Below are 72,089 nucleotides of genomic sequence, written 5' to 3'. Positions count from 1 at the left end.
CAATAGCCTCATAGGAGGACAGCAACTGTTTCTCAGCTATAGACTGTCTGATGTCCCAGAAGGTAAATATGAGTGCCCACTGATTGTAGGAAGAGAAACAGAGTGTTAACAGTCTTCTGTCTCATTTTCTAGAATAGCAGAAGGCAATAAACTTAGCTTTTATATTTCTAGTATTTCTGTATTTCTAGCATTATAAAGACCATTGTACAAAACAATATAGTGATTCATTTTATCCACGTTAATATTCTGACAGTATTGAAAGCAATGATTTTTCGCATACAAGCTCTTTAAACACAAAGTCATAAAAACCATTTTGCCTACCTGGGACATTGTTGAACTAATGTGATATAGAGTGTTAAGCTTTACCAAGTTTGTCACTTGCTATTATAATGTGTTGGAAAATCACTGGGTTAACTAATTAGTAGACATAATTAGTTAGAAATACTCAATATTCTTACTTTTAGTAAGAATAGAATGAGTAGTAGATACCTCCTAAAAGAAAATGAAAAAATGAAATATAGTGGTAGACAAGTTAGTCAAAATGACATCCCCAGGATATTAGATAACTTCTCAGTTGCCTTCTCAGTGAGGCCTTTCCCGAACACTTTTTCTAAAATTTCAACCAGATACCCTGACATTTTGTATCTCCTTTCTCTTTTGTATCTCCTTTCTCTCCTTTTTTCTTCTTGGTACTTATCGCTGATTAGTATACTACATATTTTGTTTATTTTCTTTTATTGCCCATCTCCCCCAAATATCCACCCCATGAGGACAGGCATCTTTTGTTCCCTGCTGTGTCTCCAGTTCCTAGAACAATGCCTGACCCATAATGGGCCCTCAATAAATATTTGTCAAATGAATGAACAGATACACGAAGGACAAACTTCTGGAGAGTTCCCTTAATTATCCCCTCCTTGCAGTGAAGAAAATTGCCTTTTTCTGCAGGGAGGAAATTGCTTTCCCCTGCCCTGGCCCTGGCCCTGCAAAGTCCTTTAACTCTTCTCCATCAGGGTTCTCTACGTCTTTTGCAAGAAAAACAGTATGAACACTTGTAAAAGCATGATATAAGTAGCTAAAATCATAGAATTATTCTATCTCTGTCACTTATGAGCTGTTTAATCTGAGCCTACTTCATTTGTGAAGTGGGAATATAAATACAAAGGCACCCACAAAGACATAGAAATGAGCATTGGAAAGTGCTTTGTAAACCTCAAAATCTATATAAATATTTACAATTATAGACCAGCTGTCATTACTGCAAGAGCTTTTTCTTCTCCTTTCTGCCAAGAAATATTAATTCTCCAGGCCCATATATATATGTAAATAAAACTATTCTATGAACTCTTTCTCCTGGAATGAACAGAATGGCAATCCAGTGGCTTTTATGCTGCTGGTCATAAACACAAAGCCCTCCCCATTTTCCATCCTCTGTGTGACTGCTGCCGCTTACAGACCTCCGACAACCAGACTTAAGCCAATGAGCCAATAGGAAAGATAACAACTCACTTAAGGGTCCAAGCAAACAAAGTACATGCATGGCAAATAGAATCAGGAGTGGAGTAGGTAATACAATTAGAAGGGTGCTAGAAAGATCTTTTCTAATTTGCTGTGAACTCTGAAATTACAAAATAAGCTATTGATTTCTTTGGTCTACAACATTTCTCTTTAGAAGTCTTCTATTTGAGAACAAATACCACCTGAGAGAAACACGTTAAAAACCAGCAACAGTCTTCCATATCTTAGCATAAGTTGTTAGATTAATTGGAAGGCAGACAACAAAAGCCCAAGGGAATGGGACTCATATTAAGAGAGTTGTAATAGTAGGGAAACGAAAGTCCCAGAATAATTCCTGGGAAGAGCATGTTAACCTAGAACAAGATTCAGCAAACTTTTTCTGTAAAGAATCAGATAGTGAATATTTCAGCCTTTGCAGGTCTCTATTGCTACCACTCATTTCTGACACTATAGTGCAAAACAGCCACAGACAACACCTAAGTGAATGAGGGTGGCTGTGTTCCAGTAAAACTTTACTTACAAAAACAATCTGTGGGCCAAATTGGCTGGTGGGTCATAGTTTACCAACTCCTGGCCTAGAGGCCCAAAATGGGTGGATTTTTGTCATCCATGTCCCAGAATGATGAAGGAAGTTGGATCTCAGGAAAATGGGAAAATAGAATAGAAACATTTCCTAAGGTTTCTCAATGCTGCCAAGGGCTAGTTCTGCCATCAAAGTTTACAAGGAATATTAAATCTGACTGCATCTTTGTTTTTTCCTTCAATCAGAATTCAGTTTAGCAAAGAAGCTTACAAGCAATTGTTCCCTTCCCTCTGGACAGGACACACTCATTAACAGCAGTATGGAGTAGTGGCTGAGTGTGGGTTCTAGAGCTAGATATCCAGTGTTTAAATCCTATTGTGTGATTTACCATACATACAATGTTGGGCTTGTAACTTAGCCTCCATTTCCTCATCTGTAATGCTGGACATCATGATGGAGCGTACTTCACAGGGTTTTTATGAAGGGTGCATCAGAGATGAGCAGAGCACTTAGAACAAAGTCTGAAACGTTTTAATTGCTGTCTGAAATTTAGGTACTGTTTCTAGTCCTTCTGGGCCAAGGAAGAAGAATGCTTTTTCCTCTATTTATCCCTGAGTTTCAAATATAAATAAATGAATTGTAAGTTAGCTGATGACATATGCTCACTACAGTGCTTCGGATTATGGCTGACTGTGGGGAGAATTCTGAGAACACAGTGACATGAGTAGGACTCCTTTCTCTCAGTCTCAGATCTAACCTGCATGCTTCTATTGGGCTAGATGCTGGTAACTCTGGAAAGCAGGGTGGGGGTGCAGGTGTGGATTTTGTGAGAAGGGTGACAGGGACAAGTGAAGGTACCCCTGGCCTTGGCTACCTTCTCAGACCAGGACCAGGAGCCACTGGGTAAGAGAGTAGAAAGCAGAGAGTGATGAATCCTGGGGAAAGTTTGACTTGCTGAAATCCATGGATCCTTAAGGCATGAGTGTGGCTGATATATATATATATATATATTTTGTCAAAAGGAAAATAAGGAGCCAAATAAATCAAATGAGTCCATCCTACCCCTGAGCTATGAAGACAAGGATGGAAGCAAGTTGCTTCCATCCTTCTACATTTTCAGGCCAAGGGGAAGAGACTACACCATATTCCACTGTTTGTGTGACTGCTGTCACTTAGGATCCTCCAACATCCACACTTGACCCCAATGAGCCAACAGAAAAATAGAGTAGCCTGTATAAGGCAGCCCAGAAGCTGCAGAGAGCTTATCAAACAAAAGAAATAAAATACGTGCCAAGGAAACTAGAGTTACTAGAAAGACAGATAATAATTTGAGCGAAAATAGTAAGAGCACTTCAGGAGATTCAGCACAAGAGACATTGTAGAAATTTAAAATAAAGCATAATTTTCCATCTAAAGAATTTAGTAGACAATTTGAAGGTTACGGTCACTCTCGAGATCTGAATAAGTGGTTCAGAAGGTTAAATTCAAGTCTTCCTTCAAAGCATTGAGCAAAAATATAGACAGAAATAAGGATGGGGAAGGTAAGCGATGAGGATGTCAGCATAACGGGAATAATAAAATTTCCAGAAAGATAAAAAGGAAGAGATGGAGGAGAAAAACATAATTGAACAATTTTTTTTCTTGAGATGAAGAAAGAAAACAGATAGAAAGTTCTCACCCAATTCCAGCCTGAACTGCTAGGAAAAGACATATTTCCATATAGTGGGTAAATGCCTGAACACTAAGATATAGAAAGAATTGCCACCTTCCAGACCAAAAAATAAAGTTACCTATAAAGGATAAAAATTCAGATTTTCCCATCTCCCACAGCGGACACTAGAAGGTAGCTAAACAGCATCTGCCAGTTTCCGAGATAAGATTAGGATCAAGACATGCATGCCTACCTGAGAACATTTACCTGGGAGGGCAAAGGAAATATATTTAAGGACATATCATATTTCAGGTAGCAAATATTTACGAAATAAAGTATAAGTGGGTAAAGATGTTTGGGGAATGTTGATAAGTGCAAATAACTCCTTCTAAAACAGGAGAGACATTCTCTAAGGGGAATTCTAATAATCTAACCAAGAGGGCTAAGTAAAGCTTAGTAGAGTGTCTTGTGGGAGGTCCAATGGTGCATCTTGGTGAATGAAAAGCACATTATTTAGCTGCCAAATAATAGTGTATATATATGTATATTTTTGTGTGTGAGGAAGATTAGACCTTAGCTAATATCCACTGCCAATCTTCCTCTTTTTGTTTTTCTTTTTTTGCTTGAGAAAGATTTGCCCTGAGCTGACATCTGTGCCAATCTTCCTCTACTTTGTATGCAGGATGCCTCCACAGCATGGCTGATGAGTGGAGCAGGTCCATGCTCAGGATCTGAACCCAAAAACCCAGACCGCCAAAGCAGAGCACACAGAATTTGAACCACTCAGCCACAAGCCTGGGCCTTAAATATGTTTTGGATTACAGTAATAGGAAAAGGAATTGTAATCATTTATGGAGTTGAATCATACAATTAAATTTCCAAATCAACATGAAAAGAAAATGAAATAAATAGAAACTTGGTCACTTTTGGGGAGAAAAAGAAAAGGGAAAAAGAAAACAAAGTGTAAAATTAAAACTAAGCACAAGTAAGTTGGAAGAAAAACAAGTATATCAATCATTGTGGTAAGCACGTTGAGACTGAACAACAATATGTTGTTTAAAAGGACTACTAAAAATAAAGCTCAGCAACATGCTGTTTTCAAAAAACTCTAAACACAGAGTGTTAGAGAGAGGCTGGAAACAAAGTGATGGGCCAAAAGAATCAGACACATGAATGCAAAGAAAGGAACCAGGGTGTGTCAGCATTAATATAAGATAGGGTACAATTTAAGCTAAAAAATATACTGAAAGAAAAAAAGGGAGAATTTTGTAGCCACAAAAGGCACAATGTACAAAGTTTCAATAGTCATAAACCTACATACACTAAAACTTGTCAACTAAATGCATAATGCAAAATGATTAAAAATACAGAGAAAGTCTGATGAAAACACAACATGGGGAGACTTTTTCTGGCTTATTGTGAGAAACTAAGGATAGACAAAGGCAAATAGAATGATTAAATCAATTAACCTGACTGAATAAACATAGATAAGACACATTTTGTCCATTTGTTTATTCACTATGTACACAATCTTATTATGTACCTGACAATGAAGAACTCTTGACAAAACAAAAATATAAACATATATCCAGACATATTCTCAGATCATGATCTAGATGGATTAGAAATAAATGACTTAAAAATTACTGTTTTAACTACCAAGAACTTAAAAAACTGTGATTCTAAAATAATCCTTAGACTAGAAAAGAAGTCAAAAGGTAGTTCACAAAATATAGAGAGAAGAATGGAAAAGCAAATGGAGCTGTTGAGAAACAGAGCAAGCTGTACCTGCTAAAACCTTGTAAGGTGCAGTGTCTTTTATAATGAAGACAGGAGAGAGAAAGAATAAGCATTTACCTTATTATCATATCTAACAAATTAGAAAAAAAAGTTACCAAAATCAAAGAGGTATATAATTATGAATGCCTATTAAGCTGAATTTAGTTAAACAGTAAAATAAATATGTAACTAAGAAAACAGAAAAAAAGGAATCAATAGTATAAGCTTATTACAAAAAAAAAAAAATTGAGACAGACTGAAATAATACAAGTTTAGGAATGCAACTATATGCCAAAAAAGTTAAAACCTAGAGGAAATGTTTGATTTTCTAATAAACTAAAATGATAAGAATTTACCCTAGAAAAGAATTGGGAAGATAGAATCCATCTAGTATCATAAACGATCTATTGAGGTGGTCACAAGAACCAGGTGGGTCAGCAGTCAAGCTTTAACCTTTAAAGAATAGATGATTTTGATATAGCTCCAGGAGGTGACATCAGCGTCACAGAGGCATGAGACATCTCTCATTTCTGTCCCCTCCAACGACAAAATTTTGGTATTTATCTATAGACACAAGTGCCTTTATGGGAGCTGTGGGATGTAGCACCATACTCCAAGGGACCTGGGAGGAGCCTTGCCTGCCCACACATCTGGTAATAGGCAGACAGAACTCAGCCCCAGCTATGGACCTTGCAGTGGCCTGTGAAATAGCTCCAGACCCCCTTGGCTGTGGTCCTGGAGTCCCTGGAAGACATTGCTGCACAGACAAGAGATAAATTCCCAGAAATGTGCAACCTACCAAGACTGAATCACGAAGAAATAGAAAATTTGAACAGATCAATAACAAGTAAAGAGATTGAATCAGTAAAAAAATCCTCCCAATGAAGAAAAGTCCAGGACCAGATAGTTTCACTGGTGAATCCTACCAAACATTTAAAGAAGAATTAACACTAATCTTCAAACTCTTCCAAAAAATTGAAGAGGGAAGTCTCTCCAACTCATTTTAATGCTCAATTTAAGGCCAACATTACCCTAACACAAAGTCAGATAAGGACACTACCAGAAAAGAAAATGACAGGCCAATATCCGTGATGAATGTAGATGCAAAAATTCTCAACAAAATATTGGCAGATTGAATTCAACAGCACATTAAAAGATCATACACCAGGATTGGGGCCAGCCCTGTGGCCAAGTGGTTAAGTTCGCAGGCTCCGCCTCGGTGGTTCAGGGTTTCGCTGGTTCCGATCCTAGGCGCAGACATGGCAATGCTCATCAGGCCATGTTGAGGCAGCGTCCCACATGCCACAACTAGAAGGACCCACAACTAAAAAACATACAACTATATACTTGAGGGATCTGGGGAGAAAAAGCAGAAAAAAAAAGATTGGCAACAGTTGTTAGCTCAGGTGCCAATCTTTAAAAAAAAAAATCATACACCAGGATCAAGGGATATTTATCCCTAGGATACAAGTATGGTTTAACATATGCAAATCAATAAATGTGATACACCACATTAACGAAATGAAAGATAAAAATCATATGATCATCTCAATAGATGCCGAAAAAGCATTTGACAAAATACATCAGTTCACGATAAAAAATGCTCAACAAATTGGGCATAGAAGGGATGTATCTCAACATAATAATGGCCATATATGACAAGCCCACAGCTAACATCATGCTCAATGACTATCAACAAGTGAAGGGTTGAAAAATTTTCCTCAAAGATCAAGAACAAGGCAAGGGTGTCCATTCTCACCATTCCTATTCAACATATTGCTGGAAGCCCTATGGTACAGGAGAATATGTTTACAAATCATATATCTGATAAGGGATTAATATCCAAAATATATAAATAACTCATACAACTCAATATCAAAAAGTTTTTTTTTAAATGGGCAGAGGAACTGAATAGACATTTTTCCAAAAAGGACATACAAATGACCAACAGATACATGAAAAGATGCTCAACATCACTAATTATCAAGGAAATACAAATCAAAACCACAGCGAAATATCATCTTACACCTGTTAAGATGGCTATCATCAAGAAGCCAAGATATAACAAGTGTTGGTGAGGATGAGGAGAAAAGGGAACCCTCGTGTACTGCAGGTAGGAATGTAAATTGGTTCAGTCACTATAATAAACAATATGGAAGGGCTTCAAAAAATTAAAAGTAGAACTACCATATGAGCCAACAATCCCACTTCTGGGTATATATTCAAAGGAAATGAAATCACTATCTTGAAGAGATATCTGTACCCCCCATGTTAATTGCAGCATTATTAATAACAGCCCAAGACATAGAAACAACCTTGGTGTCCATCAGAAAATAAATGGATAAAGAAGAAGTGGTGTGTCCAGTGTACCTAAAGATATATACATACAATGGAATATTCAGCTGTGAGAAAGAAGGAAATCTTGCCATTTATGACAACATGGATGGACCATGAGGGCATTATGCTGATGAGATAAGTCAGACAGAGAAAGACAAACACTGTATGATATCACTTATATGTGAAATCTAAAAGAGCTAAATTCATAAAAACAAAGATAGAATGGTGGTTACCAGGGGCACAAGAGTAGAGGAACTGAGAAGATGTTTAAGAGTACTAAATTGCAATTAGTACATAAGTAAGTTCTGGAGATCTAATGCACAGCATAGTGACTATAGTCAACAATACAGTAGGATAAACTTCAAAGTTGCCAAGAGACTAGATCTTAATGGTTTTCACCACAAAAAAAAGAAATGATAATTATGTGACACAATAATGTTAGCCAATGCTACAGTGGTAATCAAATTGAAATATATAAATATATATACAATATATAAATGTTGTACATCTTAAAGTTGGACAATGTTATATGTCAATTATATCAATCTTAAAAACTCTATCAATGATAATAAAAGTATAAATAATAAAACAAATTTTTATCAAGTATGCTAAAGGAGAAAATTGTTTTTCTATGCTTTTTATGGAAAGTATTACAAAGTCGTCATATCAACAGATGACTCAATAGTATGCACCTAACAATATATGAAAAAGACCTTATAGGGGAGTATCACAAATTTAATGTTAGGCTATTTTTTAAGTTTTTTGATGTTTATGCTGTTTGTCAACATTTATAATTTTGTAATATATTGTGATTTCTCATTTTAAATAAATATTCACTTTCGTACCTAAAGAAATATAGTTTCTGGGATAAATGCCCTAGAAAATTCCAGGAAAGCAAGTATTCTAGTACCTTTTTATTAATCTCCTTGTGATATTTTATTTTGGAGCACAAAGATTGGCCTCTCATTTAGGCCTGGACTTGCAATATCAAGCACATTTTTGGGACAGGCAAGTAATATAATTGTTTCTTAAATTATATTTTTAAACCTAATTAAAGAGTAAATTAAAAGTAAAGTGTTCTCTGTCTTTATAATAAGTACAGTGAGTCACCATATAATGACACTTCAGTCAACAACAGACTGCATGATGGTGCATATGACAGTGGTCCCATAAGATTAGTATCATATAGTCCAGGTGTGTAGTAAGCTATACCATCTAGTTTTGTTTAAGTACACTCTTTGATGTTCGCACAACGACGAAATCGCCTAACAACACATTTCTCAGAAAATATCCTCACCGTTAAGTAATGCACTACTATATGTAAAAATAGTCTTAACTCTAACAGCAAAAAATCCCATCTTCCTTTTGTTTCAGGGACATTTATACCCCCCTGATGCACACACACAAACACCCTTCCATACTATAAAATAAATACTGCAAAGCCAATTGCATGTCTGTTGCTCAGACATGCTATAGCAAGGTGAAGTGCAGCAAAGTGGGAAATACAAGCACCATTCCAAGCATGGAGCCTCTATACTGAGTCAGGAAATTGTTGTCTCATGGGAACGTTGATAGTGTATTGTTCTCAGGTCTAATTTTCAAGGGAAGGCAGAAATCCAGATTTTTATGTGCAAATTTCCAATTTAAAATATAGAATAGACCAATCAGATATCACTGTGGGCTAAATCCTATTCATGGCCCAGCATTTCCACTTTTGATTTAGGCATGAGACTATTGCCGTATAACTTGGAAATAGAGAGAAACTCTCCAAGGTTTGCCAAACTTAGTGAATTACCTTCTAAAAAACCTAAGTTTGACATTGCACATACATCAACTTGAGTATAGATCTCATTTAAGGTAAATGACTTGCCACACATAGACTATTGTTCTAATTTGGATCTTTGGTTTAAAATGAAGACTTATACTATGCGAAAAGAGTCTATCAAAAGATATATATAGACTAGAACTAGAATCATGAAGACCAACTTCAGAAACAGAGGTATTTTTATGATTTGATCTCTTTCTCTCTCTCTCTCCCACCTCTCTTCCCCTACATAGTATCACTCCTCTAGAATCCTGGAAACGCTGCTTCAAGCAATGTGTTTATTCCATGTCTTTCCGTGCGCCATCTTCCAATGCTTACTCATAGTATGTTTCCTCAGAATGTGGGCTGTACACAGACCACACGTTTCAGAGAAAATGGTCAGCTTCTGTCCCTGTTTCTAATTGATCCATTTCCTTGGATTTCTTTACTTCAAATTATCCCAAGAGATAATTTGACACATTCAGATCATCTTTCTATGTCTCATCATACAATGTAGTCATCTCATAGGCTAATCCATGAGCAAGTTGTCATTGGATCAGATGAGCACTTTGGTCCAATCGCATGGTAAAGAGGGAGAGGGCACACATGAAACAAATACCAAAATAGCATGAACTGTAGGAGGGGCAGATTTTTTTTTCCCAAAAGTGATATTTGGGCATTTTGTCAATACAAAATAGCTATCCAGATTTATAGGGCTCCCTATTACTAGGAATTGTAAAGTTTTGATAGAACTGAGAAAAGCCAATAATATATATTTGGGTATGGATTACTAGGAATAAAGACTTGGTCACCCACCTCCCAAAAAACTGGCATGAAAGCCCTATAAATAGCAGTGGAGCATTGTCTGATACAGAGCCAGAAGGCGAGAGGATGATGCATACAGACGGAGCAGGGTTCTGTTCTGCTGTACGTCGTGTCGCTAGGTGTCGGAACCTACTCGGCAGCACTAACAACTAAATGGATTACTAATGGAGTCTTTTTTTAAGAGCCCTTTCTTCTTGTGAGGGATGCAGTATGATTAATTCTTTAAGTGAGAGCCCTGGAGTTTCTGTAACTGCAGTCTCTGAAGAATGACTATGGCAGAATCTAGAATAACAAGAGGGTTCTAGCTGATGAAGAGCTTAGCAACATCCAACAACTTGTTTCAAGGCTGTGATTAAAATTCTGAGATCTCTAATCATATGTTAGTTTTTGAAATGCATTTTGAAAAATCACTTTCAAATAGCATTAGTTTCTTGCTGGTGCCATAACAAAGTACCACAAACTGGGTAGCTTAAAACAATAAATATTTGTCCTCTCCCAGAGCTAGAAGTCCACCCTGAATGCTCCCTCCGAAGTCTCCAGGGGGCAATCCTTCGTTGCCTTTTTCAGTTTCCTGTAACCCCAGGCATTCCTTGGCTTGTGACAGCTACCTCCAGTATCTGCTTCTGCCTCCGATGGCAGTCTTCGCTCTGTGTCTCTTCTCTTCTTATAGACACCAGTCATGTTGAAAATTGCTCACCATAATTGCTTCATCTTAATTACATCTCCAAAAACTCTAGTTCCAAATATGGTCACATTCATAGGCACCGGGAGTTAGGACTTCAACTTGTCTTTTTGGGGGACATAACTCAACCCATAACATGAGATAAGCAATAAACTAGTATGAATTTCAGTCAGTTCTGTTGGGTTTTGAAGATACTAATTAACACTCCTTTCCATAAAGCAAAGGCATGCAACCTTGGCTGATTACTAAAATCATCTGGGAGCTTTTACAGCTCTCAATTCTCAAGCCTGCACCACAGAACAATTAAATCAGGATCCCTGGAGGTGATCCAGGCATCAGTATATTTGAAAGCTCTGAGGTGATTCCAGTGTGTATCTAAGCTTGAGAACTACTGGAATGGACACAGGAGAACACTAAGTATAAAAAATAATCTGTTTTATTATTGAAGATCATAGTTTTCACCCATGAGGTCAAAATAATTTTCTATTTCTTTGCACATGAATTAACTTGACTCCCCAGTCATAGTCAGGACAACTAGACAATTGAAAGTTACTCCCCACAAGGGCAGAGCATGGCCCAGTTGGCTTCCAGCATTTGGCCTGCCAGCAGTCAGGTCTTGCGAGTGAAAAAAGAAAGATGAAGCCACATACAGAGTTTTCACAATCTCACCAATCTGATCAATCTCCCATGGAGAGTAGTGAGAAGAGGGAAAATAATGGAAAGTTATTGCTTCTTCCAAGTATCAGATATCCGTTTGTTTTTCTTCTCTAAGAGAAGTAAACATAATTTCCAGTTATAATTGGAAAAGTACAATTAATTTATTGTTTTCATTTCCTATAAAATCTCGCTGACCTAAAATTGAGTTTCTCCTCAATTTACTAATTTAACTTTTAATAGCTTCCCCTTTTCATATCCAATGGAATCATCCTCTGATAATACTTCCTATGAAATATGGAACATACTATTTATTTTCACATTTTGAATATGACTATCCATCCAAGGCAGATATATGTTGACTGATTCCTTTATTCAATCATACATTCAGCACATATTTCTCAAGTGCTGTACTCTGAGCTAACAGGCATCTTTTTAGTCCTTGTCTTGGACTTTAGATTTTATTAGAAAAGATAGAAAATAACAAGCAAACAAATAAATATTCTAGGTAGTGATAAGTGATTTGGAGAAAAGCAAAACAAAGTCAAGATGAAAATGTGACAGGACCCAGGGGAGCATGTGCTAAATGCAGTCTCTTGGCACTACATCCAGTCTCATCGCTTCTATGTCCTCTAGTTAAACAAGGATTTAAGAATAAAGAATATGTTTCTAAGACTCCTTTCAGTTAGCTCACTGGTGTGGTTTAGGTTCTGCCAGGGAGGTGCCCTTACATTAGATGTAGAGGGAGGTAGAGGTAATTCCCTACACTGGCGGCAACCAACTGGCAGACTTCAGCAAATGTGAACATGTGCAGTTAGGCATTAGAGTCTACTGTCTAATACTCACCTCCTAGGTGTGAAAGTGACCCTGGTAGCAGCCACGGAAGTAACAGTGGAATCAGCCATTTACTGAACTCTGCAGTGGTGGGACCCAAAGCCGGGGTCCAGTGGTGATCCCTTGATTTCCTTTCCTTCTAATGATTTTGTAAGCTCCTAATTTTTAGATTAAATTCCTTTCTGCTTGAAATATCTACCATTATTTCTGTTTCCTGCACTGAATCAGGGCAGCTGCTGAAAAAATGGGCAGGCAGGTCTGTCAGGTGAGTTGACCTTAGGAGAAACGTTTGAATGAAGTCAGGTCTGTACTCATGCACAGATCATGGGAAAAGAGCTCTAGGCAGAGAAGAAAAAAATTGCAAAGATGGAAGTTGAGTTCAATGTGCTTGCAAGACAGCAAGAAGTCTACTACAGCTGGGAAAAAAATAGGAAGAGGGTTAGTACATAACACAGAAAGATGAACAGAGGCAGGATCACTTATGGTCTTTTGGGCATGATAGGATGGTCAGAGTTATTCTCAGATGGGAAGTTATTAGAATGTTGTAGCAAGGGAGTGACATAAGCTTGCTCTTGTGGGAGAATAGACTCTAATGGAACAATTATAAAAGCAGGAAGACCTGCTTGAAGGCTGTTGCTATGATCCAAGTAGGGGAGAATAATAATGTGAACTATGATGGTGTATTGGAAATGGGGAGAAGTGAATGGATACCGGATATATTTTGAAGGTAGTGCCAATAGGACTTTTCTTGTAGCGTAAGGAATATTCCATGGAATTGGAACTGGGTAAACATATGGTTTTTTTTTACCCAAGCCAGAACACATTGAAAATGAATGAAGACTCTAATATTTATGCTGGGGAAACAAACATAAACTGGTACTTCCCAGGCAAACTAGATTTATGGGCACCCTAAGTGTGAGGAAAAGAAAGTATTCAGGAATGACACAAAAATTTTTAGCTTAAATCACTGAATAGATAAGTTTGCCATTTTGTGAAGTAAAGGACTGGAAGAGAAGCAGGTGGAGGTGGCTTAACTTGAGAATGCTACCAGGGTTGGCCTCATGGACATGTGACCTGTGCTGTTGCACAGACACCATACTCAGAAGGGTATCTCCAAATGTACTTGGAGGGCTACTAAATCAAGGATGAGCAAAAGGTAATTAAGGAAGAGAGGCAGAGCTGGGGACAAGATGTAGGCAATGAAATAAACACACTCTAATTATCTGACAATCATGATAAAACTAGCAACCAACGTAATTTGACTGTGAGTTTCAGAAGGCTGAATAAGAGATTCTCTTCTCATCTGAATTCAGAATTGGTATTCAATATTGGTAAGCAGCCAAGCCTACCAGTGATAGTCTATTGCCTTTATTAGAGGGCTGAGGCAAGAAGGATACCTGGGGAATGGGCAGAGCTTAACACAGGTATGAGAATGAACATTGACATTGAAGCATTCTCTGCTATTACACACGTACACACACATATGCACACACACACACATGCAGGAGAGTGAAAAAGAGATGGGTTGAGAACACCAAATATATACTAAATGCTACAGATCACTAAAGATTTCCTACTTAATTTAATTTGGGTCAATATAAGAATAGGCTTCAAGACTGTCATTTGAGAAACTAAAACTGATTGGTTTTAAAAAATTACCTAAATTTACCATAGCATAATTAATTTGTAGTTTTTCATCTTTTTCTTTTTCATTTTCACTAGTTCTCATTTCCTTTCACTTTTATTCTCATTCTTTTCCAACTCGATGTCTTTTCTCTTTGTAAAAGCAAGTGACATTGAGTTACTGAAAAGTAAATATAATTGTTAATATTAAAACAGAATATGGAATTCTACTTAATGCTTTTACTAGTCCTTTTATAGGTAGTCTGTTTTTAAATAAAATGTCAGCATCTGAATATGAATAATAAACAGTAGAAAACTGTTCATTATATAAACTTTTTTAAATAAATTTTGGTTTTTGTAACTGTGATTTCAAGATTAATTTCAAAGGAAAAATATAAGTAATCTGTTTAATCATCTACTTCAAGTGAAATAACAAGAAAAGTCATTAATCCTACCAAAACATTTCCTATCTAGATATTTTTCATTAGTTCTATCATTTTACTATAATTAATACATATTAGCTATGAACTGACAACCACCTCAGTGCTCAGAAATAATAGGAAACATCACATCTCTTTAATTTCTCTAAGTCAATTTTAATGAGATCTGACTCCCTTTCCTGCTTAATTGGTAAGAAATTTGTGCTCAGTCTTTATTGGAATTCTGCTCATCCTCTCATATCTCACAAAGCAATGATTATTAGGTCTTATCAGTCTACACTGGGCAAACCCCAAGGCACTTGAGAATGGGAAACTGTGATGCTTCCCTAAGCACAAGTTTTGCGTGTGTGTGGGTGTTTGTGTGTGTGTGTGTGTGTAGACAAGGAGCGTTGACACCTGGGAGTCAGCGTCCTCTTTGCAATTTTGCAAACTCTGCGGGTACAGGAAGGGGATTCTAAAAAGAACAGGACCCTGGATCCTAACACTTGAATGACCACAGGCCCCTATCCTGCTCTGTAGTTCATCAACCAACCAATTCATTTTGATATACAAGTCAATTTAAACAATATCGGAACCCTTTGTAAAATGCTGCTCACGTCCAAATTTTCACTTTGTTGAAAGAAGATGATGTTCTAAGCATCTAAAATCAAAAAGTAGCTGAATTTAAAATGAGCGCAGCAGAACAGAAGGTAATCCCAAAAATTCAGTGAGTCACTTAGTTTGGTTACTGGTTTTCCAAGACCTGACTTCCTTGCATACTAAGTCTACCAAATAATGTGACAGCATCTCCTGGGAAGAAGATTCTACAAGACTCTCTGGTGCTGCTTCACCTTCTGAACATGGAGTGTCCCATCGGTAGTCTGCAAAGGATTCATAATATTGCAACCTTCTGGCCACATACAAAGCTGAGATTTAAAAAAGAAAGAAAAAGAAAGAAATATCATCTGAGCAAAACAGCTTCTCATGTAATGTGACTATGTGTCAACCAGAAACGTAAAAGCTATCCAACCTTTAGTGACTGTTGATTTTTGCAGTGTTAAGACATCAGATACAAAACGACTTATAGATATTTAACAGTTTTTATTTCCATTAAAAAGAGATGATTTGAGGCTTAAACAGAATACATTCTAAGTTCCAACCAACTCTGAAAATTCAATGATCTATGAGGGCTGTCATTTGGCCATTGTAATGTGCTGAAAAAGCTTCTGTAGTTTTAGTGCCATAAAAAAGTCATAAAATGCCATAAAGTGGAGTTAGCAGCATAACAAGGGGAAAAAAAAGAGAGAGATGGACATTATTTAGAAATGTCTCTTCTATTGCGCAGAATTCCCTGTTTATAACTGTGACTCCTAATTGTCTCAGTATGAATTTGTGTCCCTAAGAATGAAAACATATCAAGCCCTTTAAATCCTCGGACACAGTGTTCTTCAGCTTTCCTACCTTCGCCCAGGCATGGGCAGATTTGAGGGATAAGAGAAGGCACAAAGGGCAAACCGATTTTTTTTATGATTTGCTGGAATATAAGCTCACCTTGCCTTCCCCACAGCTACATCCATAACTTACTGTGTGCTAGCAAACAGTAGACACTGGAAATATTTGTTGAATGAGTAAACTAATCAATTAATGAACTGAAGGGGATCAGGAGAATTATAAATATACGAGTTTCTATTTTTTTTAGTTAACACTTGGAAGTTTCTTCTCTCCTCTATTTCTGCTAGTATAGTTTGTCTGCATATTACAGCAGGCTAAGTAGAGACCCTCCATCCCAAACACCACTCCCAATTCCAAAGATTTGGCTCCATTTGAGAGACAGCTTTGCTTCCTGCTCAAAGGGACAGCTCTCCCTAATGGCTACTGAAGCCTACAGCACAGCTTTCTTGCAGTCCCCAGCTGAAGCCTGTCTTTCTAAATTAGCCCTAGAAATTACCATTAGAGTGTGTCTTAGACTTAGGCATTTCCAGCTGTCATGTTCTTTTGTGTGAGGAAGATTGGCCCTGAGCTAACATCTGTTGCCAATCTTCCTCTTTTCGCTTGAGGAAGATTGTCCCTGAACTAATATCTGTGCCAATCTTCCTCTATTTTATGTGGGATGCCGCCACAGCATGGCTTGACCAGTGGCGCTTGGTGTGCGCCTTGGAATCCACGAACCCCTGGCCACCGAAGTGGAGCATCCAAACTTAACCACTACACCACCAGGCTGGCTCCTTACAGCTGCCATGTTCTTGTTGATGATATTTAAGTACAATCTCTTTAATTAATAAAGGTTTATACTATTAGAGTAGATAAAACAGGATCCTATTCAGAGTCCATTTGTACTGTTCAGTTATAACTTGAACTCAAGGGAATAACTGTGACAATGACTCACCCCAATTCTCCTGTGTTTTTCTCCCACTCTATTTAGAAAAACTGAATCTAATATGAAAGCATTAGCATCCCTTCCTTGAGCTCCTTTCTAACAGGCTGGCTGTGCACAGTGATGGCACCTGCCTCCCCTCCTCTGTAGCTTTTAGGCTATGAGAGGTGCACTTTATAACACACTTCTGCTTCCTACAGACAGCACAATCCCAGACTGTGCTCTCCTGGGAAGGTCTGAATATTGTTTCTTTGAAACAATATAAAATTCAGACTGACAAAACATATATTCTAAGCAGTTGAGTCTTTTACATATATATACTTGATCAAGCTCTAGGATCAGAAACTGACCTTTTTTTGAAGTTCCCTCCTCTCTAAAGAGCATTCTCCATCCCAGCAACATTTTATTGTATGTTTTCATGGGTATCTTTTCTTTTCCTTCTAATACCGAGTAGTCTCAGATATGAGTGGGTGAGAGTCAGCTTACACTGCCTTGAGTAAAGAATTTAGAGCAGTGCATTAGTTTCCCAGGGTTGCCCTAACAAAGGACCAGAAACTGAGTAGCTGAAAACAACAGGAATTTATTGTCTTACAGGTCTGCAAGCAAGAAGTCCAAGATCAAGGTGTCGGCAGGGCCGGACTCTTTCTGAAGGCCCTCGGGGAGAATCCTTCCTGGCCTTTTCAGCTTCTGGTGTTTGCTGGTGATCCTTGGCATTCCTTGGCTTGTAGATTCATCACTCCAATCACATGGCCATCCTCTCCCCGCATGTCTTCACATTGTCTTCCCTCTGTGTGTGTTTGTCTCTAGGGACAAATTTCCGGTTTTTTTGTAACAGCACCAGTCATATTGGATTAGGACCCAACCAATGACTTATTGTAACTTGATCACCTTTGTAAAGACCCTATTTCCAAATAAGGTCACATTCTGAGATACTGGGGGTTAGGACTGCAACATATATTGGTGGGGGGACACAATTCAACCCACGACAAACAGGAAGGATAAAGAGTGAACCGGCCATGAAGAAAGATAATGAGAGTTGGTTTTTCTTTTCTTTCTCAGCACCTCAGATTTAACTAAGTATCTGTGGCAGGTGGAAGCAGGCACCAGATTAGCTTGGCAGAGGAGTCAACTAGAACCCCTATCCCAATTATACTGTGTGATAGGAAAGGATGGGGCTACTTCCTGCTTACCATTAGTTTATTACAAATACTAATGTTCTTAGGGTGCTGCTTCTGTTTCCCCATCTGCTTGGCACAGTCAATTACTTGTGCCACGCTCCCACAGCTCCAAGATCCCACAGCTTTAACGCAGTGGTTCTCAAACTTCAGTGTGCATCAGAATAACCTAGACAGAAGTCTGGGCCCCAACCTCAGAGTTTTGGATTCAGCAGGTCTAGGGTAGAGCCCAAAAACAAGTTCTCTGAATCGCAAGTTCCCAAGGACCACGCATTGAGAACCAGTGCTTTAGTGTAATTTTAGGTATGATAACTAACAAAGTCTTATCATACTTGCTAATTGATCTTTCAATTCCAGTTACTTTCCATGGCACTTTCCACTCTGGTACACACTAGAAGCCTGGTTCAGTTTCAATACAAGCTTTTTCTAAAAAAATGTGAAGTCACATTGTCAAAAATGATATGTAAAAAAAAATATATATATATATATATATATAAAAATCCCCCAATAAACACATCCAGTCTGTTTTTACTTCCTACATTTACCTCCTATAAATGCTGATTTAACATTCTTGAAAAGTCAACCTTCCCTTGGTAATATTAACAGAACTATTACCTCCTACTCAGTTAGCATGTTAGCATGACCAGCTTTAATAGTGCTATTTTTCACACTCCAATCTCATATTATTTCACAAGTGCCTCAAATTCAACCTGTCTAAAAGTTAACTCTCCAAGTTGAATTAGTCCCTCCTTGCCCTTGCTAATAATCTTCTTGTTCCAGAACTGACACTAGGAAGTTATCTTGGACTCTCCTCCTCACTCATCCCTTAGAATCCATCATTTGAAAGGTCCCATTGTCCTCTCTCTTCTTGTTCCAGCCCATTCCTTCCATTTCTGCTGTTACCCCATTGTTCAGGCCCTCAGCTCCTTGCCTAGGTCATCTCAAAGGATTCCAGTCTCACACACTCACCTCAGTTTCCCTCACCCCATGTCTAGGTCCATCTATACTCCTCCATCTGACTAGTTCTTCTGAAACACAGCTCTCATCACTTAACTTTCTGCTGGAAACCTTGGTGCTTCACATTTAAAATCCTCAGCCTAGAATTTGGGATTCTCCATATTCTAGCCTCCATATATCTTTACAATCTTATCTCACAATATTTCTCATGATGTCATATATTCCGAAACTCCCTGCTCTTCCAAAACACCCCATGCTTTCTTTCTCTTCTCTACCTTTTCTTATGTCACATATTCTGAGAGGAATGACTCCATCTGTCTTAGTTACATCCCCCTCTAACATTCTCCAAGAAACTCCCAATCACCCAACAAGATATGCTCTGTCAGTCCACATAATGTCTGTAACACTGCTTTCAATACACATTCTGGAGTCACTCTCCTCTAATTATTTGCGTATTTGTGAAGTGAATTATGGTTGTAATTATCAATGTATATCATCTCCATCACTATATTTTAATTTCATTTAACTCACACATTGAGATCTCTTGGTCTTGGTATCCCCCAAACATCTAGTACAGTTTTTAACAGAACAGGTGGGGAAGCATTTAGTAGGTTTTTTGACCAAAAAATCAAAAGAACACTTTCCTTCTTCCCAGAAAAAATGACTAATAAATTTGCTTTGTGAGTTATACAAAAGGTTGGGAACTCTGAGAGAGATTTTAGTAAAAAGGGCTTTTTAAGCAGTATATTTTTACCTTCCACTCAAGGTGACAATAGGTGATAATCAGGTATTCCCTCCCTGGTTTCTCAGGCCTTTGTATGAGTTAGTTATCTCACTTAATAGTAAAGTGTTTTAGAGTCTAAGTAGAGATTCAAGAACTATTCCACAGGGGCAAGCAAAAAGAGTTTTGTCCGTCATTAAGCACCATGGACAACAGCTGGTCACAGCTATTCTCCTTTGAGTGCACCTTCCTCTGTTCTTATTTCCTATATAGTTGACAGGGATGACATAATCAAAGCCTTTCCTTTCTCATTTTTGGGCCTCAGAGCTTGCTTTCTCTATGAAAGAGATATTATAAGGTAGCAAGCATGCAAAACTATCATATAACAATTGATGATATAGAAAATTAAGAAGTATCCCATACTTTTGTGTTACTCCTTTGTTATTTTAACTTAAATAAATTATTTTAATAATCCAGAATAAAATTAACAGGGTTTATTTTGCTGTACTATGCTCCACAACTGACAATTCTTTCAGTGTCTTATGTTCACGTATGCAAAGAGCATTGTTATATGATAAATGTCCAAAGAACCCCCTGTGGGTGGGGGAAAAAGGTGCTGACTGAAGTCATTTTGGAAATGGGTGGAGCGTCTAAGACTAAAGGCAAAGTAACTGCACATAATCACTGTACCCAAGTCAATAAAGTTGTTTTTCACAGAGGTATAGGTTAGCAATTCTGATATCACTCTACATGTATTACATCTATACTGGAATAGAACAATTAAGTAGATGGCTGGTGGATAGTGGGATCTAGGTTTTTCACTTTTGGAGTGGGAGTTTACTAATAAGCATGGGGAGGAGGCTGAATGATCTCTGTGGTAATGGACTGGAGCGGTAAACATCAGTGTGAATTCATGTTTCCCTTAACATAGTTACAAGTACATGTGAAAATGTTTATAGATATCCATATACACATAGGTTAGTATACATGGATATATTTCCTTGCTCTTAGCTCTGATGTCCGAGAAGCAATGGCACCCCCATGGCAACAAGAATAGCTAGGGCCTAGATCTTGGTTTCCGATACCGTTCTCCAATCAAAGGCACCGGGGTTCCTCAAAGAAATGCTGAGCTTAGAAATAGGGTATGAAATATACAGGATGAGCCTGAAAAATCCTTGTAGTGACAGAAAGTAAGAAAGTGCTCAAAAAAACAAACAAACAAAAAACCCCCAAAATCCCACAATGATGGTAGTATGACAGAGGAACACAGGAGCTAACTGAACAAGCTCCCAACAGCCAAAGCTGGAATAATCTGAGAAACAAAATAAATAAAGTTGGATTGGATTGTAGCACAAAGCATAAAATAAATATCCATGAATAAATAATAATATAAATAAATAATTGAATGATTAGAGAAGAGACAAATTTTCTATGAAAAAGAATTTTCAATAATTTATGGAGATGCTCAATCCTTATGGAGGAGGAACATAACTTCCTACTCAAAAGGCGTGACTGCATATAGTGACTTTTTTCCAAAAAGCATAGTATAGAAGAGGGGAAAAAAGAGTAACTTTAAATGGGGAAACCTGACAAACACTACCTCAGCCACGTGATCAAAGTCAACATCAACAGTGATAAATCATGTTAGTTGTGTACACTTTATCAAGTAAATCATGATAGTATGTACCCTTAATATGATGCCATGAAATGGCACTTTACCTCTGTGGTCTTCCTCCTAAAAAAGCCATAACTCCAATCTAATCATAAGACAAACATCACACATATTCCAACTGAGGGACATTCTACAAAATATCTGACCAGTACTCATCAAAACTGTCAAGATCACAAAAACAAAGAAAGCCTGAGAAATTCTCACAGCCAAGAGGAGCCTAAGCAGACCTGACAACTACATGTAATATATCTTGGGTGGGATCTTGGAGAAAAAGAATGCTAGGTTAAAACTAAGTCTATCTGAATAAACTATGGACTTCAGTTAATAATAACATATCAACACTAGTTAATAAATTATAACAAATGTACCATACATATATAAGATATTAATAAAAAGAAAACTGGGTGGTACTATATAGAAACTCTCTGTACTATCTTTACAATTTTTCTATAAATCTAAAACTGTTCTAAAACAAAATGTTATTTTAAAAAATACCCTAGCCTGTTTCTGCAGAATTGTATAAATATTGCTGGCTCATGCCAGCCTCAGTTACTCCTATATGTTGTTAACATGAATACAGCTTTTTTAAGGTATCATAAATCTTTGTATTTCACCTTCATGCAACACAAAATAAAGGAAGGAAAACTGAGGTGTACCTGTATCAGTAAATCATGCAGTTCTAGTAGATAGTGATAAACAGACCAGTGATAAGAAAAGTCCAAGGCTTCCAGACTTACATATTTGACTCCAATCACTTGTAGACTATTCTCATAAGATTATCCAATATCAAGGCAGCAATGTCCTCCAGTGTCTTCAAACTCTCACCTGTATCATGGGACATTCTGCTGGCAGAATCTCTTGCTAGCAGAGTCCCAGTTTACAATCTGTCAGTAAGAAGCACTGGCAACAGATTTGGAAAACAGAAAAGAAGATGGCACCGTCATTCTCTTTCAACAGTGACAATCAATGGCGTGGATATTGGCAAGCATAAATTTGCATCACCTTCTGGGCATTTACCCCCTTCAGTTATGCAGGGAGTGAGATCATAGGCATTAGCTTCCTGTGAATTTTGCAGTTTCTTGATCCCTTGGGTGATAGTGGTAGTTTTCCCTGACCTCCACTCCCTCGTCCTTCCAAAGATTCTATAGGTATCCAATTCCTTATAATAAATTTCTTCCCATTTGAAATGGTTGAATGGTTTGAATGGTTGCTGTTTTACCAACCAAAACTGACTAATTCAATTTGTTAGCAATTTGGTCAATGTCTATCGCTATCTTACCGATATCTACCGCTATCACATCAGGGTCATTTAATTTCCAAATATACTGCCTTGCAATCCAATAGTAATTTATTATATTTCCATACCAGGAAAGATTATTCCATCTGATATACAGGAAACTGATGTACAACTGACATAGCTCTCAATTCACCTCACCCTTTGTGTTCCAAGGATCATAATTCTGGCCCGCATAAGTTTTAACCCAATCTCTACATAATCATTCTGAGTTGTATCATTTATTTTAGCAATTAAGATGTCTGATATACAAGAAAATAGCAAAATCTCAAATCAGTATTAGAATTGTTCAGTGTTTCCCCACTGTCAGAGGTGGGTCCAAATGGTACTCAAAGTCCCATGGAGCAAAACCAGGTACTTTTACAAACTCTTCTGTGAATATATTCCAGAGTTCTCGAATTAAGCTAGAAAATTAACTCAGTGTAGACTAGTGGTGTATACCTGAACAGTGCTAATAAGGGCAGCAGTCCCAAATAAAATACAAACGTTAAAAAGAGAAAATCAAATTAGTCCATGGTTAGGCTCCCTTAAAAAGCCTCCTCTTTATGAAAGGACAGGACGTGTTTAGTTTTTCTCCAGATATCTGTATAAGGAAATAAGTGTGTTCATAAATTCCAGTTCCCAAGTATACAGGGGAAGGAACGTGGTATGTCAGTCTTTGAGCAATAATAGCCATCCTCTGCAGAAAGGAAGAGTAGGGAGAAGGAAGAAAAAAATGAAAAAGGAATTAAAATAAGAATAGAAAGGGAAACGTGGGAGAGGAGGAAAGAATGAAGGAAATACAGAAGAAAAATTTACTCATTTACTTTGACAGTGGTTATGAGAGACCTAAATGCAGCTACTGTGATAAACCACTCAGGCGTTCATGATGACATGGACTTTTTGCCCACGGCTCATCCATTTTGGACTGTATTTCATTTGAAACCTGCTCTAAACAGGATAGAAACTATGGCTCCATCTCTATAAGAAGAATAGGTACAGGGTCTCTTAAGCAGAACTAGTTTATTTATTTTTTTCAAAGATTGGCATCTGAGCTAACATCTGTCACCAATCTTTTTTTTTTCTTCTTCTTCTCCCCAAAGCCCCCCAGTTCATAGTTATATATTCTAGTTGTAGGTCCTTCTGGTTGGCTATTTGGGCCACCACCTCAGCATGGCCTGATGAGTGATGCTAGGTCTATGCCCAGGATCCTAACTGGCGAAACCCTGGGCCTCCAAAGTGGAGCACATGAACTTAAACACTCCACCATGGGGCCAGCCCCTAGAAGTTTCTTGTAATTTGTCCATCTGCTTTTTAGATCCTAACAAAAAAAGGGAAATATGAGATGCCCTGTAAATAAAGACAATTATTTGATATCTTAATTTTATTTTTGGATAAAAATCCAAGGTCTCGTACTTCTATCAAAAAAATATAGAAGAGGGGCCAGCCCAGTGGTGCAGTGGTTAAGTTCGCACGCTCCGAGACTTCAGCAGCCCAGGGTTCACCAGTTCGGATCCCTGGTATGGACCTACACAGTACTTATCAAGCCATGCTGAGGCAGGCGTCCCACATATAAAATAGAGGAAGATGGGCATAGATGTTAGCTCAGGGCCAATCTTCCCTATCAAAAAGAGAAGGACTGGCAGCAGATGTTAGCTCCGGGCTAATCTTCCTTGAAAAAAAAAAGAGATAGAGAGAGAAGATACCTGTCTAACAAATACAATCGCTTTACTGACAAATGATATTCAGCCCTTTTTTTGACAGAAGACACAATGTGTAGCAATTATAGAACTTCTCTTGACTAGTAATGCTTTTTTCTCTTTTTTCAGTTTTTTGAGATATAACTGACAAAATTGTAAGATATTTAAAGCGTACACTGTGATATTTGATATACGTGTGCGTTGTGAAGTATATTGTGTATTCCTCCATCAAGATAATTAGCACATCCATCACATCACATACTTACCCTTCTTTTCTTTTTTTTTGGCGAGAACACTGAGTTCTTCTCCCTTAGCAAATAAATTTCAACTATAATCACCATGTTATCCATTAGACCCTCAGTGCTTATTCACCTTTTAGCTGAAAGTTTGTACCCTTTTACGAGCCTCTCCCTATTTCCCCTACCCCACCCCCCAGCCATTTGAAACCACTTTTCCATTCTCTGTTACTAAGAATTTGACTTTTTTCAGATTCCACATATAAGTGATACCACGTAGTGTTTATCTTTCTCTATCTGGCTTATTTCACTTAACATAATGCCCTCCAAATTCATCCAAGTTATCACAAAGAGCAGCATTTCCTTATTTTTTAAGGCTAAAGAATATCCCATTGTATGTATACATATACACTACATTTTATCCATGGTAATGTTTGTTTCTTAAGAGAATTCTTTTCTCAAGCTAAGAAATCTCTTACTCTAGCTAAGATAAATATTAACTTCATTTCTACAGTACTACATGAATTTCCTGGAAAGTTTTGCCTGCATTTGAAATTCTACCATGCAGAATTATTTGGCATGTGAATTACACATTATATATCAATTGTAATTCATGAGATTGGACTACTGAGAATACATAAGCTAAGTTTTGTAATACCAGTGTCTGCTACAAAGTAGGCACTCAAATACTTGAATATTGATAAACACTTTTAATTGCAGCACTAATTAAAATACCTAAATTCACTATGGACTTATTATAGCTGAGATGTTTTAGAATCATTAGTTTGCTTAAGTCTCAAGCTATCACATAAGGTAGGTTGTATTCTTACTCTCATTATAGAAGTACGGGAAATGATACACAGAGAGGTTTAATAACACAAAACACAATCCCCTCCTCCCACTTTGTTGTCAAGGTCACATTTTTTGTCTAAAAAAAGACTATAAATAGATCTTTGAAGAGACACAGAGTTACGACTTAAACTGTCTGTCCTGCAAGGATCCTACAAAATTCCACTAAATTATGTTAGACCACTATTACACTATTCACACTCCTACTCAATGAAGAACTTACTACTAGGCTTCTAGTGAACGAAAAAGTAATTAAATAGCAAATCAATTAATTTATACCTAAATAACAACTTAGCCTCCAGATAAGAAAATATGATTCTATTCCACTTATTTTTTACTTTCAGTTTGAAATTGTAAAATCAAGCTAGATTTTCTTGTGCTCTGTTCCGTATTTTCTCTAAAAATGGAGTTCTGACTGGTTCTTTGGGAGAATTAGAACTTCTTACACACATCTTTTCACATTATTTCTGAGACTTGGAATGCACAGACATACTCTGCATTTACTTAAAAGTATTTAATTTTTTACCTTTCTCGTTTTTTTCCAAGTCTCTTTTGCCGAGAACTAATTATCTATGGCACAGACCAGAAGCAGCAAGTCTTCTGTCACATCCTAGTTGTTTTGCTCATTTGTCACTATTTATTTAGATGAGAAGATGAATCACATTGTAGAAATGTCTGTGTGGTATGTGGGGGTGTGTGTGTGTGTATGAATTTAGTGTGAATTAGTGTTCTAGATTTACTAGGGAAGAGACACATCCCAAGATTGTCAATCCATTTTATAATAGACAATGTTAATTTGTGTGTCGATAGTACTGCAGTTTTCTAGTCAAGCTTTCTTGAAATACTCCACTATCACCAGTCAGTTTCTCTTAAGTTAAATAACCAGGTAAATAGCTAGACTTCTAGTGGCCCACCCTAACCTACTTGTCGGGGAACATACACCTATAGTTGAAAGTCTGGGTAGATAATCTTTGAATAGAAGTACCTGTAATTCAACTTAGGAAAGAAAAAATTATGATTCTGCTTCACAAAATTGGGAAAAAATCTTCTGGATGTCTTTTCTGGGTTCGTCAGAAATTCTCTAGAGCGGAGTTCCTACTACTTATAGAGAGGTGACCCTAATGCATTTTGATACCTTTTGAATAAAAACATCAGGTATTCAATCAGAGAGTAAATAATTGTCAATATTCTTAAGCCATACAAGGAAGGCTGGACATTTGGAGTAGGCTTCCTTGAACTGTATTGTGAGGAAAGCTGAAGATGAATAATTTCTCTTTTATGTCATCAAAACTCAAATTTCATTTTAGTCAACAAACTCTTTGTCTGTCCTCCCTCCTAGTAATTTCCTTTTTTCCTCCTTTCCTTCTTTTTGTAAACAGTGTGGTTAATGTCAGCATTTTAGTTTCTCAGAAAAAAAGAATTCTTTTTGTTGGCTTTTAAAATATAAAGTACTAAGCTTTAGATGACTGCCTAACAATAAACACACACTAATGATATTAAGTCCTTTATGTGCCCTCTGGAGACCCACAACTAATTCAGAAAGCTTTTCATCTCTGACGTAAAACTTGGCTACTTCAGTTTCCCAGAGAGTTTGGGAACCAAAAATGGTTGGGGAAAGAAATAAAGCCTTATGCTGCTGTCCTACTCTGGAAATGCACTTCTGAAACTCTCACAGAGTTATTTCTAACAGGCTGAGGCTTGACAAGAACAATATTTCCTGAGTTAGAAATAGGAAGTGACATAATATGAATTATTTAGGACTTAAGTTAGCAATTTTAGTTGTGGGAGCTGTAAACACTGTCTCCTTTTTTTAACTGAACTAGCAGTTGTAAAAATTGAAATGTGATCAACATGCATGGAAAGTACCAGCACATCTGGTTTATTCAATCCTGATTTCCAGAGAGGTCAACTTTATTTCCATTCCACAGGACGGTCTCATCGTGGGGGTAACTTGAACACTAGGGATAAGCAAGGAAAAAGCATCAGAAGCAAGAACAGTGAGGACGTGTTAAATTTTTTAGAGTTTGAAGGAACCTCAGGGAGGAAATTGACTTAGACATCCTCTATCCTTAATTTCTACTCTGGCCAATTTTAACAAAAAAGGACTAGACACCATGAGCCCAGCTCTGCTGGAGCAGTGCGTGGTCAAGCACGAGATTCTCAAACTACCTCCCAAGGAGTTTGGTCTGTACAATTGTTGTCTTAGTACAAAAAAGGGAAAAAAATACTCTGTCTTTTTGCCTTTTATTGTTTTAAAATATCCTTAAAAGGAAGGCAAAGAATTATCCTATGTGTTTCCTTTAAAGAGAAAGGAAAATGAATAATTCATATCGATCCTATCTATACCAGATATTTTTACATACAATTATGCTGCCTGAGGTTTATACAACCTAGCCATTCACTTACAATAGAGTGCACCTTATTTTCTTATTCATATTTTTTAAATCTTATCTGCCTTAATAAAAGCAACTTTGCAGACATTCTATCCTAGAAGCCATTTTTATACCAGTTTACAGATGGTAAAACTAAACTGAAAAGAGGTTAAATGCCTTGTCCCAAAAGAATACCAAATTAGTTACAGTGTCAGAAATAGAAACCAAGTCTCGTGATTCTCTATCCAGGACTCCAGTTCACGCTGAAAGTCTCATTATTAAACATAGTTCTAGGGAAGAAGTATTCTCATGGGGACTACACAATTGAAATAGGACAATTGCCCCTTGTGTTAATCTATAATTGAACAAGAATTTGATTCCCATTCAAGTTAAATTAGAATTAAAAAGTAAAGATATGCATTTCCTCTATAAAAGGGTGTTATAAAGTTGCTTAAGCATTAGCTTCAGGAGGATGCAATAAAGTTTTTTTAAAAAAAATCAAAGCAGTAATCCAACTCAAAGCAACAAGGAGTAATATCTGCAATAATGACATGTCACTATAGTGTGTTAAAATGCACTGACATTTTAGATGAGGAAAATGAGGCTCAGAAGAAAAGGTTAAATGAATTCCCTAAAGTCGGGCTCCTGTGGGATGATATACTTGTGACTTAAACACGTTCTTCTGATTTAAGTCTGGTGCTCTTCTTGAGTGGAGTACTTATCTACTTGCCTTGTGGTTAAGATCATAAGATCAATAATAAGACTTACTTATAAGTGATATATAAAACATTAAGGAAATTTACCTGTAAAGATAACGCTTGGAATATGCCAATGTTTGTTTAAACTATAACAGGATGAAAAAAATGAAAAAAAACACCCTCATTCATATAACAATGTGACACTTAAAAAAAAGCTATGGAAATCATATTTCCAAAGAAAAATAAATTATGAGTGGAATCACTGCCCGCTAGGATGTTTAGGGACATTTATTTCAACGAAAATTTATGGAGCACTGTTGTATGCCAGGCCATAGCCTCACAGGGTCTTCCAGCACCATCGGCTTTATCTTAGGAGACACAACCCTCGTCAATGCAAAGATCAGTTTTAGCTGCTCTGATGTGGGGCTACACCTAGGTGTGGTAGTAATAGCGCAAATTATCACTAGGGAAGTTGGTGCAAGTGAGACATCAAGTCACAAAGACACAAACGATTACTGTCAAGAATCGAAGGTAAGAGTTTTGGCAGGCTGGCTGGCAAGGCTTCAGGAGTTCTGAGCAACATCCTAATAGCCTTCTTACCCAATGAGATAGAAACATGAAGTAGATTGATTAAGTAAATTTACTTAAAACAGATATTCTCGAAAAACAGATAGCCATAACCCCATTTTTTTAACTTAACACCTATATATTTACATTTATTTGCAATCTTAGACTTTTCTTCGAGTAAAAATCTGTGATCAGACTCTCAAACTGTCTTTCTTTTGTAAACAGTAATCATAGTGTGTTATCTAAGATTTCTAGTTTATGGTTCCTAAAAGCAGAGCAAGAACATTAAGACCCTTGCAAGTAAACTGAATGCAGAATCCCTGTGGATTTGGGATTTTTCATGATTTTCCTTCCATTATTTTAGAGGTGTCTAGCATACACCTAATCTGAACGCATTTATTAAGTTTTCCAAGGTATTAAACTTAATACCACAACTTTCTTCTAATTCATATTTTACCATATTATGTAATATCTAAATTACGTAATTACAATAGCAATTTAACTGGCATAAGCAGGTTTAACTGCTAACACAGTTGACTCTTGGTAAGGCCCATAGGAGCAGAAGTGCACAGTTTGCTCAGAAGTTGCATACTAGTGGCAAAAATTCACTATGTATGGGGACCAGTCAGTATCATACCAAGGGAAAGAAAAACATCAATCAGTCCAAAAAAGGATCCAACTCATGATGTCCACTGAAAGGTACCACAAGGCAATTATTTCAGTAAAGAAACTCAGTAGTCTACAGTCTTCCGTCAAGGTCAGTTCAGAACTATTTCAGCTTTCCTGGGTTGAATGAATTAGAGTCAGCTAAAGGAGCTCTGATTTCTCTGAATGGGAAATAGGTCTCATCATTTAGGTTGAAACCTTCAGCCTACCCAAATAACCTCCTGGGTGCCTCAGAAATATGCATGGGGAGATTTTGCAGTTTCTCTCTTATATTTGCCCTCAAAAACTACGTTCATTTTGGGCCCAGCCCATGGCCTAGTGGTAAAGTTCAGTGTGCTCCACTTCAGCAGCCCAGGTTCAGTTCCTGGATGCAGACCTACACCACTCATCAGTGGCCATGCTGTGGCAGCAACCCACATACAAAACAGAGGAAGATTGTCACAGGTGTTAGCTCAGGGCAAATCTTCCTCAGCCACACACACACACAAAATTCATTTCATAACTTTTGTATTCATACTGAGTCCATAAGAGATAACACTGTTATGCTTATATTTAAGGATATTTAGTGTGTTTTACAATACCAGAATAGCAATATAATATATTTGTAGAGATATTGTTCACAATATCTTTCTGGAATATAAAAGCTATTCTTGTGTGTTCCAGTTCAGTAGATTAAATACCAATAATTTTTTCTGCCATGCATCCTGAAAGCTTTTCTACATAGCACAAATTGCACACTGCAGGAGGTTTTAGGGGGCAAATTGTAACAAAATGTTTAATGGTTTATCATCCAGAAAATTCCCTAAGGAAACTAGCAGTCATCTAAATGTTTCCTAATGAAAATACTTTTCTTGGGGGCTGGCCCCATGTAGCAGTAGTTGATCTCGGTGTGCTCTGCTTCAGCAGCCCGTATTCAAGGGTTTAGATCCTGGCACAGACCTACACCACTTGTCTGCCATGCTATGATGGCAACCAGCATGTGAAATAGGGGAAGAGTGGCACAGATGTTAGCTCAGGGCTAATCTTTCTTAAGCAAAACAAGAGTAAGATTGGCAACATTTGTTAATTCAGGGAGACTCTTCCTCAGCAAAAAAAAGAGAATGGAAAATAAAAATTTTTTTTCTATGATACAGTGCATAAAACCTTGTGAATCTCTCTTTCCGAACAGGCAATCAATCAGGCACATTACATATGTAGTATTCTGAGTCTTCCTTAGTGTTCTGAATGAGCTTCTGTTTGTTCTTAAATTCAGTAAATTAAGAGTATATATATCATTTTTAACTCTGTCAATCGGGTTTATTGGCACTGTTAAATGTCATCTTAAATATTTGACTAAGTGGGTAAAATCTACCAATTTAGAGACATTTTTAAATTGAAGAGCCAAAAGATGTATTTTTTCCTTCAAGCATCAAATTTTCCTAAAATATACTTGAGTTCAATTTCTACAGTATTATTTTAATAAATCATTGTTTTATACAATTAAAAGTAAAACAGTAATTTTTTTAAGGCACACAATAGTATTTTGGATTCATATAATATAGAAGCTTCATTGTACAAAAGGCTGAATAGATGCCAGCACTGTTTTTGGTTTGATGCCTTTTTTTAAAATTTGCATAAGTACGGTTGAATAAAGGCACTCACTCAACAAGAATTTATTGAACAAGCATTAATTAAATGTGCAGAATGTATTAAGTCCACTGGAAACCTTACAATAAAGGGTGACTTTTAATAATGTCTTCTAATTGCTGTATTCAAAGGGTTATTTTCAGTGTTTTTTTGCCTGAACTCGCTGTGATGTTTGATATTGCTCATAACACTCTCCTTGAAGCACCGCCATCCCTTTGTTTTCATTACATTACCTTTTCTTGGTTCTGCTTTTTTTATGTTTCTGACTATTCATTCTCATCCTCCACTATACATTCTCTTCTTGGCCTACACATTATTTGCTGCTCCTCTTAGGGTTCCTTCCATCCTTGGACTTCTTCTCTTCTATGGTTTACCTGATGACATTTTCCATCTTAAAGACTTCAATCATCATAACTCCAAAATCCATATGCCCAGGATTTTTTTCTTCAGAATATTATTCCTAGCTCCCTATTATATGCCTTCAACTATCTCATCTATACAGGTCCATTTTTTTCTGTGATAACATTGCATAATTCATGTAGTTTACAAGTGCAAACATTCCTTTCTTGTTTATAGGATCTCTGGGTCAGTAGTGGTGGCTCTGCTCCAAGTTTTGTTGAGGAATGAACCATTTTTGGATGGCTGAAGAAATAGATCTGAGGTTATGATGTTCCCATGGTAAAGAGCAGAAGACAAGAGCAATCATGGGAAGTGAAAACATATCTCTTAAGGTCTCTTAATGCCTCTGCTTGAAACTGACAAACTGAAGCTTCTACCTCTCACTTAATTAGTCCAAGAAAATCATAAGGCCAGGCCCAAAATTAATGGGGCTGGGAAGTATACTCTACCCACATTAAGGTATGGCAAAGGGTAGAAAAAAATAAAAAATTGTAAACAAATTAAATAATCTTTCAAATAATTACATCTGAAATCAGTAGATTCAAATTGATAATAATTATCTTTTCAAAATACCTTATTGTCAGCCTATGAATCCTATATTATCATTACCATTTTTACTGTTACCATCTTCCTAGCTGCCCAAGCTGAAAAGCTGAAAGTAATTCTCTATTCCTCCATTTACTTCACAGTAAATTAGTCAATACCCCTTGCTATTTCTATCTCCTAAACATCTATTATAATATCCATTTCTTTCTATCCCTGCAACCACTGCTCTGTTTCAGGATCTTGTCATCCCTCACCAAACCATAGTAATAATCTCCATTTCATTGGAACAAATCTTCTGTGACAGATTAACCTCTAAACCTCAGTAGTTTAACACAGCGGAAATTAATATCCAAAATAGATTTTTTGATAATTTCATGGATGGTACTCCCCCAAATAATGACCCAGAGACCCAGATAATTTCTGCCTAATGGCTTTACCATCTTCATATACCACTTCCTAGAGGTAGAGAATATATAGGACTGCATGTTGATGTGTCTTGTGTGCCAGGCCTAGAAGTAACATACATCACTTCTATCCATTTTCCTTTGGCCAGAACTCATTATATGGCTTTACTCACCTTTAAGAGAGACTGGAATATACAATATAAAGTTGTGTGCTCAAGAGAAAGAGAAAATGGATTTGGTGAACAGCTAACCAGCCTCTGCTACAATCTTCTAGCTGCTCTCTTTGCCAACAACACCGGCCGCTCTTGTCAGAATAACCTATCTAAGGCATAAATTGGATCATGTTATTCTTCTGCTTAAAATCTTTTCATAACTCTACAATGATTGAAAATAAAGGCCAAGCGTCTTAGTGAGATACTCAAGGCACTTCATGTGAAGGCAACTTACTCTTCAGTCATACTGTATTACTTCCAGTTCTTTGAAAAGAACATTCCAAACCCTCACTCTGCTATGCTGTTGCCATAGCCAACCTCTGCATTGTTGTCCATTCAATGAAGACTTAATTATCTTTAAAATTTCATTCAGGCAGCAGCATCTCTATCAAGTCCTTCATTACTGCTTCAGCAATCATTTAGAATTGATCATGCTTCCTTTTCTTCCATTTATCCCACACATTCTTTTGCCATGCCAACAATGATACTTTAAACTCTACTTCTTCTTTCCCTACCACTTCCCTCCCACTAGGAGAAAAAGGAAACATTTGGTACAAATATTCCTTGGTATCAATACTCAAGATTATTATTTATCAACCCACCAACAATGAACATAACCAGGCAGATGCAATAATATTCTAGTGACAAAACTCAGCTAACTTAGATGGAACCAAGTGACAGAAACCTCCATAAACAACATAGAATCTGCAATTTTGCTGGGCCATTCAGAAAGCTGTAGGCTACTTGACTCTCTAGATTCTTATTCCCTGTTCATGTCAGGATGGGAGTGGCTGTATAATATTTCTAGCCATTCCACATATACTGAGTACTTTTCATTTCACAGTGAAAATCCTTTTAAACATTTACTGGGCTAATTAACAAACTTGGTATTAATTACAGACAGTTAGAGTTAAGGCCTTGGGAGTGAAGGCTTCTGATTAGTGTCTCAAAGGCTACCAAACCACCTCTAGATCGTTTCTGATTAGAATACTTTAGGTAATTCAAATGTTAATGAACTTCTCCTAAAGTCAGGACCAATCTACTCAAGAGTTTTCTCCCCAGAAATTTTGGTTAGAAGAAAGAGTCTCAGTAAAATTTGTACTGCTAAGTAACCAACTCATAATGAGGGTTACTACAGAAAATTCAAAGAGAAGGCACAGGTTTTGCCTTGCTCACTCGTAACGTGAACACATTCACTAACTGCCGTCTCATTAAAAGCAGCAATAAAACTTCACACGCCTACATCAGAAAACATGACAGCATTTTTAGACTATTTTAAGTTCCTAATGATTCCTTTCATGTTTTAGAAATTAGCAATGGATTTCAAAGTCAATTTTGCAACTCAGTTTAAACGAGGAAATGGAAGAAAGAACCTTAATATTCTTTCAATGAGGTTTCAATTCCGATTTACAATTTCTTTCCCATCAACATGAAATGGACTAAAAGTAAAGAGAGAAAACCACTTCTCTGATAAAGCTTCCTTTCTACATATGAAAGAAATCCTTCTGCTTCCAGTGAGGATGTCAAAAGACAACAATGAGAGAAACCTGGATAAAATTAAAATCATACTTTTCTATGGATTGTTGGTCACAGGAAACACTTAAAGAATGGAATTCTGAAAAAAGTAATGTTTTTCAAAGATGAGCAGAGAGCCTCAGCACATTTCATATCTTGAGACAGCTGGGGTACAGATGGAGGAAGACGGCAGCCATAGGTGAAGATTTTAGTGGAATGAGGAAGAAGATAGTAGTGTGGGCTGGAGAAACAGACTAAAATCTCAAAGACCCCTAAAGGTAAAACCAAATTGTTTGGCCTGACGATTCTAAACTCCAGCCCATCCCTCCAATTTTGCTCTGAAAATGGTAACAGAAGAAGGGCTTGAGCGTAAACATTCTTACAATGATTGGATTTGAGAGCACTGTCAGAGTTGAACAAGAATTAGGAACATAATATCTGACAGTGCAGCCTAATTCCTTCCCATATGAAATGCTGCCAAGATCAAAAGTGCAATAGATCAGAAACCTGGAGCTTGGGCTAAAGACTAACCACTAGTGAAATGAAGGACTAATGCCCCAAACTATGGCTATATCCCTTTTCTGTTCCTGTTTTTGCCATGGGGACTATTGTTGGTAGAGAGTCATTAGATGAACTAACACTGAGAAATTAGGGACTTGTGATCACTTAATGCGTTAAGTCTCCGAGGTGCCTTTGCCTTTAATGGGAGACAATATCATATCATTACTGCAGGGGCACCTATATTTCACAGGTGTTTGGTGACTGCGACTTCAAGGACCCAAGTACGTGTGGTTTGGACCCACACATCATGTAGCAGAAGGCATCAGTAAATCACTGGTGTATTTTCCTCTTTGTTTTGCTTTTTCTCTTTCTTTTAAATTATTTTATCTTGAAAAGCCTATGATGAGACAGTCCAAAATGAAATATGAGGTAACGTGGGAAGATGAGACCCTCAGGTCAGAAGGTACTCAAACAGTTTCTGGGGAAGAACAAAGTACAAATACGAATAGCTTTGTTGCTAATGACGCAACTAGACTAAAGACAGCAGGATGCCTAGCAGCTGAAGGGCATAAGATGAAAGGAAAGTCCGACGCTCTACAACACACACAATTAGAACAAGGAAAGGGAGAAGCGTGAGCCAAGGTAAATTGGAACTCGTAAAGCAAGAACTGGAATCTTTAAATATCGCAGTGCTTGGTGTTAGCGGACTAAAATGGATTGGAATGGGATCCTTTCAGTTAGACAACTACAATGTGCTCCACTCTAGAAATGACAAACTAAAAGAAACAGAATGGCTCTAATACTGAGGCAAGATGTGGCACAGGCAGTTAGGGGCCCTAATACAAGATCTGACCAAAAAGCATCAATCAGACTTCTGGGGAAACCTATTAACCATTAACATAATCATCATTCAAGTCTGTGCTCCAACTACAGATGCTTAAGAAGGTGAAATTGAAACTTTTTATGGAGGTAACCATGAAGAAATTGATCATACACCAAAATAAGGCTGGTAATCACAGGTGAATGGAATACAAAAGTAGGAGATAAAGTAGAATCAAACATTGTTAGAAAATTTGGACTAGGGGTCAGAAACAAAACAGGAGACGGGCTCATGAATTTCTGGGAAGCCAACAATCTGTCCATCACAAATACTTGCTTCAAGTAACCAAACAGATGACTGTCTACATGGACATCACCAGACACCCAATATAGGAATCAAATAGACTATATGATTGGAAGCAGGAGATGGAGAAGCTGTATTCTCGCTGCCAAACAAGACCAGGAGCAGATTGTGGTACTGAACACAAACTGTTAATATCACATATCCGAGTAAAGCTGAAGAAGAGTACTAGAAGAATCATAGCGCCAAGATATAAACAACATGCCTGACAAATTTGAAGTTCACATAAAAAACAGATTTGTATTGTTAAACTTAATTGACCAAGTACCAGAAGAACTATGGGTTGAAACCAGAAATATCATTCAGGAAAAATGCAAAAAGACATTGCCTGAGTAAAAAGAAAGAAAAATCAAGATGGATGACAGAAGAGACAATACAAATTGTTAAGGACAGGTGAGAAGCAAAAGTAAAAAGTGACAAAAGTAGGATTGGAATCCTGAATGCAATTTTTCAGCGATTGTCACATAGAGATAAAGAGAACCACTTTAATGGCCAATGCAAAGAGATAAAAGAAAACGAAAAAGGAAGAAAAAGACATCTCTTCCAGACGGTTCAAGAAATCAAAGCAAAATTTAAACTTAGATTAGAAATGCTGAATAACCAATAGGTAAGTACACTGTCTGATCAGGAGAAAATAAAGAGCAGGTGGAAACAATATACCGAAGATCTATACAGAAGAGACAGAAGGGTGACAGATCCCTTTGAGGAAGACTCCTGTGAGGAAGAATCTGTAATTTTAGAAGGTGAAGTGAAAGCTGCCTTGAAGTAATTCACCAGGGTAGATGGGATATCCATGGAATTATTTCAAGCTACAGAGACAGAATCTGTCAAAATTCTAACAAGAATGTGCTAACAAAACATGGAAAACAAAATAGCGGCCTACAGACTGGAAACAGTCGATATATATCTCAATCCCCAAGAAAGGAGACACCAAGGAATGCAGTAACTATGGGACCATCGCTCTAATTTTCTGTGCAAGTAAAGTGGTTCTCAAGGTGCTGCAATAAAGGCTTGTACCTTATAAAAGGAAGAAATGCCTGATGTCCAAGCCAGATTTTTACAAGGGAGAGGCACATGAGATCTAATTGTGGTTATTTGTTGGCTACTGGAGTGCTCCAAAGAATTTCAGAGGAAAGTTAGTGTATGTTTTATAGACGACAGTAAAGCCTTTGACTGCATGGACTAAGAAAAGTTCTGGGCTGCTCTGGAAGAAATGGGCATGACTCAGCACTTGATTGTCCTGCTGTGTAACCTGCTGTGTATTGTGGACAAGAAGCTGCTGCCAGGACGAAATAAGGACAGACTGAATGGTTTCCTACAGGCAAAGTTATCAGACAAGGGTGTATTTTGTCTCTTTCTCTGTTTAATCTCTATGCAGAAAATATCACACAAAAAAACTGGGCTAGACTCAGATGAAGAAGGAGTGAAATTGTTGGAAGAAATATCAACAATCTAAGATACGCAGTTGACACCATCTTACTGGCAGAAAGCAGCAATGCCTTATGAAGAAAGTACCAGAGCAGGACTACATTTGAACATCAAGGAGACAAAAATCATGACCACAAAAGAACCACATGACTTTAATGTACACAATGAAGACATTGAAATTGTTAAGGATTTTGTTTACCTTGGTTCAGTCATTAATTTAAGTGGAAACTGCAGCCAAAAAATCAAGAGAAGTCTGAGATTCAGAAGGGCAGCAATGGAAGAATTCGGAAAGATCAAGTGTAAGGAAGTGTCATTAGAGACTAAGGCTGAGATTATCCACATCCTCATATTCCCAATTACTATGTACAGGTGTGAAAGCTGGACAGTGAAGAAGGCTGACAGGAGAAAAATTGATTCATTTGAAATATGATGCTGAAGGAGAGCTCTACAGATACCCTCGGCTGCCAGAAAGGTGAACAAGTGGGTCCTAGAGCAAATCAAACCTGAACTATCACTGTAGGCAAAAAATGATAAAAGGGTGTCTGTCCTACTTTGGGCACAGGATGAGAAGGCAGGATTCTTTAGAAAAGACAATAATGGTGGGAAACATAGAGGGCATCATTAAAAAAGGAAGACCAAACATGAGATGAATTGACTCCATAAAGGAAGCCATAGGCATGAGTCTACAGAAGCTTGAGTAGGGCTGTTAAGGAAGGAACATTGTGGACATCACTCATTTTAGGGTCTCCAGGAGTCAGAGATGACTTGATGGTACATAACAAATCATATCCTACAAAAATAAACACTAACTGTTAAACTAATGGTACTACTGCAGCACCAAAGGGAGATATATTTGAATGCAGGAGAAGGGGAGAGAGAATTCTTTGGAATACCCTTGAAATCCCGTTATATAGGCTCTTACAGAAGGCTGAAAAAGGAACAAAGTTTGGAAAACACAAGTGGATGGTTTTCAGCTTGCTATCAGAAAGAGCTTTCTAAGACACCATCAAAAATAATCAGGCCTATTATTTACAGTATGCTTCTACATGCCAGTGATATTCTATATATTATCTCACTAAATCCTCAAAACAGCCCTTTGTGTTTGCCACTGTAATGACCCATCACAGAGAAGAGGGAACTGGTCCAGGGAAGTTAAATAAATTGCCTCACATCATACCTGAAATCCACATCTCAACAGTCTCATCCTCGGATCACAGTTTTAGTAACCAGGTCATAATGTTGCTACCTCAAATAATTAGATATAGTCAACAATGGGACCAGGTGCTTCATAAAGCTATGTTATTAAATTTCACTCAAATTAATTAATCATTTCTCTATACCTACCATGCGCAAAGGATATAATGCTTCTCAACTGATCAGATTTATTGTCCTTAAAAAGCAAATGGATTTAAAGGCATTTATTCTATGATAATCTTTACTTTGTGCAGTATTTAATTGCATTTTTTTCTGGTTTGGCATAGTCATTCATATAAAAAAGATATAATTTATGATAGAGCAAAAATGAGGAAAAGAAAGCTCTTTATCATACTTCGAATAAAAAAAAGATACAATGGATATGATATTATGCAATCCATTTTTAACCACAGAAATAGATTATAAATATACTTTGAGAGTCAAAACAAAACAGACTGGGAATTGCATAACCCAGTGCTTTTTTCTTATAAAATCAGAACTGTTAATATTATATCTAGAACTATTCTTTTATCACCAATATGTTGCTTTCTGAACAAACTGGATTGACCTGGATGTCAGAATTTATCATATAGCATGCACTCTACTCTACCGCACAATTAAGAATGGAAATCAGTATGTGCTTTTAAGGAACCATCAATGAGCATGAAATCAAGGGAAATCAATGAAGGCAAAACTAAAATAATAGAAAAGAGCTCCCAGACACAAGGAGGCCATGGTGAAGTGTGTAACTCATTGATCCATAGGGGATCCTACCCTTGAGGGTTGTGACCAGCACAAAGGAAATTCTGGAGGAACTAAAAAAGCATTGTGGATCAGATGGGAAAGGAGTCACGGAAAACAAGAAATTAGAGAAAAGGCTGCTCCTACATCCAAAGATCTTAATGTATGAGTTTCTATGTTATTTACTGACTTTTTAAAAAATATAGTTGCTGCTTAATCTAAAATATGTTCTTTTAAAGTGGTCTGTATTTTGCTGAGCTATCATGAGTAACTTAGTTGTTATAAGTAAACACCCTAAGTGAACAAGACATTTTTGAATTTGTATCCATCTTCCACAATACAAATGCACTGTATAATATGTTACATATTTAGATAACTCCTATCAGCTTTTTTCTTCCCATAAAGTTACATAAGAAAAAAAAGCTGAGTCTGTGTCAGTGTTATGTAATTATATGGGCAGCATTTGGCGCATGAGCAGCACTTTCTAAGTAAATCGTAGGATTCAGTTCAGAGAGCAATTTTCCTGCCATGCTCTCCCTGGCAGTTGGCAGTGCTAGGCAATGTCAAGACTCAAGAATAACCTCATAACACATGTCTTTGGAGTAACCACAGAAGTTAATCTGCCAAGACCCTGTTGTGCCAATGAGCTGCAGCTTAGCAGAATAGCTTGGGTTATATGCAGGATGTCCCAAATTCCTAGCCTTAAAACTGAAGGATGACCAGAGTCCAAAAGATTGTGTAAAAAGCTAAAGAAAACACCCTTTTCCTAATGTATCTCCTTTTATCTTCCTTAGATTGAAAGATGTAATTTATATTCTACAAGTTAAAAAAAATCATAGTATATAATCCTGATATTTACTTATGGGTAAATGGTATACATTATTTACTATCCACAATGGTATACACATCATAAATCTTATATAAAATGTACATTTTAGAAGACTTCAATAAAAGTGATTAAATATGCTTTTTAATTTTAGTTATTTATGGCATAAAGCATTTACTTTCACTGACATTCATTATGTTAATATGATGTTTAATGGTGGCAATGTGTTTGAATATGCTTTCTTATTTTTTTAATATTGGCTTAATATTTTGTGATACAGAAATATGCAAGTGAGTTTCTAAGTTTAGTTTACTTAGATGCTGGGTTTTAATGGCTCCCATAGCTAAAAATGTATCTCAAAGACACCCATGGAATTCACAAATGGAAAAGATGCATCACTGGCTGTATTTTTCTACATTATGATTTCTAAAAATATTAAATCATATGTTCTCACTAAAAAGTATCATTACTAAGGATTTTATTGTAAACAAAGTGTTGTATGTTTATGAAAACATAAAAAATATTTTAAATTATCTTTAAATTTTTGTGTTTTAATGCATAAAGTTAATTAACAAAATGCATATAGTGTGTAAATTATAATATATATGAATATGGAGAAGTCGTACTGAAAAATTTTAATGTTAGTGTATTAGTTATCTATAGTTGTATAACAAATTACCAGAAACTCAGTGACTTAATAGGACCCTAATCGCACAGGGTCCAGGTTTTGGACATACCTTATCTGGGGTCCTCTGCTTCCGGTTCCACAAGGCTGCAGTCAGTGTCAATCAGACTTTGTTCTCATTTGGAATGTTGACTGGAGAAGAATGAGCTTCTAAGTTCTCTCAGGTTGCTGGCAGAATTTATTCCCTTGAGGAAAAGATATAGCCATAGTGGTAAAAAATAAAAATCATCAATAAAAAAGGCCCCAGCTTTTGGTTGGCTGTTGCCTGGAGACTGCCCTCCATTCCTAGAAGCCAACCTCATCTCCTTGCCACATGGGCCACTCAATGTGGGCACTTCTTGAAAGCCAGCTAGGGAGAAAGAGTCTCTAGCAAGAAGGGTGCTACAATCTGATATTATCACAGATGTGACACCCCATCATTTTTGTGATATCCTGTTGGTTAGAAGCAAGTCAAACGTTTCACCCACACTCAGGGAGAGTGTATTATATAAGGGTGTGAACACCAGAGGCAGGGCTCTTTGGGGTCACCTTAGAGTTTGTTCCTCACAGTTGTATTGTTTAATAAAATTATTTTTAAAGTTTTGGAGATCACTACATTGGACCAATATGGGACAGTCTGGATATGCCCCTTAAAAGTGCACCAGAAAATCATACTGAACAATCTGATTAACTTTTCTTTCCACATTTTAATGGATTTTTTCTTTTTGAAGTGGCTAAATATTCAAGTTCATTGGTTTTAACATTCTTCTGTGCCCAAAAAAGACCACTTCATTCTTCTCTATACATGTCTTTAGCTTGCAAGATTATTAATTAATTCAATGTGATTCTACTAAGAGCTCAATTCATATGAAAAATTTTAAATATTTTTACTACCTTGTCAGTCATCTATTGTTGTATAACAAGGCAAATCAAACTTAGCAGTATAAAGCAACAATAATTTATTATTTCTCACCATCATATAGGTTGTCTGAGCCCATCAGAGGCAATTTTCTGCTGCTTATGGTGTTGGATGGGGATATTCATGAACTCCATTCAACTTGTATCTAGACTGGAGCTAGAAAGCCCAAGATGGTTTTTCTCGTGTGTCTAACACCTCAGCTGACGATACCTTTTAAAATTATAGTTTTATTTTGTTATTTTTAACATTTAATTTATACATTTTTCCTACAAAATGTGGCTATTTCATTGTGGATGCACCTTTTTTATTAAAAAAAAAAATAGCCAATAAAATAAAATAGAATTTGGGAAAATAAACGTTTATTTAAAATGCCCAGATTGTAATGGTTGTTAAAATACACAATATTATAAGGATTTATGCAGAAGCCAGTGTGTTATGAATGGCAAGAGCTAAGATCTTTTCCTGATCAATAGGCATAAGAGACAAATGATAAATTAGAGTTTTTCCTGAATGTTCGAAGAGCACAAAAATCTCATGGCTTAGGGAAAAAAGAAAAAAGAGTTGGAGAGAAAAAAAATTCTGTACACTAGAGAACTCTAAGAAATGCTCTAGGGCCTGCCTCTCACCTTAGAGTTTAAGCTTCAAAATAGGAGAGATAAAGAAGCTCTTATTTGATTCTTGGATTTCCGAAAGTGGAGGAGATCCATACCCAATTTTTTGTTTGGAATGCTGGTACTGAGAAGCCCCAGGGGAGCTCACCACTTTAACACAGCCTAGTGGGAAAGCGGCTGGATCTTCCTATGCTTCTGAAGAGCGTCCAGAATTTACCAAGAAATTAAATACAAGTAGGACCATTAAAGTGTCTCCATGTCTACCATGTGGGGCTCCAGAAGTGGAAATTAGCATGGATCACACAGCCAGATACAGCTGGGAACAAGAGTGCCTTAGAAACTGAGAATGTGAGCAGTAACTATGTCTGAGACACTGAGGGTGTTGTCCATTTCAGGGGCGGTCAGAATGGACAGTTACTGACCAAAGACCAGTCACTTCTCCTGATGCTAGAATACCACTTAAACCCCTTGTTCCCAACATTTGGGTGGTCTTCCAAAGAAAAGCCTGAAGGACACAGCTTGAATTAAACACTTTTAAACCTGAAATGGCATTATTTTTCTGGAGGCTGCCATAAAATAGAATGGGAGCTCAAACGAGAAGTAAATACAGACAGCACTATATTCTTCATGTATCTCAGTTTATAGCCTGTGAAGGTCAAACCCACAGATCTGTTTATTCACAAGATTAAAATTCAAAGCTGTGGGTCCTCTGAGGCAATTTATTGCTTATTTGCTCAATTCTGAAAAGTGTTGATTTATGCGTCATGTTTAACTTTGAAGACTGAAATTAAAAAGATAATCCTACGAGTATAACAGTGAAATAAATGGTTTCAATTATTGATTCTATAAATTTAAAGAACATAGGTCTCGTGCAGAACTTGTAAAAGAAAAAAAAAACACACACCTAAGTCCAACTCCCAAAAAACTTTGATTTATTGGGTCTGGAATTGAGCATAGCAATCTGCATTTTTACCACTTTAATACTTTAATCAGAGAAACAAGAGTTGGCAAGGATGTAGAAAAAAGAGAACCATTGTACACTGTTGATGGGAATGTAAACTGGCGTAGCCATCATAGGAAATAGTATGGAGGTTCCTCAAAAAATCAAAATAGAACTACCATATGATCCAGTCATCCCATCTCTAAGTATATATCCGAAGGAAATGAAATCACTGTCTTGAAGGGATATCTGTACCCCTACATTAAATGCAGCATTATTCACAACAGCCAAGCTATGGAAACAATCTAAGCGTCCATTGATGGAAGAATAGATGAAGAAAATGTGTATATATATATACACAATGGAATATTATTCACCTTTATAAAGGATACCCTCTCATTTCTGATGACATGGATGAACTTGGAGGACATTATGCTAAGTAGAAAAAGCCAGATACAGAAAGACAAATACTGCAGGATCTCACTTAAATTTACAATTTAAAAAAAGTCAAACTCATAGAAGCAGAGAGGAGAATGGTGATTATCAGGGGTCCGGGGGTGGGGGTAATGGGAAAATGTTGGATAAAGCATAAAAAGTTTCGGTTATACAGGGTGAAAAATTCTGGAGAGCTAAGAAACAGGATGGTAACTATAGTTAATAATACTCTATTGCATACTAGAAATTGTATACTTGAGAGTAGATCTTAATTGTTCTCACCAAAAAAAGATAGCTATGTGAGACGATGGATATGTTAATTATCTTGATTATAGTAATCGTTTCACAATGTATACATATATCAAAACATCATGTTTCACACCTTAAATGTATACATAATTTTTATATGTCAATTATACCTCAATAATCCTGGGAAAACAAAAAACTAACTTAACCTACCCCCTCACAAAAAAAGTGCCAACTTAGCCATAAAATAAAAGGTATAATTCAACATTTTGTATATTCATATGGCTGTGCAACCATCAGCAATATCTAATTCCAGAATATACATTTTTTTATCCTGCAAATAAATTACAATAAACATAAATGTGAAATTTTAAAAAAAAACTGTGCCAAGCCCAGGAGTGCCAACTCGGCAATGAGCCTTTATCTAAATCCCAGGATAATTTCAGATGCCAAAGCCAACCCATGAAAAACCTCTCAGAATCTTTTTTGGGAATTTCTCTAGATTTGCCTTCCTTCTATGTCTTTGCAAACACTGCCTCCTTAGTTCCCAAGCTCTGTGACTTCACATTTGGCTTCTTTTTTTAATATTGCCTCATTTGACTCAGGAATGCTTTTTGGAATGTTGGCCATGATCCTGACCTAGCAAGCCATAAGGTGCTATATATAATTGTCCTCAAGCTCCACATACTACAAAGGGTCCCCAGAAGGATAACTTTGCTCTTCCATTCTCTCTTCATTCCAGAGAGGCAGATCAGACAAGATGCTTCTCTCTAAGTCACCTGAAAATAATATGTAGACATAAGGGGAAATTTTCTGACAGATTTATGCTTTGGACATTCTGACTAAAGTTCTTCATTGGTTAAATGCCTCCTAGGCAATAACCTAGTTTTGCTACACTCAGTCTCTAAGTTGAATTTTCATAGAGTTATACTTTCACTGGGCAAGAAATTCAGGTCTTCTCTGGAGTACACAGACAATTGAGAAAAATAAAATTTTGTCAACGATGTGGCATATTTATTTTCATTAATCATTCACTTATTAAGTTATTCATTCATAAATTTTTTTTAGTACTTACTAAGTGCCAAGCATAAGGAATAAACATGAAGCAGAGGAAGAAAGGCAGATAAATAGTAATTATGCAACATGCCAAGAGCTGTATTAGAGAAAGAGGCGAACTGATATGCAGTGTTCTTTTCTTACATTGTTCATGTGTCTCTGAGTTATCATTAAGAGAAGATGTTGAAGAGATGGTGGTGATTAGTCATGTTGTTTACCTCTGTTTCTGAAGAGTTTTGTGATTGCATTATTTACTCATCAACTTTACTTCTGTTCTATTCTTTTAGTACCACACTCATATGCTTAAGGGAAAATTAACTTCTGTTTTGGTGTACTTGATCCAGAGCAGTATACAACTCCTTAGTTTTTACCCTCAGAGCCTTTTAGGAGGATTTTTATATTCTCTACAATTCATTGCATAACTCCTCTCTTTGTTTTTGCTCTTAGAACTGACACTCATAGTGATCTATGTATTTCTTCTTTTCTCCCCTTGTACAGAAAGGAGTCATTTATGTTGCTAAGAAAAGACATTTTATTTGGAATAAGGTCCTGTATCCACTTACTTGGCCTTTTTAGCCATAAATAGTAGCATTACTGGTGACTTTCTGGAGCTAAGAGCTGGCAAAAGAGAAAGCAAATTGCTTTCCCCATTTTACCTTTTTGATATATGCAAATAGAATCCTAGGGGCTTGCATTGAACGAACTTTAAAAGGGCATTTATTTCATTTAGCTAAGAGCTTATCAGGGAAGTCAAGTCTACAAATCACAAAGCCAAGGTGATTGATCGGTTGCTAAAAGCTTTGCCACTTTCACTAGAAAATGCTTAAGTTCCTATTTCCTATAGTTTAGATATCAAAATGTGACTCAGATAGAATTAACACTGAAGGATAAATCAAAGAAAAAGAAAAGTCTGACAGTTTGATTGATATGTGAGTTTGCACCCAAAAACCTAGGAAAGAGAGATAAGTAGCTTGCACTATTTTCTGAAAATCAGACACTAATTTCACTGCTGTTGTCTAAAAGGAATAGAAAAAGCAAACTCACCAACAGGAATTCTGTCTTCAGTGTAAAGTAAATGATAGAAACTCTTCCTCTGAAATGTTGGTAGGGAACATCTGATCACAGGGAGAAAGAATGAAATTGACTTGGATATAGGAAATGAGTAGTATATTACACTGAGGCACGCTGATGTGACTGCGCCCATTCCCAAAGTCACTCCTTGTCACTTCCGGATTGCTATGTCAGTACAAAGAATATGAGCTTAGTGAAAAATCGATAGAAGTGCAGAATCAAGACCAAATAATAGTATTACAAATGGGGATCTATGATTTCACAGAAATGTAATATATCACTGAAAGCTCTTTTTAAATTAAATCAGACATTAGAGACCATTTAAGCCAATCATTTCATCTTCCAGGGAAAAAGAAAGAAACAAGTTCAAGCTCAGAAGGTAATGTCTTGAATTAGACACCTAAAAACTACACAGTATAAACTGTGGAATTAAGACTTCAGCTCTCTGTCTTTACCTTCAGTGATTTTTCATATGTTCCAGACTGGGGTAAATTAACAAATTACACACTGAATAAAATATGAGCCATATACTTACAATATTTTCTTTAGTTAGTGATGATGTAAACCAAAATTATTAAAGGATAGTTCTATTTAGTTTAATAGGTATCCAAAAATAAACATTAAAGTTATTGACTGTAATGGAAAAGTATTACAATAATAAGTATTTCCCATATATTCTTCTGCCAACTGTTGGCTGGTTACATTCTCTCAAAATATTAGAAAATTCTAATAGTATTAGTTTTAAATTTTTAAGTTAGTTTACAATGCAAAAAATTAAATTTCCATGAGTAAGAATATTTTTAAAATATAAGATGTAAGAAGATTTTTCAAATATGTTACTGCTAATAAAATGTTATTTATATTATAGTGAGATATTTGCTACCTATAAAATTACTCTGCCAATGTTGTAAAAGTTACTAAAGTTTAATCCATATAAGATAAATATGGACCCATATGTTTATTTAAATGGAATATGGGCATAGAAGAGAGTCAAGAAATGCAGAAAGTGGTTTTTAAGCATAGCAATATGGTATTATTATGTATAAAAGAAAAAATTTTAAGAAAAGAAAATTGGTTTGATGTCAAACAAGAAAATATTTGAAGATCTATAAGGACAAAATAACTACCCAAGGAACATGAAAAAGTAGTTATGAAATTTGTAAAGCAAAGACCTGGCTATAACTCCCATACTTATCTCAGCTTCTTACCTCCCCTCTGAGCTCCAATTCACCCATTTTTATACCATTTCCAGGGTTCCAAAAGCTTTCATTTTAATATCTGACTCCTCTGCTTAAAGATTTTTATTAACTCCCTATTTCCCACAGGGCATCCATCTTCTTTATTCTAACGTGTAAAATCCTACATAATCTTAACCTATACTACCAGCACTTGTAAACTCTACTTTATTTCTACCTTCTGCCTGATCTGCTGCACCATGTTGGTCTTGTGGGAAAGCATCACAATGAGTCCTGTTTTCAAGCCTTTCCCATGGTTATGCTGCTCACCTCATCAGGAGCATCCTCTTCAGCCATGTCCACACTGTGTCTTTCTGTGAATGCTCTGCCTCCTAGAAGCCCATCCTGGCCAGATCACTGAATTATTTTAATGACGTTGTCAATAATTTTGTTATTTTAGCCGCTGTATATAGCTAACCTGGTGGATATCACACCTGTTTTGAGCAAGAGCTATTTCTATTCTACTCAGTATCCCAAAAGGTGCATTGTACATCACTGTGAATATAATAATCATTCAATAAATGTGAGTACATAAATAATATGTTTTAGAAAGGAATATAGCTTCAAGCGACAAGAAGAATAAAGTGTAATCTTTTCCATTGTCAAGTCTACCGTTGAAATCCAGCACTTCTTTTCTGAGTTGTAAATTCCAAGTTCTCATCTCCTTATGGAGGACTGACATTAGATAGACATTAAATAGACATTAAATAGATTAAATAGACACTAAATCACTGAGTAGGTCTAGAACAAGAGATCTCTGATACCCATGAACTGGACCTAAATTTAAACTAAGATATTGGGGAGAAACCCCTCTAGTTTTACATCAAATCTGGAGAAGATAGGTAAAGTGTAAGACAATGGAGATTATGGGCACAAGAAACAGATAAGAATACACAAACATACAGACCATTTATAGGTTTTTTTCAGATCTCTTCAAATTGTTCTTAACAAGAAAAGCAGCCAAACTGTCTTCTGATCTACAAATAGAAAATAATTTTGAAAGTTTTGCGTGTAAACTTGAATTCAGTTTCTTAAAGCAGTATGAGCAAATATTTTTAAACACTAAATAGTGCAAAAAAGTCACCTTTCCCCCACTTCTCCTCTCCCATCCCTTACCCCAAATGCAATCATTTTTATCCATTTCTGTTTAAATTTTTCTAATGTTGGCCATCTCCAACATTCTGAGCTTCTCTCGATTCATATATTTTCAGCTTTATACATTGGCTTCCTAATATGATAAATGAGCTTTTTTCACTTGTAAGGGTGCCCCATGTCCCCTCCCCGTTCCCCTCAAAATTTGAGAATATTGCAATACTCAGTTCTTAACTGGTTACTACTGAAAAACTGAAAAATCTATCCAACTTTACATTTCTTGTTCTGTTGGCCATAGATATTTTTGTCCTGACTTCCTACTTTGTGAAATGAGGACAGCAGCTTCAACTTGTTTCTAAGTGTGCCTAAAATAAGAAAGTCAAACTGATATCTGGCAAGATGCCCTAAGATGAATTGAGAATAGAAAACTAAGGCACAGGTGTCTTAACAGTCTTTCATAATTGTACATTTTTATACTGATTTTAAACAGGCTTTTAAAGTAATGCACTGAAAAAAATATGTTTATTTACCTAGTATGCCAATATCCATGAAAAAATATAATGTTTATAGCTATGAGCACATGAGACAAAAACAGTAAAAGAACTCATTTATCCCTGTTTTATTATTACTTTTAATGGAAAGACACCATTACTTTGCTTTTTTCTTTGAATATTCAATCAGCTACAGTGAGTTCATATACAACACACACTAAATACAATACCTTGTATTATCCTGGCTTTTCTCAGACATAGCTACTCTGGAATTCAGCAGAAGGGATACATATAAAATCATAGAATAACATATTTAAGCAATTTGTGGGGGATAGATTTGTTTTGTGGGGGAGAATATGATGCTGGATCAACACAGGGCATTCACATGACAAATATTACAAAAGAAAGAAAAGAGTGAGGAACCGATCTATATTTTTATTCCATCAGTCATTAATAACAACTTGTGATAAAACATGAGTGAAAAGTCACTCTCTAAGCAATTTCCAAGCTTCTAAACGTGCAAGACCTACTGTTATGTAAATCATCACCTGATTTCACAGTTAAATGTGTAAAAATGAACTTTCCTTTACCAGTTTTCTAGGAGACCATGCTGAAGCTATTTTTGGAGGATTGTAACATGACAGCAGTACGATTTTATTTGATATTTGGTCTATTATAAGGCCCGAATGGGGGTAAGGGAGGGAAACAAAACGGATGTTGTGAAATTTTATGCAAATTACAAAAAAGGCAAACAGAGTGATAGAGAAAGAATATGGAATTGTCTCAAGTGGGTTCCCAAGAAGCAGACTCTGAGACCTGGAGCAGTGTTCTACAAGTGTGTTACCATTTACCAAGTATTCTCAAGATCAACTCTTGGGATGGGAAGCAAGTAGCATTTGCAGAGGGAGAAGTTTTGCTGAGGTGCAGTCATAACAAGGGACATTCCGAAGTTGGAAGCTGGGATAGCCCTTCAGATATTTCCTCAACTGAAACAAAGACTTCGAGCTTTTATAACCCACTCTCCAGCCCTCACCTCCACATCAACCACAGCTTGGATGCAGGCTGCCCCAGAGCAAGGAGACGTTATTGTGGCAAGCTGACAGGAGAGGGCAGAGAACTGAGGATGTTAGCAGGCATCATTCCTAGAAGCAGGGAGAATAAACTCTTCAGATCTGAAATGGGAACTGGACAGGGCACCACCACATTCAATACTGTCTGCTCTTCAACCAAATCAGTCATAGGAGGTGAAATTGGGGCTACCACTTGTTTGCAATAGTTCAGTATCATCTTCCAAGATCCATCTGGTTTTTTCAGGACTAGAAAGGTGAATTGATTGAAGATATGATGGGACTACCAGCCCTGCATCTGTGGGGTCTTTAAGGCACTAATCTCTGCTATTGCCCTCTAAATGTGATATTGCTCTTGACATACTAACTTGGCTGTGTCTGTGGGGAGGGAGGGAGGTGGTAATTTTTAAAACTTCAATGTAATATTTTAATAGAAAAGCTATTATTTTGCCAACCAAGAAATCAATGGTAAGGACTTTATGCCAACTACAAAAAGCGCCCATTTCAATTATACATTTTGAGACTGAGGAAATGACCACCGGATGAATTCATGGACCCAATGATGGTAGATCCACAGTGAACTGGACGTCATATGACTTCACTATAAGAAACAGCCAAAAATGATGATTCAGGTCTCTGAGTATCAGTGGCAATTCAGACCCTTAGACCAATAATACTAAAAATGTCAAGGCATTCTCTTCTCTCCAGTATATGGCTTCAAGGGTAAATAGATATCATCATTGTTTTGGGGAAGATGAGAGAAATCATTACTTTGTATATCTGCTGTAGTATTGTGGGTCCTTTCTCCCAGGAATCTGAGAGGAAGTTAGTAAGTTTCTGGTACAAAAACTGAGTCAGGTACAAAAATTAAGGAATGAATCAAGATTTCTTTATTGAGATGCCTACACTCAACCACCTGATCATTCATCATTAACTTTTCTGATTAAATAGATTGAGAAATACCCTTGATGGCTGACAATCTATCTGGTCCCCAGAGATACTACATACTATTAATTATCTCCAGAGTTTTCTGTGGCTCAGGCCTCCCTGGCTACAACTGAGATCTCACTGCTCATTATGATAATTGTACTTGCCTGGCTTCTACATGCCTCTGTTATCTCAGAATGCTGCTATTGCCTTTGCCATCAGCAAAACTACTTCAGTGATAGCATCTCTTACCATCAGCTCTGGCTTATAGATGACAGCTGCAGCAATCTTCTCAATGATTCTAATGTCCCCTCATCATTCCATCCCTTTTGCTACGGTCAGCAGAACTTACTTATGATATTTCCCCAGAGGGTCTCCCACCTCATATAATATATCCGTTTTGGCATGTGCACTTATCTAAGCTTTTTCACCTTTCCTTCTATTGTCTTCCATGGCCATCCTCACATTTTTACTTTATTTGGCATGGGCTAACACTTTCTTCAAGCTTCTAAGATCCATTCTGGAAGCATGTTAGCATCATCTCTTGCCAAGTTTGTTAAGTCCTGTATCCCAGAAAAATGTTCCCATATTGATAAATGTCTCTTCATGGAACTTTATGTTCCACCTACCTTGATCCAAGACTCCAGAGTCCAGTCTGAATGTCCTCTCCCAGTTTCTGCTAATAGAGGATGGACAGATCTGGCAGCTCCTCTAGAGTATAGTCTCTTTCCCCTCTAAACAAGCCCAGTATTTTGCCAGTCAGTTGACATTGTGATTCAACCTTAGTTATTGTCCTGGTGGCTAAGAAGAGAGATGGAGAAGATTCATAGAATGGCATTGCCTTCTGCCTCATCTTTAAGAAAGATGGAGGAAGCAGTTCCTTTTAACAGAGAACATTGGGCTGGGTCTTCAGCCTCAAATGGTCAAAAGAAGCAGGGATTCAAGATTTTCATATTCACCACTCAGATATCTATATCCCATGTCTCAGGATCCCATTCTTTCCCAACAAAGACTATGACTAATTTTGGGATTAAACTTTACGTATAAATATGATATACTTTTATTAAGTCCTGTGCCTAGTTTCCAGCCTTTTTGGTCCTCTGGCTGCTCTTTCTATGCTGTCTAGGAGGCCTTCTGACTTCGATAATCAACTTTTAATCAATAGTTAACTGTCCTCAGCTTTTCATTTTCTCTTTCCAGAGCATCAATTGCCCAGTAAATATCACCCAATATCATTTTCCTTATATTTACTCTTTCTTCCATACTTCTAAGGTGTTGATACATCGTTCCCACTAATTCATTTCCTTCCACTAATATATCATCCCACTTACCACTAGTGAAAGTTTTAACAATTCCATTGCTACCTTGTGTCAAGGGCTATGTGTGGTCCACAAACGCCCCACCTATTAATGTGATAGGATCCTCATTGAGAGTGAGACAGTGAGTGTTATGGCTTCCCAATCTCATCACAGCGTCTGCTTTCTCAGACCACTCTTGTCACCAACTGTTACAGATTAGGTTCCCCAGTAAGCAGACTCTGATATAGGGATTAGTGGGCAAGAAGTTTACTTGGAGTACTCTTGAAGTCAACAACTTTGGTGAAAGGAGAAGAAGCAGAATTTGGGAGAAGAAGAATTGGGGCAGCAGTGCACTCACAACTAGGCGGCCTCAGCCATCTTTGTAGGGAGTGCTGGAGCTGAGATGACCCTTCAGAAAACTGCCAACTGTGGTGAGCAGGCAGGGTGTTTATACCCCACACAAAACTCCCTCTGGAACTTTTTGGGCCTTATTCAAAGTAGTTTTCTTCAGCAAAGGGCAATTCCCAGAGAAAACTGGCAGCTGAAGGTGACTGGCATTTGGCAGTATGCCGTATAGCTGGGAGGGAACTCCTTCAGCCTTGAAGGGGAATCTGGGCTGTACATCACAGCCTCCACTTCAGTCAGCACCAAAGTCAAGAATGCAGGAAAAGCAATTATAAGACCAAGTTCTGCCATTTCTACTTCTCACTTAAGACAACTTTGGGGAAATCATTAAACAATTAATTAAATTTAATACCTGCATAGTTCTCTTGCATTTTCCATTGCTTTTCTCTTCTGCCATCTCTTCTATGGCTCCCTCATTTCGTTGTCCTCACTATGCACGAGTGCCAGATTCATCTTACTCAAACACTGTTACATTTAAGTTATCTTCCTTCACCAAGAGAATTCCTCATCCTCCTAAAGAATAAATAAAACCCAATCTTTAAAATCTTCTCCACTGTAATTCCAACTAACCTCTCTACTCCATACACAAAACATCCACTCAAATCAGAATGGCCTATATATTGTTCCTCCCATTCCCTAAGCACCCAATTTGGATTGTCTCTCTCCTGGCTTGCTCATAGCATTCTACCCTTTGGAAAAGCCCTTCCTTCTCTTATTCATACTTCAAGACGATCAAAATCAAAATTCGCATGGCAATTTAAGGGCATGCAGTGACCTCTCTCTCCTCTGGATTTGATCACTTGCTGCCTAGAGCACCCCATTAGAAATTCTTTACATATAACCTCTCATCAGTCTTCATATCATTGTCATGCTTTGTGATTTACCTTTTCACAAAATTAAGTCTTTTCTCCCTGTCTAGAGTATAAATAAGTTTGGAGCGAGTAGTACTTTGATGCTATTGCTAGTATCAATAAACCCTAAATGAATGAATGTGGAAAAGCACCTGCCACAAGGCAAACATCTGTGCCACTTTCTCATGAGAAAGAAGCCTTCCCAAGTTTAGTGTCTCCTAAAGGATTTGTCCTGTCCTAGAAATTGTAGCACTTAACATGATGCCAAATTATATACCCTCCCCAGTAGGCCTATTTGTACCAACAGGCAGTGTTGTGTATTTACTGTGTGAAAAAGGAAAATCATTCTTACATCTTTGGATTCATGCAGGTGCTTCTCTGTGTGAAAAATAAGGTAAAAACTAACATGATACATGTATAATAGCTATGAAAGCCTTTTGTGGCACATTACCAGTTCGAGTAAAACATACCTAGTGGTAAGTAATTATCCAATGAATAAAAGATGACCACCAAGCACTTCAGGCAGTATGCTAATGGATTTTATGATTACAGCTATTGTTCATGTTGAGCACAAAAGTGCCTCAAGATTAAGTAATTCACATGGAAGAATTTTTTTCATTCTTGATTGCCAATAGAGTTGCAAATTTTAGTATTTTTTAAAGAACTATTTTTTCCTAAATTTTTCAACGATTGAAGCAATTGGGTTGGTTGAAATCCATATTTCCATAGTCAATAGCATTCTTTTAGTGCTACTGGATTTCAGATCACATCATCCTAGAGAAAAATATCAGAGGGCCAGAATCTAGAAAAGTGGTTCTCAACTGAGGGCGATTTTCCCCCAGAGGACATTTGGAGATGTCTGGCTGCATTTTAGTTGTCACTCCTTGGTGGAGGAGATGCTACTGACATCTAGTGAGTAGAGACTGAGGAGCTGCTAAATATTCCGAACAGGACAGCCCCACAACAAAGAACTCTCCAGTCTACATATCATAGCGCCGAGGTAGAAAAACCCTGATGTAAACCAAAGTGATTTTTTTCATGTTATTTTAGTCATACACCAAACAAAAAGAATACATTATGCCTCTGGGAGTAAAAGATTGTGCTGTAGCTTCAGTTTAAAATTAGTTTATTATACATACTTGAAGGCAAGAATAGATTTATGAGGTAATGATAAGCAAGTTTCACCTAAAATTTTGTCTAGAAATGCTTTATTGTTGGCAAGGCAAATTATGCCATAACGCAACATGGAATTAAATCCACAGTGAATTATGCTTTAGTTTCTTTTACTCTAAGGACTTTAATAGTTCCATAATGCTTTTTGTTATTACAGTTGAAACCACATAGCATATTTTGAAGTCCTTTACTTTCCCTGGACTGCATATTGTGCAAGACATTGTCACTATTACCATTTGGATCCTTTAAGTGTATTCCAACCAAATGGTTTCTAGAAACTGCAGCACTGTAATTCTTCCTGTAGTTACAGCCTTTTCATCTCTTCTTGAGTCTTCCATTCATCAACAAGTGCTCTTAGCCTGACTTTATGCTTTCAGTGTGTTTTGAGTATACAAATGTAGACTGAACATCTGCTCTATTCTGGAACCAAAGCATTCTCCGATGAAGTCACAGCTCAGGGAGTGACTACCACTACAGAGCTTCCTAACAGCCATTCACTAGGGCCCTTTCAATAAACAGAATTACATGTTATTCTCACAATAAAAAATGATGTTTCTCCTTATAGCTGAACAAAAAAGATAAGCGGAGTCATCTGTTTCCATATGTGCTTCATTAATAGCAAATTTTCTCAATGTTTACAGCAATAAGATTTTTTTTTTTTTAAAGATTTTATTTTTCTCTTTTTTCTCCCCAAAGCCCCCCGGTACATAGTTGTATATTCTTCGTTGTGAATCCCTCTAGTTGTGGCATGTGGGACGCTGCCTCAGCGTGGTTTGATGAGCAGTGCCATGTCCGCGCCCAGGATTCGAACCAACGAAACACTGGGTCGCCTGCAGTGGAGTGCGCGAACTTAACCACTCGGCCACGGGGCCAGCCCCTACAGCAATAAGATTTTTAAGAGGAAAACAAAAAAAGAAACAGAACCAAAAAATTTGTATAATGTGATTGACCATATACACAATGCCCAGTATTATTAATAATAGTTAATTAACTAATGACACTAGGTAATAAAACATTTCATGATGTGGAAAAGTAATTTAGCTTTACATATAAGAGATTTTTATAGAATAGAAAAATAAATGAGTTCTTGCATTTCTTCTTTGGTGAAAACAATAATAAAAAAATAGTCAAACTAACAACATGTTATTATGTTCTTCATGCCCTCGTATTTCATGCTAAATAGGGTATCATGATTTAGTTACACTGGGTTTATTCATGAAGAATCTTTGCCTGGTATGCATATTGCATAAAATTGATAAGGAAAAGGTGACCGTGTAGGAGCTATGAAGCAATTTTATTTTAGCATACCAAATGACAAAATAAACAGATAAATAAGAGAGGAGAAAGTGCTAATTTTCCCAAAGGCAAGATGACACCAGCTTCTGGTTGTCCAGTTTGATGAATCCCTGGATTTTGATGACAACTAAAATGGAGAATGACATATCTTAGTAGACCAGCACCTGAAACTCGTCAAAGGTGTGCCCTTGAATATTAGGGGTTTTCTTATTGGTATAATCATTCAAATTGCTAAAGGAACTTCAGCAAAATCAGTGGCTTTGAGATTCCTCATGGAAAGTCTTCCTAGGATCCCAATTATACCATAGGTTTTGGGTGGTCACAGAAAATACCTTGGAATGTCACCCCTAATAGAAAAGGATGATTTTTAAGTCAATAGACAAATTAATAATCCTTAATCCAATACTAAGTAGATAAATTACCTTAAGGAATTCACTTGATCTCTATGGTTTCCAATTTCTTCATATGTCAAATTCAACACTATTTCATAAGTATTTATTGAGTTCTTCCTAGGTAGTGTACATTAGCAACTCAATAGGAAAGAAGATACAGTGTCTTTCCTGCTCTCAAATTATGAGAAAATCATTTGTTTTTTGAATTTTTAAATATTCAATATTGAATATTGATTAGTTGGTAAGAAAATCATCTTAAAAGTATCGAAAGGAAAAGACAAGAGTTGAAACAAAGAGAGGAGTGCCCTGACATCAGAATGGAGACCACATATATAGTTGATTATCAAATTAAATGTAGAGATTCCTATTGGCTTATTATTGTCCAGGTTCTAAGTATCTCACCATGAATGTTCTGAAATACCATTGTTAGTGTAAGCCTCACTCAGGTATTTAATAGAGCAAAAGGAAACGAAGTGGAATGAACATTGATCCTCTGTCTTTAATAAACTTATCTCCATGACTAAAAGAAATCAAGGTTAGGGGCCAGCCCCGTGGCTGAGTGGTTAAGTTTGTGTGCTCTGCTTCAGCCGTCCAGGGTTTCACAGGTTCAGATCCTGGGCATGGACATGGCACTGCTCATCAAGCCATGCTGAGGCAGCATCCCACATAGCACAGCCAGAAGGACCTACAACTTGAATATACGACTATGTACTGAGGGGCTTTGGGAAGAAGAAGGGGAAAAAAGGAAGAAGAAGAAGAAGAAGATTGGCAATAGATGTTAACTCAGGTGCCAGTTTTTTAAAAAAAAAAAAAAGTTAAAGGAAAAAAGAAGAGAGAGGAACATACTATTGCTGGCTTCTCTCCCTCACATATGTTGACTGCTCCACTCTTTGATCATATCTCGACTATGAATCGATTGCCATCTAACACTTGTCAAAGGCTGGCTTGAGGCATTTGACATCTGAGAAAGTGACAGTAGCCTCTTAATTACACATTCTTCCAGATTCTATAAATCTATCGAGACAGATTACCAGAACACAAACATTAAATTATATTTGCCTCACTTTCCACAAGAGTTCCACTGAAGAGTTAAAATGTGATATACACACATTCAAAATACATATTGATGTAAGAAACATTGTTTGGAGGGGTTTTTTTTTCCATAACCCTTTAAAAAAAATTTTATTATTGCAGTAACATTGGATTATAATGTTATATAACTTCTAGGTGTACATTGTAATATATTTCAAGTTCTATGTAGATTACATCATGTTCACCACTCAAAGACTAATTATAATCCATCACCACACATGTGAGCCTAATCACCCCTTTCGCCAACCTCTATCCCCCCTTCCCCTATGGTAACCACCAATCCAATGTCTGTTGCTATGGGTTTGTTTGTCCTTGTTTTTATCTTCTACTTATGAGTTAGAACATACGGTATTTGACGTTCTCCCTCTGACTTATTTCACTTAGCATAATACCCTCAAGGACCATCCATGTTGTCACAAATGGCCGGATTTCATCATTTCTTATGGCCGAGTAGTAGTCCATTGTGTATATATACCACATCTTCTTTATTCATTTGTCCCTTGATGGGCACCTAGGTTGCTTCCAAGTCTTGGCTATTGTGTACAATGCTGCAACGAACATAGGGATGCATGTGACTTTATGCATTTGAGTTTTCAAGTTCTTTGGATAAATACCCAGCAGTGGAATAGCTGGATCGTATGGTAGATCTATTCTTAATTTTCTGAGGATAATCCATACTGCTTTCCATAGTGGCTGCACCAGTTTGCACTCCCACCAGCAGTGTACAAGGTTTCCCTTCTCTCCACATCCTCTCCAGCACTTGTTGTTTCCCGTCTTGTTAATTATAGCCATTCTGACTGGAGTGAGGTGATACCTCATTGTAGTTTTGATTTGCGTTTCCCTGATAGCTAATGATATTGAACATCTTTTCATGTGCCTGTTGGCCATCCATATAACTTCTTTGGAGAAATCTCTGTTCAGATCTTTTGCCCACTTTTTAATTGAGTTGTTGATTTTTTTTGTTGTTGAGACATATGAGTGCTTTGTATATTTTGGATATTAACCCCTTATCTGATATATGGTTTATAAATATCTTTTCCCAATTGTTAGGTTGTCTTTTTGTTTTGTTGATGGTTTCCTTTGCTGTGCAGATGTTTTTTAGTTTGATGAAGTCCCATTTGTTGATTTTTTCTTTTGTTTCCCTTGCCCGGTCAGACACAGCACTTGAAAATATGCTGCTAAAACCAATATCAAAGAGCGTCCTACCTATGTTTTCTTCCAGAAGTTTCATGGTTTCAGGTCTTACATTCAAGTCTTTAATTCATTTTGAGTTGATTTTTGTGCATGGTGTAAGGGAATGGTCTACTTTCATTCTTTTGCATGTGGCTGTCCAGTTTTCCCAATACCATTTATTAAAGAGATTCTCCGTTCTCCATTGTTCCTCTTTGGCTCCTTGTCAAAATTTAGCTGTCCATAAATATGTGGGTTTATTTCTGGGATCTCAGTTCTCTTCCATTGAACTGTGTGTCTCTTTTTGTGCTAGTACCATGTTGTTTTGGATACTATAGCTTTGCAGTATATTTTGAAATCAGGGATTGTGACACCACCAGCTTTGTTCTTTTTCCTCAGGATTCCTTTGGCTATTCAGGGTATTTTGTTGTTCCATATAAATTTTAGGATTCTTTGTTCTATTTCTGTGAAAAATGTTGTTGGAACTTTGACAGGGATTGCATTGAATCTATAGATTTCTTTAGGAAGTATAGACATTTTAACTATGTTAATTCTTCCAGTCCAAGAGCATGGAATATCTTTCTATTTCTTTGCGTCTTCTTCAATTTCTCTCAACGTCTTATAGCTTTCAGTGTACAGATCTTTCACCTCTTTAAGTTTATTCCTAGGTATTTTATTCCTGTTGTTGCCATTGTAAATGGGATTGTATCCTTAATTTCTCATCCTGCAACCTCGTTGTTAGTGTGTAGAAACACAACTGATTTTTGTATGTTGATTTTGTATGTTGCGACTTGACTGTCTTCCTTTATTATTTTTAAAAGATTTTTAGTGGATTCTTTAGGGTTTTCTATATATGAAATCATGTTGTCTTTAAAGAGTGACAGTTTCACTTCTTCCTTTCCAATTTGGATCCCTTTTATTTCTTTTTCTTGCCTGATCGCTCTGGCTAGGACTTCCAATACTATGTTAAATAAGAATGGTGACAGGGGCTGGCCCCGTGATCGAGTGGTTAAGTTCGTGCACTCTGTTGCAGGCGGCCCAGTGTTTCGTGGCTTCGAATCCTGGGCGCGGACATGGCACTGCTCATCAAACCACGCTGAGGCAGCATCCCACATGCCACAACTAGAAGGACCCACAATGAAGAATATACAACTATGTACCGGGGAGCTTTGGGGAGAAAAAGGAAAAAAATAAAATCTTTAAGAAAAAAATAAGAGTGGTGACAGTGGGCATCCTTGTCTGGTCCCTGTTCTTAGAGGGACAGCTTTCAGTTTTTCTCCATGGAGAATGATATTAGCTGTGGGTTTGTCATATATGGAATTTATTATGTTGAGATATTTTCTTTCTATACCCATTTTATTTAGAGGTTTTATCATAAATGGATGTTGTATCTTGTCAAATGCTTTCTCTGCATCTATTGAGATGATCGTGTGATTTTTATTCTTCATTTTGTTAATGTGGTGTATCACGTTGATGGATTTGCAGATGTTGAACCATCCCTGCATCCCTGGAATAAAACCCATTTGATCATGATGTATGATCATTTTTATGTAGTGTTGCATTCGATTTGCTAATATTTTGTTGAGGATTTTTGCATTGATGTTCATCAGTGATATTGGCCTGTAATTTTCTTTGTTTCTGTTGTCCTTGTCTGGCTTTGGCATCAGGATAATATTGGCTTCATAGAATGAGTTAGGAAGCCTCCCCTCCTCTTCAATTTTTTGGAAGAGTTTGAGAAGGATAGGTATTAAGTCTTCTTTGAATGTTTGGTAGAATTCACCAGGGAAGCCATCTGGCCCTGGACTTTTACTTTTTGGGAGGTATTTGATTACTGTTTCAATCTTCTTACTGGTGACTTGTCTATTCAAATTCTCTACTTCTTCTTGATCCAATTTTGGAAGGTTGTATGATTCTCAGAATTTATCCATTTCTTCTAGGTTATCCAATTTGTTGGCATATAGCTTTCTATAGTATTCTCTTATAATCTTTTGTGTTTCTGAGATGTCAGTTGTAATTTCTGCTCTTTCATTTCTGATTTTTTTATTTGAGCCTTCTTTCTTTTTTCCTTAGTGAATCTAGTTAAAAGTTTGTCAATTTTGTTTATCTTATCAAAGAACCAGATCTTGGTTTCATTAATTATTTTATTGTAATTTTAGCCTCTATTTCATTTATTTCTGCTCTGATTTTTATTTTCCTTCCTTCTCCTGATTTGGGGCTTTGTTTGTTCTTCTTTTCCCAGTTCCTTTAAGTGCACTGTTAGGTTGTTTATTGGGGATTTTTCTTGTTTGTTGACATAGGCCTGAATTGCTATAAACTTCCTTCTTAGAACTGCTTTTGCTGTAGCCCATAGATTTGGCATGTAGTATTTTCATTTTCATTTGTCTCTAGGTAATTTTTTACTTCTCCTTTGATTTCTTCATTGACCCAATCATTGTTCAGTAGCATTTTGTTTAATCTCCACATTTTTGTGGCTTTTCTTCCTGCAATTGATTTCTAGTTTCACACCTGTGTGGTCAGAAAAGATGCTTGGTATTATTTCAATCTTCTTAAATTTATTGAGACTTGCTTTGTGGTCTAATATGTGATCAATCCTGGAGAATGTTCAGTGTGCATTTTAAAAAGAATTCTGCTGTTTTTGGATGAATGTTCTATATATGTCTACTAAGTCCATCTGGTCTAATGTGTCACCAAGGCCACTGTTTCCTTATTGGTCTTCTGTTTGGATGATCTATCCATTGGTGTAAGTGGAGTTTTAAACTCCTCTACTATTATTGTGTTACTGTCCATTTCTTCTTTTATGTCTGTTAATAATTGCTTAATATATTTAGGTGCTCCTATGTTGAGTGCATAGATATTTACAAGTGTTGTATCCTCTTGTTGGATTGTTCCCTTAATCATTATGTAGTGCCCTTTTTTGTCTCTTGTTACAGTTTTTGTTTTAAAGTCTATGTTCTCTGATATGAGTATTGCTACCCCAAGTTTCTTTTCTTTGCCATTTGCATGGAGCATCTCTTTCCATCCTCTCACTTTTCATTTTGTGAGTGTTTTTAGGTCTGAAGTGTGTTCTTGTATGCAGCATATATATGGGTCTTGGTTTTTTTTATCCAATCGGCCACCCTATACCTTTTCATTGGAGCATTTAGTCCATTGACATTTAAAGTAGCTATTGATAAATATGTACTTATTGACATTTTGTTACTTTTTTTCTGAGTGTTTTAGTAGTTCTTCTCTGATCCTTTCTTCCTCTCTTGCTCTCTTCCTTTGTGGTTTGATGGCTTTTTTTTAGTAATATGTTTGATTTCTTTCCTCATACTTATTTGTTTTTTTATTATAGGTTTCTGGTTTGTGATTACCATTAGGTTCCTATATAATATTCTACATATATAGCAATCTATATTGAGTTGATAGTCTCTTTAGCTTGACCTCTTTCTAAAACTTCTACTTTTTCACTCCCCTCCTCCTGCATTTTATGTTTTTGAAACCATATCAAATCTCTTCTTTTCTGTGTGTCTATCCATTAGCCTCTATCATTGAAATAGATCATTTTAGTACTTTTGTCTTTTAACCTTCATATTATCTTCATAGATGGTTGATCTGCTACCTTTACTATATTTTTGCCTTTACCAGTGATTTTATTGCCTGGGTAATTTTTGGTAATTTTCTTATCCCTATTTGTGGTCTTCTCTTTCCCACTTAAATAAGTCCCTTCAGTATTTCTTGTAGAACTGGTTTCTTGGTGATAAACTCCTTTAATTTTTGCTTGTTCAGGAAGCTCTTTATCTCTCCTTCCATTCTGAACAATAACCTTGCTGGATAGAATACTTTTGGCTGTAAGTTTTTTCCTTTCAGCACTTTAAGTATGTTATGCCACTCTCTTTTAGCCTGTGTGTTTCATCTGAGAAGTCTGTCTATAGCCTTATGGACCTTCCTTTGTATGTCACTTGTTGCCTTTCTCTTGCTGCTTTTAGGATTCTCTCTTTGTCTTTAATTTTGGATATTTTAATTATAATGTGTCTTGGTATGGGCCTCTTTGGGCTCATCTTGTTTGGTGCTCTGTCTGCTTCCTGTACTTGGATGTCTGTTTCCTTCCTTAGGTTAAGAAAGTTTTCAGCTATTATTTCTAGATTTTCTGCCCCTTTGTCTCTCTCTTCTCCTTCTGGGACACCTGTAATATGAATGTTAGTGTGCTTGATATTGTCCCAGGGTTCTCTTAGACTGTTCTCATTCTTTTTAATTTTTTTTTCTTCTATCTGTTCAGCTTAGGTGATTTCCTCTAGTCTTTTGTCCAGCTTGCTGATCCATTCTTCTGTATCATCTACTCTGCTATTGAGTCTCTTTCATTTCCAGTATTGTATTATTCATTTCTGATTGGTTCTTTTTTATATTTTCTAGTTCTTTGTTGATGTTCTCACTGTGTTCATCCAGTCTTCTCCCAATATCTGTGAGCATCCTTATGAGTTTTTGTTTGAACTCTTTGTCTGGTGGATTGCTTATTTCTGTTTCATTTAGTTCTTTTTCTGGGGTTTTGTCCTGTCCCCTTACTTGGAATGCATTCCTTTGTCTCCTCATTATGGTTCTTTCTCTGTTCTTATGTCTATGTATTAGGTGAGTCAGCTATGTCTCCTGATCTTGGAGAAGTGGCCTTATGTAAGAGAGGCCTTATGCAAGAAATTTTTTAGGAAGAATTATGAGCTGAATTTCAATGCACTTTTTGAAACCCGGTTATTAGGTACTATAATGCCAATTCATTATGAGTTTTGAATGTGAGGCCCAGCAGTGTGCTTTCATCTCATCACCAGTCCAAATGTTCCAGGAGTGACTCTTGTGTGTGTTACTTGTGTCCTTCTCTTGTGGCAGGGTTGCTCTTACTGCAGGTACCCAGGAAGTCCAGTCCTTCTCTCCCTGATCAGCTGTTTGTAAATCAGGTTTGGGGAGCCCCAGCACCTTTGGCTACACGGTCTAATAGCACACTCCTGTTGCAGTTTCCCTGTTAATGGGGTAGGTGCCCAGTGTAGCTGGTTGCTAGGCTCAGGGGCTTACAGTTGTTGTAGGCCTCAGACCTGCAAGGCTGTTGAGCTTTCAAGATTGCAGATGGGTGGGGCTTGCCCTAGGCATGGGAGCACTCAATTGTTTCAGACTTTGGTAGGTGGGGCTTATACTTTGTGTGGCTCTTTGTAAAGCACAGGTCTTCTGCCTCTGATAAGCTCTATACACATGCTATCAACACATTCCTGGCCTGTGCACACTTCCTGAACCTTGGAGCTTATCTAGTCCCCCCACTGCAGAGTCTCCAACCTCCCCACCACTGTCCCTGACAGTTCATCTTGTCCTCACATAGGGCTTGCTCCACAGAGGTGGACACACTCGCCTGCTTGTAGAGGATCAAGGTACCCAGTCTATGAAGCCAAAAAGTAACCTGAGGGCCATTCCCTAGGGCCGTACGGCAGGCTGCCTGCCCTGGCTGAACTGGATTAAATCTGTGCTTCAGTGAGTGTGGCAGACCCCTGGGTTAACAGGTCAAGGAAAGAGCTTCAATGGCATCTGCCAGCATCTATGTCAGCATGCCTGTACTAGGTCACAACAATGGCCGCCAGCAATGTCTCAGTCTCTGGAGAGGTCTCACCTCTCACTGAGATGCACCCAGAGCCTACCAGGTGAGTCTCTTTCCACCGAAGGACTGTGCAGCCCTCTTTCTGGTGATTTTATGATGCTCTCTGAGATGGGTGAATTTATGTGTGAGCCTTTTAAGACCCAGGTTTTTTTGGCCTTTGTCTGGTAGCTTTTCTGGGAGTATTCCCTGCTGCAGTTAATAGCCAGTGAAGCCAGATAGTAGGACACTCCTCTCAATTGTGCTGAGTCTGAAGGATGTTTATAGCAGTAACAGGCCCTGCTCAGGTCCCCACTCCTCCAGAGACGGCTGTGTACCTTAGGGCAGCTCCCACCCAGCCAGCTGTGAAGCTCCATGGCTCATGAAGGTGGCTTTTTTTTTCTCTCCAGAAGGAATTTCTGCCACTTCCGCCTCAGTGAGTGGCTGATCCTTTTTATCCAGTTTTCAGTTTTCTCTCCAGGGTAATTTTTCCAAAAGTAGTTGTAACCTGATTGTGTTCATGGGAGGAAATGAGTTCAGAGTCTGCCTATGCTGCCATCTTAATGAGATCTCTCTTCCATAACCCTTACAATCATTCCTGAACTAATCTCCTCTCACCAGTCCCTAAACCTTGGATTCTTCTTAATGTGGGATATTGAACTGTATTTCAGAGAAATCCACAAACTCCCCAAAATTTAATGCAAAACAAGTAGTTTTTTTTTTGGCCCAGATTGGGGATGGATCTAGTGCTTTCATCGTCTTCCCCAAGGAGTCTATAATCTCTCAAAAGCATTGTGAACCACTCAGTCACTGTTCTACTTGGAAGTCCTAGATTTAGAAGAAGGATATTATATTCTAAGCACAATTTGTCCCTAAATAATCTTCCTCATGGTTCATATTGATAAATATCACCCTGCATTTCTTTTCATAGTGAGAACAATAGTAGTTGTCATGTTACGGGTATAGGTCTGTGGAGTGTAGGAGGAGTAAGAAAAGGTTAAAATAAGAAGAAGCCTCTCCACTGCTGGTTAAGTTACCGTGTGATTACAAGTGGTGACAGATTTCTGGGATACTTGACTTGAATATATGAGCAAAAGGTTGAGAGAGATACATCTGGAATTCTGATTTGATCTGCCTTCTTTTGGAGGAAGCAGTACATAATTATATCCCAATTGATGATCATGAATCAAGCTTCAGACTACATTCAGGCAGGTTGTCATTACTATATTTGAATGCCCTTTCAGTTTCAGAAAGATAAATCAGGACAGCAGCTATCTGCTTTGGATCATCATGACCTTGCACCAGAAAGTCCCCCAATTTTTTGCTTCAATATTCCAACTTACTCCCAGAATTTGTAACTAGGAAGCTGTTTTCTAACTCCATCAAGTGTCCCTCACCATTAATAGGTTAACATTCTAGTAGGCTGCCCAGAGAAGTTTGGGATTTGCTAAGGTCAGTGGTTTCCAGAGAAATGCAGTAGGGCTAAAACTTTATTTCATTCTAGTTTAACTTTATCTTTTAATATTATTTTGGTTATGAGATGAAATAATGTCATATTTCCATTTCTGTAGTTAACAGAAAGTTAAATATGATTTTATTGTCATAAACTAGGATTGTCATTTGCCTAGCCCTGCTATAGAATTAATTACCACCACCAGGAATGACTCAAGATAAACTATTCCAAATCTCAAATCCTTATTTTTAGGAGCAAACTCCCAACATTTTATTAGCATAAAACTCACAACACAGAGCATTTCATGCTGTAGGTATCCTAAATATTCATGGTGTATGCCATAACTTGAATGAAATACACCTGAAAAAATTTTGGCCTTCATAGAAGACACTACCAATAGATCATAGCACTAACTTATATCTACATGTTATGTCGCATTTATGTTTATACCCAGTTTACAATAACTTTGAAAATTCTTTTCAAATTACTGGCATAAATTCCAATTTTCCTGCCAAATACTTACTAGGATTCCCCAGGGTTTACACATATACATGAACCATTCACTAACATTTACCAAGATAATGGAGGAACAAAGTTTCTCCCCTCTAAGCCAGAACCCACAATTCGTGGCCCATCTGCTGGACTTGATTGCTTTTACCACCATCACCCTGTGTTTGGTAGTGAAACACCACTGTCACCGATGCTGGAGCTGCCACTCCACCAAGTTTAAAGACAGGAGGGCAATTTCATGTAATACTCAATTGGGAGATGTCATAGCAAATTCCCTGGCCTAAAATGTCATAGCTCATTGAATTCAGGCACATATTACTATAATCATTATATGTCTTAGATTCACAGATTTTTGTCATAGGTTTGTGCTGCATTCAATAAACTCAAATGAATGCTAACATATGGTTTAAAATAAAGAGTATTAAGGGCATCCAAATAAAGACTCCACATTGTCATTTATAAAAATACCCTTTTACCTCTACATATTTCCCTCACTCTCTACTGCTATTCCAATATGTCCTTCCTCAAATTCCCTTTAAAAACTCTTTATCCAACCACTGAATTATAGTCTTGTTTCCCTTCTCTTCACCAAACTTTGTCTGTCTGTATTTTCTTATGCAGATTGACTCAGTCCCTTTACTAGCAAGAAGGCATCTTTTCTTTATTAGAGGAAGAAAGAGAGATGATTATCAGTAGGGAATTTGCAGATTCTCTGTGGTGCCTGCAGAAAGGAAATTTAATTTTTGTACCATAACTATAGGCATTTTCCTCAATGCATACTTCAGCATTAGTATGAATGCTGTGAAGATATGAAGCAACTTTGGAATAAGTTCATACAAGCCCTATGTCCCTCCAGTAAGATCTGCCTTTGTGGTTAATACAGGTCAACTGTGTAGACTCAACTCTTTAACTCAATAAATTCACCTTTAAAATCCCATATTGTCCTTGCCTACAGTGTACCACTGATTGGGACTATCTTAGTTTAAAAGATACTTTGTTAAGTATTTTAACTTTATGGCAATGGAGAATTCAGAGTCCAAACTCCTATTTGTTTTTTTTTTTTTTTTAAAGATTTTATTTTTTCCTTTTTCTCCCCAAAGCCCCCCGCTACATAGTTGTATATTCTTCGTTGTGGGTCCTTCTAGTTGTGGCATGTGGGACGCTGCCTCAGCGTGGTTTGATGAGCAGTGCCATGTCCGCACCCAGGATTCGAACCAACGAAACACTGGGCCGCCTGCAGCGGAGCACGCGAACTTAACCACTCGGCCACGGGGCCAGCCCCCCTATTTGCTTTTATTTAAAACTGCATATTCAAATTAATATATTTGAGGAGAGATCCAAAATATTTCTCTCAGGCATAGCAAAAGCTGAAACGTAAATGGATTAATCAGTTAAAGGACGACATTATTGCCGCCCACCAGCAATTCTATCTACAAGTACTTGCCCAGTTAAAGTTTTGGATATATCTGGAGCAAAAATGGCTATCTGTCCACAAGCCCAGGTATGCTAGAAATAAAGTATTATTCATTTTATTGTATTATTCAAATTAATTTCTCTTGATATTCCATTCTACTGGAATTGTAGGAAACAATTTCATTCCATGTGTAGTTTCCCTCCATTTCTTCAGGACTGTATCTAATTTCTGAGGAGCTTACAAAATACCAGGGATCAGAGTCCTGTACACTCAGATTTCAATGTCCTCTGTGTAAGCAGGCATCTGCTGAGACATTCATCTTCATGTCTGATCCACAAGTCCTTAAGTCAGAGGATTCTATATTATTTCTCCACCATACTAAAGACCTAAGAACCACAATTCTGCTCCAGTGCAGGTCCAGTGCATGGGAAATTGGGCAAGGTGATTTAATCACCCTCCCAGAGCCAAACCCCTCTCCAGTGCCTTGCTGCAACCCTGGGATTCTGACCACAGTGCAATCCTCTTTGCAGTCAAGTCTTCCAAAACTTTCGAGGATCTTGCCAGTTCTGAGGACCCTATGGCCCTTTGATATCTATCTACCCTCCTTCAGCACAGCATTTTTAAATGAAGAGAAAAAGGAACAGCAGAGTCATCCTTTATTCAAGGATGCTCTCAGTATTCTGTATCCTTGGCATTCTGAGAGCCCAATAAGAGACATGACTCTCAGAAACCCAGAAATATTTTCTTATCACAAAAACTTATTTAAACAAGTAAATTGCTATGAATAATATAGAACTCCATCAAAGAAAGTCAGGTAGAATTTAAGGGAAATCCTGGACCAGTGTCAGTTGCCTGCTATCCTGATAGAAATCTTTGTATTATTTTCCTTCTTCATCTGGCATATATAAAACTTATAAAGAAAAATCAAAATTTTCTTCCTATTGAACTCACAAAGTGAATGAGCCACTTCTGTGTAAGCCTGTCTTTTTCTGTTTATAGAACTGTGTTTTTTCTTTTGATGTTGTGAAGATGTTTGATGAAACATCAACATTTTCTACAGGTTTTTTGGAAAAGTTTAAACCAAAGGATGGTGAAACATGAAAGATGACTTACCATCTTCCCCTTTTTAAACTGCATCCCAAGACAACAGGGAAATAGAAAAAGAAACCCCATCTTTAATGGCATAAGGATACACCTGTAGCCAAAATCCATACAGGATGTTTGCTGGAGCCACGGAAGACTGGACCACAGTGAGAGAACACATGAAGAGGATTCCAGCAGCTAAAATGTCCGTCAGGGCACAGGGTTCTCCAAAGTCATGGCACACTCTGAGGGACACAATCAGTGACTCCTTACTTGGAACTACAAGAATGGGATACATGGACTGTCTACAGATGCCATCCTAGATGCTTTCCTATTTCTTTCTGACATCACAATGTGGCAGAAGCAACAACTAAATTTGGAAATGTACAGAAAACGCCATCTCTGCAAATGTGCTGTGATGCAGAGATGTGTGAATGATCAGGAGCTTTGAAGCTTCTAATTTCCCTCAGCTAAACAGCTGGAAGGCTTCACCCTGAGCCAGGAAAGGTTTCCATGACCACAGTCAACAGCTCTGGATCTCTAACAATGATCCTCTAATAAATTGCTGATCAGGAGAGACATCATCTCATTTAAATATAATTTTTTTAATTATGTGAGGTTTATAAAATATACATATATGAAAAAACCAAAGGAACAAAAATGAAGGGTGAAAAATAAAGAGAAAAATGATGCCTTCAAATAAATGAAAATCTTGAGTAAAAACATTTCTAGTAACTCAAAAGCAGTGATGAAAATATTTCATCTAAAACATGAGTTCGAGAAAGATACAAAATTTGGTGAAGAATTAAGAAGACAACCAAAGGAAATGAAAAATGACATTCGGAGCTTAAGAAAGAAATAGTAGAGAAAATAAAATACATCATGACAGAAATAAAGTCCACAAAATTTTAATTCCAGAAAACTTTCTCGAAATAAAAAAAAAAAAATGTGCTTGAAACTATGGATTAAAAGGGTACATCATGGGTCAGAATTTTCAGCTTGAATACATGTACCAGGAATGTCATTGATTTTCCAAGAAAAGAGAGGACTTTTGACAATCTGGGGAAAAAAGTCACCATTTCCTTTTTAAAAATCAGAGTGGCCTCTCCCTTCTCAGAGCAGTTCATTGTTGTGCAGAACAATGCACACAGCATCCTCACAAGGGAAATCATTACACAAGAAAAATTTACCTAGCCAAGCTATCCTAAAAGTTTAAAGACCACAGAAAAATATTTCCAACGTATAGAACTTAGGAAAGGTGATTCAATGATCTCTTTTTGAAAAATGTATTAGAGGAAGAATTTGAAAAAGAAACGAATAGAGACACTATGGTAAAAATTGCTGATATAGAGCATTGAATCCATTTAGATATAGGACATAGGCTAAAGCAGGTAGAGAAGTTCTGGTTACAGAGAAGAATTTTAATGTGGCACTGTAGAAATAGTAATAAAGGTTGGGATGGCAAAGTACAGAGAACATATAAAGAAGGAAAACTATGCTGCTGTCTTCATCTTTTTGTACCTTGAGACCAAAAGATATAGTTTAAAGCTGATAAATCTAGTAATAGATATATACTCAAAGGTTCAAAGTTAAACACAAAGTGAAATAACATTAATAATATAAAATCAGATAAAATAAAAACAAAAATCAGACAATGGAGGGAACAGAGGTATGAGGATGTCAAATCATGCTTATTTTATCATCATTCATAGTAGAGAGTCAGTAAGTCAATAATGATAAAATAAGAACTAAAATTATTATATCAAGTAATAGTAATAAAGGTAACTATTTGAAGAACTAAAACCAGGCTGCAAAAATTATAGAATATCAAAAGAATAAACACATGAAGCCAAATAAAGAAAATAAGTGTAAACTTATCTCTCCATATATAGAGTAATTGTGGAATGATAAGAAGCCAATAATAAGATCAGGGGAAGAGGAGATGTTGGCAAGAGACTTGAACAACCACTGATCCAAAGAGGATATCTAAGTGGCCAATAAATACATAAAAAGAGGGAACAAACTCATTAGTGATCAGAGAAAATAAACCTCAAATTTCAATGGGATGCCACTGCACATCAACCAGAATAGTTAATTTTTTAAATAAATAGGCAAATTTTGGCAAGGATATGGAGAAAGTATGAATTTCATATATCAATGGTCAGAGTTGTGTAAACTAGTATACACCCTTTGGAAACTTTGACCTTACCTACTACATTTGAAAAGATGTATACCCCATTATCAACAGAAATGCTTTCCCATATACATCAAAAAGTATGCACAAGAATGTTTGCAGCACTATTATTTGTAGTAGTCTATCAGCAGCAAAAGGAATAAATGAGTGGTCAGATGTTTATACAATGAAATACAATACAGTAATGAAAATGGAAGCAATAGTGTTACATGCGACAAAATGAAAGATGATGCTCAAAAACATAAATATCGGGTAAAGGAAGGCAGACATCAAAGAATGCATAGCACAGAATTCTATTAAAATAAAGTTCAAAAACTAATACAGAGTTTTAGAATTAAGGATAGTGGTGACTTTAGAGATATGGGTAGAGGCAGTAATTGGGAGGGGCCATGACAAAGCTTATAGAGTGCTGAGAATTTTCTGTGTCTGTTTGGACCTATGTAGTGTATATATACAGGTGCTTCCAATTTGTGATAATTTATCAAACTATACATATACGATTTGGAAACTTTTCTATACATATATTTAAATATTTAAATAACTTATTTCTAAAAGAAGACAGATTGGAAGACCAGATTTGTTTTTGTTTAATCTATAATAATTACAGTAGAACATTGGTTCTGAGAGTGTAGTTCCTGGACCAGCAACATTAGCATCACCTGAAACTTGTTAGAAATACACATTCTTGGGCTCCGCTCCAGACCCGCTGAGTCAGAAATTCTGGGAAAGAGCCCAACAATCTGTGGTTTCATCAGCTCTCCAGGTGATTCTGATGCACACTCAAGTTTGAGAACTGCTTCTGTAGATACACCTAAAACTTAGACATAAAAATATTGAAAGTAAAAGAATAGAAAAATAAATATCTGGCAATCCTAATCAAAATTAAGTCAGCATAGCCATATTAGCTTGAAATAAAATAGAATTTAAGTAAAAAGAATT

General features: G+C 37.0%; 1 long non-coding RNA gene across 1 annotated transcript; it reads right to left on the bottom strand.

Moving 5' to 3' along the window:
- Positions 1–27,466: 27,466 nt before the first annotated feature.
- On the bottom strand, positions 27,467–47,831 carry LOC139078830 (uncharacterized). The gene is made up of 5 exons (XR_011531965.1): positions 47,629–47,831; positions 46,394–46,464; positions 41,216–41,348; positions 33,055–33,203; positions 27,467–27,561 (listed from the first exon to the last, which is right to left on the bottom strand). It is a non-coding gene; the product is annotated as an uncharacterized lncRNA (long non-coding RNA).
- Between the last annotated feature and the right edge of the window lie 24,258 nt (positions 47,832–72,089).

The sequence above is a fragment of the Equus przewalskii genome, chromosome 2 (genome assembly GCF_037783145.1).
Source record: "Equus przewalskii isolate Varuska chromosome 2, EquPr2, whole genome shotgun sequence".
In the NCBI taxonomy this organism is placed as follows: domain Eukaryota; kingdom Metazoa; phylum Chordata; class Mammalia; order Perissodactyla; family Equidae; genus Equus; species Equus przewalskii.
The sequence above is the reverse complement of the archived record's forward strand: the minus strand, read 5'-3'. Positions and strand labels throughout refer to the sequence as shown.